This window comes from Arachis hypogaea, chromosome 3 (genome assembly GCF_003086295.3).
Source record: "Arachis hypogaea cultivar Tifrunner chromosome 3, arahy.Tifrunner.gnm2.J5K5, whole genome shotgun sequence".
Lineage (NCBI taxonomy): Eukaryota > Viridiplantae > Streptophyta > Magnoliopsida > Fabales > Fabaceae > Arachis > Arachis hypogaea.
Genome location: NC_092038.1, coordinates 24,441,272 through 24,513,360, shown reverse-complemented (window position 1 = coordinate 24,513,360; position 72,089 = coordinate 24,441,272). Strand labels below are relative to the sequence as shown.

The 72,089-nt window shown below is 32.4% G+C and overlaps 1 protein-coding gene and 1 pseudogene across 1 annotated transcript; both read left to right on the top strand.

Annotated features, from left to right (window-relative positions):
* Positions 1 to 5,307: 5,307 nt before the first annotated feature.
* Positions 5,308 to 8,088, top strand: LOC112789922 (senescence-specific cysteine protease SAG39-like). Its single transcript, XM_025832092.1, has 2 exons — positions 5,308 to 5,752; positions 7,502 to 8,088. The coding sequence occupies exons 1-2, from the start codon at positions 5,308 to 5,310 to the stop codon at positions 8,086 to 8,088; spliced, it is 1,032 nt and encodes a 343-aa protein (XP_025687877.1).
* A 10,751-nt stretch (positions 8,089 to 18,839) lies between these two features.
* LOC112789921 (senescence-specific cysteine protease SAG39-like) lies at positions 18,840 to 22,107 on the top strand (annotated as a pseudogene).
* The last annotated feature ends 49,982 nt before the right edge of the window (positions 22,108 to 72,089 follow it).

The window sequence follows — 72,089 nt, the reverse complement described above, 5'->3', positions numbered from 1 at the left end:
ACTTTAATCATTTAATGAGTTATGCGTGCACATTACTTATACACTCCGGTGGACACAATATTTTTCGTGTTTATTTTTTTAAAAAAAAAGGGACAAAAATATACTTAAAAATTTACACGTTAGATACAATTGTACTTCAATCATTTAACGATGCCACACGCTGATACCCGGAAGGATAAATGTGTCCGCGGAATGTATAAATAATATGCACGCGTAACTCATTAAATGATTAAAATGTAATTATATCCAGCGTATGAACTTTCAGATGTACTTTTATCCTTTCTTCTATTAAATAATACATGTGTTCAAGATTTGGTGATGGATAAAAATATTGTGCATATTAAACACAGAAAAGTCTACAACGAATTTTTCTTTTTTTCAGTTTGGAATGGATTAAAATGTTCAATCTATCTAACTTGGATGGTTTTATCATAATATATAATGAGTTAATCTATCAATGACTTATGTGAATTATATCAAACTATTTTTTTTAAGTTATTTTTTATAGTAAAATTTTATTTTTTATTTTTAATTTTTTAAAATTAACTCTTAAATATATATGTTATCATGAATTTTATAGAATTAAAAATTTATTAAAAAATTGATAAAAAATAATGTTAGAATATTTAATTTTGTTCTTTTTTTTATTTCTCTTAAAGTTTTTTAATTTGTGTAAAATCTTAAAATTCAATATTTTATATATCATTTTCATATTTCACTAACAAAATATATATTAAAAACTTTAGTCATATTTTGTAATTTTATATATGAAAATATGTAAATATTTTACTTAAATATTTTGCTTCTATATAAGTAAAATATACACAAATTAAATTAATCTTAGACTTATGATGATCTTGGGCCAATTGTTTTTTGAATTTCTTGTTCAGATTGTTTACTATTCATTGCCACTCATCATATGATATGATATAAGTGTTTTGTTTAAATTAATATTGGGTTAGATACAATATGGACTTATTTTTCATATTTTTTGGGTCAACTATGATTAATTTATTTTATGCCCACTAAATACAACAAATCACACAAATAATTTTGTTATTAATTCAATTTATAATGGTTTAGTCATCATCTTTAAATTATATTTAATTCTCTAAGCTCAACAAATTGTATTTTTACGTTAAATGTATTTTTTATTTTTTATTTTTATCTAAGATATTTCTCAAGCATTATATTAAATAGCTTAAATTTGTTGTCTTTTGCACTTTAAAATAAAAAATTTAAAATAATTGAGTTATTCTTTTTAACTCATAAATCTTAACCCTTTTTTACAATTTTTATTAATTATTAAGACTTTTCACAAGTTTAAAACTATTTCCAAGATATATATATATATATATATATATATATATTTTTTATTTTTGTTTTTAGCATATAAATTTGTTCACAACAAATAAAGGGTCTATCTTAATTAAAGTATGTATTAATAATTAAATAATATTCTTTCCATATATAATTTTGTTAATCTTTTATCTTTTGAGATCAAATTTGTAATTTTTTTCTTGTAAATTTTAATTTGATATATTCATAATTTATTTTTATAGATTTTATTTTGTAGAAAATAAAGTTATTAAATTCTCGAGTTAACTTTTAAATTCATACAAATTTACACATTTAGATTAATAAAATAAATAAATTTAATAATTAATATTTTAGATTTGAATAAATTAGAATAATTTGAGTAAATTTCATAAATTCACATAAATATGTATAAATTTGATAACCCTCGAATATACTATTTTAAAACTATTTTGACATTTTAAGTATTAAAACATGTAATCTCATAAAAAAAATACCTTCAAATTAAAGTTTTAAAATAAAAAACATGATATCTAGCTATATCTAATAAATTTTAGTTTTTTAATATCGTACGTTTATGATGATTTGTTCAAAGATAAACAATCAAAAGAGAGAAAAAAATATTTAATAAAGTAAAGTAAAATTTTATTATTGAGTGTTGATTACTTAATTGATATGAGAAAAATAAAATAGAAAAGACTTAGAATTATTTTATAGCAAAATATTGATATATAAATAAAAAAAGTTGCATGTTTCAACTTTCAAATAATATTCAAATTAAACTCTATAATTTAATCATAAAAATAAATTTAAATTCTATTTAGATAATTTATTTGATCAAATCAAACTTTATAATTTGATTATTAAAATAATAATTAAATAATAACTTAACAAATATTAAGATATTTGTTACATATACTTTATAAATTTTAACATTAAACAGGTAGTAAACAAATTATGCTAACTTTGCTAATTAAAATTGCTATTTAACAACAATTCTCAAAGACATAATAACATGAAGTAATTATCATAATAGTTACACGCCAAAAAAAAAATTCGGTACTATTTTCTTGTTAAAATATCCTATTATTAACAAATATTATATATGATAATTATGACTATAAATAATTATTATATTGTGAGTCAATTTAATAATTATATTTAGATGTGTATAATTTAATAAAAAGATATATTAAATTTTTTTCAATGAAAATTATTATTATTACTGATCTATCTAAATTATTATTAATATTTTTTAATAAATTCTAAAATATTTATTTCTCAACTTATTATCCATATCATAATGATAAAATTCATGTAAAATAATTACATAAATTGTTAAAATATATTTAATAGCTAATATAGGTATATATTCACAAGATATAATTATATATATATGAAAATATATGAAAAATATGTATGTATTTAGCATATTTTTTTGCCACAATACACTTTCTATGTCATCTAACACATTTCATGTTTATTAAGATGGTTAGTTTTATCCTTAAGATTTCATTACACAATAAATTTGTCCAAGGCTACTTGTATCATATTCCGCTATTTCAGAGTGCCATATGGGATAACTTTTTTATTCTATAAACTTTTATTCCATAATTGATTTGCTGAGTGAATCTTTTTCAGTAAAAAAAAAAATTGAATAGTGTTCAGTGTTTAATTTCATCATTCATTGTTCTCTCTTTTTTAATAATTTTTTGTTCCACTTACAGAATTAAAAGTGAAAGATCATACTTTATTCTCTCCAGTGAAAGAAAAAATGGAGAGGATCCATTTTCTATGCAACATTTATATCTGTACATGATAGGAGAAACAATTATTCTGCACAAAATTTAACTTCAAACAACCTCTATTTCCCTTAAAATCATATGGCACGGATAGCAAAAACCACAAATGAAAAAATAAAATTTTAATTTAAGTTTCGAGTGAAGTTAATGACCCAAATCTTTTTCATAGAGTTGTTGCGTAATAGTGATTCCAATATATAATATAGTAGAACTTAGAGTCTTTTTTGTTGAAAACTCTCCGGGTCATAGTTTTTTTATTGGATTGCGAATTGTATTTCAATGACAATATTTTATTTGTTAATCAATTAATAATTTAGATTTATATTTTATAATTTATATTACTATAGATTTATTTATAATTTAAATTATTATTTTAATATTTTAAATTGTTATTTAGATAATTTGAAGACCAATTATATTTATAATTATAAAATTATAATTATGTTATATACTTTACTCCATGATTAAAATTTTTTGGATATGTCACTAACGGGCCACTAACCATGGTGCTATCAATTTCAATTTAAAGTTCGTGTCCGAAAACAAAAAGCATTGTATGCCTCTAATAGATTGCAATATAGACCAATAATACTCTAATTAGCAGGCGTATTATTTTTATATAATTTAATTTTGTACTTTTGTTAACTTGTATGTACACGCTTGTGCACATCGCAATACGTTAAAATTCTCTTCATCGCAAATAATACAAGTTGTGGCATCTCTACTAAGAAGGTATACATGAAAAAAAAAAGGGGCGGGGGCAAAGAATCATTTATTTTTACTTAAAAAAGAAACATTTTAGTGACAATTTATTTTATCTTTAGCAATAATAAAAATTAAGTAACCATTAACACATGTACCAGCAGTTAGTCATTAACTTATATTTTGTCATTAAAAGGTTTTAGAGTAATTATAACAATTGCCAATAAAAATATTTTAATGGTTAAAAAAAATTCTATAATTTGTCATTACATAATAATAATAATAATAATAATAATAATAATAAATTAACTAAAAGAAAGTGTAGCCATTATGCTATTGTTTTAGTTTCTCACTGTCACTAATTTTTCTTGTAGTTAGAGAAATAATATTTTATACTATTTTTTAGTACATCTTAATAACTTTAAATACTAAAAAGAGAGAATATATATTTAATGGTTCATACAATATTTTTCAAAATTTTAAGTAACTAGTTGTTAATTATATTCTTGAATATATCTAAGGTGAAGCTAATGATTAATTCTAACCCATCACGTAAAATTCAAGCAGCTTCAGGAATTCAAACACCTAATTAATTAGTAGTATGCTAAAAATGAATCTTGTTTATTGTTAAAAAAAATTGAGTACAAAGTGTGATCTTTAACTTTTTATTATTCTCTTTTTTATATTTATTTTTGGTCTCACTTATAAAATTAATAATAAAAGATCACACTTTATTCTCTCAATTGTTAAAAAAAATTGAAAAGATCTATTTTCGTAGTATGCTAGTTCTTATGATTGACTCCTAAGTTATAATCATATACTATTATGTTATTTGTATAATATTAGGCCAGAAAAGTACGAGGAGCTAATGGAATATTTGTACAATGTATACAATAGAGGTTTATGGAGTATTAGAGATATAACCATTAGTGTTAAAGTTTTTGGAATGAGTGGTATCATGACATGGTATTAGAGTGCTAGATCCAAAAGGTCAAGAGTTCAATTTTTAGTGAACCCCAAAATCAATTTAAGTTTTTTGGGAAGATGTTTATTATCCCTAGTACTTGGATAGTTATTCTAGATAGCATGGGAGATGTTCATTTTGTAACTCAATAGTCCATTGTACACATTGTACAAATAGTCCATTGTCTCCCTAATGGACTCTATCAGGCCAAATGGATGGTCTCCCATTTGTGTTAAGCCCATCTTATTGTTTCCCAAGTCCAATTCAAAGACACAAATCGCATCAACTTTCATAAAAAAACGCAAATATTACCATAACAGGGGTCGTCACTAGGAAACCAATTTTATTCATATTCAGCTTATTTAAATAATTAATTAAAAATTCCTCATCAAGATTCAAGAGACATACATCATTTGTGTATAAATACCATTCAAACCGTTGCGTAAAGAACACAATTTGTTACAAATTTCCCAACACTAATTAATACCACAAAATATAATTAGATTTTGCCAAGAGATACATATGGCTCCAATTAGCAAAAACGTGCATGTTTTATTGGCTCTAGTGCTCATTATTCTTACAATTTGCACTTCCCATGTAATGTCCTCTCGAAAGTTCAATAATGAAGCATCATGGTCAATGTACCAAAGACATGAGCAATGGATGTTAGAATATGGCATAGTGTACAAGAATGGTGAGGAGAAGGAGAAACGTTTCTTGATATTCAAGGACAACGTTGAATTGATAGAGTCATTTAACGCTGCTGGGAACAAGCCTTACAAGCTTGGTGTTAATCACTTAGCTGATCTTACCAATGAGGAATTCAAGGCTTCACGTAATGGATACATGAGATCAAATAATTCACCTCCAACATCATTCAAGTATGAAAATGTCACTGATGTTCCAAATGCAATTGACTGGAGGCAGAATGGAGCTGTTACTCCAGTCAAGAACCAAGGCAGTTGCGGTAAGATAAAGTCAAAAATTATCTATCTTTTCTTTTCTTTTTTTTTTTTTAAGTTTTTCATACATCATTTCATTGGCACTTTGGCTTAGTTTTTGCTATCTATATAAAACAAAATTATTGCATGTGCTTGGAGTATTTACATGAGATCTGCTCCATATATATTCATAGAGAAAGTATAGGAAGTATAGGGAGTACAATGTATATAATGGGGTTAATTTTAAATTAAAATTAAAGTATCGAATGTTTATTTAAAGCGGTTCATGTATACTTATTTTAGAATAGAAAAGGTGTATTTATGTGATCAGCTTTAAGTATTTTAAATTGGATGTTCAATTTAATAAGATATCAGATGTTTATTATCTCTGATATGTGGATGGTTATTTTAAATAGTATAAGTGTATTGTGTTTGATAAATTAGTAGTATTTTACTCTGAATGTTTATTTTTAACTCATATTAAGCTAAATAAACAGCCCATTGTACACATTGTACAGATATTCCATTAGCTCCTTAACGGGATTCATATTCATAATGGTTTATGCTATAGAAAAAATAATATAAAATTATTTTATTTAATTTAATATTTTTAATTTTATGTGTGTAATATTTTTAATTATATATTTATTATATTTAATATTACTAAATTATTTAACAGTAATTAATGAATATAAAATAAATAATTTTAGTTATTTTAATTTGGACTAATTTTTTATTCATAAAAAAGACATTTCAAATAAAAAGAGGATTTTATTATAGTAATATTGATATATATTATTTTAATCATATTGGGTGTATACTAAAATTAACTGTTAATATAAATATATGTTAAAATATAAAATATATTTTAAAAATATTTTTTTTCATGATTATCATATGTAAGTTTAATATAGTTTCTAATGTACATCATAAAACTATCATTTATATTATAAGAATCTTAAAATTCATAATGATCACAAATAGAAATAAAAGGAATTACTAATCTTAATCCACATTGAATAAGTGTTATTAGAGAGAATTCAATTTGTTTATTTCTTAGTTTTCTTAATTTTTTTTCAATTAAATTATTGATGGTGATTGAAAAAGAAAAATTTTATTAATAAAAAAAGAATTAAATTTTGATTTTCTTTTCATAAAAATAAATTTTTATCAAGTAGGTTATATTTTTCAAATAATCATACAATTTTTTTATTTTATTATTTAATTAAATATTTATTAAAAAATAAAACACATCATACAGATAAGACATAATATAATATAATATAATTTCTTAGAAAATAATAAATATATAATAATTAATTTTATATGAATATAATATTTTTTATATTATTTTATAAGAGTTTAATTTTGATATTAAGAGTGTAAGGTGTTTTACACAATTGTGTAATTATATCTATTCTTTTTAAGAACTATTCATACAATATAAAAAGTAGTTAATTTTACTGATGTGATGCACGTGTTTACACTGTTATAAATAAAAGTACAATTTATATAACTGTTCCACGAGCATACAACAAAAAAGTAGTTTTCAATTTTTATATACAGTTATTCAAAGATATATAAATATATATCCTTTTTTTTTCTAAATATAAAATTCTACTTAAAAGGCTTTTTTTTTTAGCTAAGAACTAGAATTATATTTTTCAAACCAAAAAACTTATCGTTCAATCAATTACACCATAGTCGAAATTAGTGTCTGAACCTTAATATATACTTAAAGATAATTGTTAATTAAATTCTTTTTACAAACTCAGGATGTTGTTGGGCATTTTCAACCGTTGCTGCAACCGAAGGCATCCACCAGATTACTACAGGCAACCTTGTGTCCCTCTCAGAGCAAGAGCTTGTGGACTGTGATAACGTGGATCAAGGTTGCGAGGGAGGTCTCATGGAAAATGGCTTTGAATTCATCATAAAAAATGGTGGAATCACCACTGAGTCAAACTACCCTTACAAAGGAGTTGATGAAACTTGTGACACAAGTGAAGAGGCTTCTCCAGCAGCTCAGATAAAAGGGTACCAGCGGGTGCCTGCAAACAGCGAGCACGCACTTCAACAAGCCGTGGCGAACCAACCGGTTTCTGTTTCCATTGATGCTAGTGGATCTGCTTTCCAATTCTACTCGAGTGGCGTCTTCACCGGTGAATGTGGGACTCAACTTGACCATGGTGTTACTGCAGTTGGTTACGGTGCAGATGATGATGGTACTGAGTATTGGATAGTAAAAAATTCATGGGGCACACAATGGGGCGAGGATGGTTACATAAGAATGAAGAAGGGAATAGATGCTACTGAAGGGTTGTGTGGCATTGCTATGGATGCCTCTTATCCCACTGCTTAATATGATTTCTTCATATTATCAACAAGTGATATGATCGTCAGTTTTAACTTTTAATTAAGTATGTATGTAAAATCAGATATTGTATTGATGAATATATGCACTTTATTTTTGAAGGAACTTTTCCCCGTAAGAACTTGAACTTCTACGTAAATTTTAATTTCTACTTCTATTTAATTTGTTGAGTTTAATTTTTATATGTTGATAATAATGTAAAATATTTTATTCAGTTATATAGTTATTATTGTTTTTTTTATGATTATTCACATAATCAATATAAAAATGAGTTATTTTTATTAATATAATATTATATAATTGGATGTGCAAATAAAATAATTTTATAATAACAGTAAATTAAAATTAAATTTTTAATTTTCTAAACCAACGGAATATTTACTGACTTATAGACAAATTTACTAACTTACAGACATGTTTATTCGAGAACACTTGTATTTAAGGTAAAAATATTAAAAATATTAAATATGATGATCAAACATTACTAAAATGTTAGTTAAATATTTATTAAAATATTATCAATTATTTGTTTGATGAATTTAGTTTAGTGTGAAAAAAGAAAATTAAGTTTTATATTGACTCAATTTAATAAGTCCATTAATAAACAAGTTCAGCCCATACCAAAGTGATTTAAATAAAGTAGTTGAATGTTAAAAAGGGAAGAAAATCAAACTGGTCCAAAATCTTGTAGGAAGCCCATATGGTGATCGCAAGGCATTACTTCAAGTGCCCAAAAGCGAAGTATAAGGGACCAAAGGAAGAAACCAAATCCAATTAGTATTGAACCAGTCACTCTTCGGTTATTTACTTCTTTGGTTTAAGTAGCATGTTTCCCAAGTTTCAATTCAATTTAATTTAATTTCTTGGATACTGAAAGTGAGAATTCAATTCATTTTAATGTAATTAAAAATTTCTACCAAAAGTCTTTTTCTTTCTTTCTTCTCTCTCTTTCGATCAAATCACATTCTCTTTCAAGAAAGAGAAAAAGAACATAGAATGCACATAGAGTGAGTTATGACCAAAGGTCACAAGCTTCATATGAAAGCTATTCTCTCTTCTCTCTTCTCTCTCTTTACTTCAGTCAAATCACTCTTTCATAGAAAAAGAAAAAATGAAAGACATAGAGGGAAAAAGATTGTATCCACAGAAGAAAAGATTTGAAGAAAGGGTTCAAGATTTTGTTACCAAGAAAGGAAGAGATCGACTTCGAACAGGAAGCAAATCTATCTTGGTAAAAAGTCCATTTTCGTTTTTGTGCATCAAAGAAAAAGATAGCCTATGAGTCTTAAGTAGATAGAAGCAAAAATGGAATGCTTAAAGCTGTCCAAGGCCAGAAGCTCATCAATGGTCAGAATCAATTCTTGGGGCCAAAGTCAAGATCAATGGCCAAGATTGAAGAAAATGGATGAAAGAGGTTGAGAGAGGTACATGCATATAGTTTCGGTTTTTCCTCTCTCTTTCTTTTGTTCAAACCGTGACTTAATCTATGTTGGAGAAGAAGTTGTTGGGTTGGTTGAACCAGTTTCAACCTTGAAAGCTTCCCCTTCTATAATAAGGGAGAACGACCAAGGATTTGGGTAAGGAGTGAGAGCACACGTTTGAATATTTCTTTTTTTCAGTTTAGTTTGTCTGTATTTCATTGGTAAAAGACAAAATGTGAGGTTTTGTAAGAAAAAGGCAATGAGTGAAAAAAGGCTGAAAGTTAAAGAAAAAATCATAGTTATCTCAAAAATCCTTTGAATGTATTTCTGTTTTGTTGTCATGATCTCGAAGGGATCCCCTTGAAAGTTAGGTTAGCACTTTGCAGTTGAAAGCTAGTGTGAGTCATAGTCCCTTACAAGTTGGGTTAGCACTTTGCGGTTGAAAGCTAGATTGAGGTCTAGTCAAGTTCAGGATGGGGTTAGAATCTGGATTTGTCCCAGATAGGAATGGATAGTTCCTAGGAAAAAATTGGTGAATGTAATGTTGTGAAAACATAGTGAAATTCTATCATTGTTGTGATGGAGACTGGATGTAGGTTACATTGCACCTAGTAGCTGAACCAAGATATATCTGATGTTACTTCTTCTTTCCTACTCCTTTCTCAGTTTCTGGTGATCTGGAGACAAAAACAAAAGTGTCTCTCAACTCACTACGAGACAAAAATAGAAATATCTCCTGAAGTTTCAAGAATTAATATTCAGTGAAAAAGTGGCTAAGATTCAACCCCTCCCCCCTTCTCTTAGCCACTGATTACCATCAATTGGTATCAGAACTTGGTCTCAAAGAGATCAAGTTTCACAGCTTAGAGGAAAGATCCTGATGGCGGACAACATGGATTTCAACACAGTGGCTTATACTCTAACAGAAGAACAGTCCAACAACAGACCTCCATTCTTCAATGGGAAAAACTACAACTATTGAGCAGAAGGGAATGAAGATGAAAAAAAAAAAGAAAAAGGAGGTAAAACTAAATGTCAAGGTTGTCAACATGCTGAACTGTGCAACCAGCTTCAATGAATACCTGAAGGTTTCAAGATGCAAAACAGTAGAGAAAATTTGAGATAAACTCCAAGTCACACATGAAGGCACCACACAAAAGAAACAAGAAGTGACATGCTGAGCAAAGAGTATGAGATATTCTCTATGAAGGAAGGAGAATCAATTGATGACATGTTCGAGAGATTCTTTACCATCATTAATAGCTTGGACGCTATGGGGATTACTCATTCCGAACAGATGCTAGTGAGAAAAATCTTGAGAATCTTGACAAGAGAGTGGAAAGTCAAATGACCTGTAATGAATTGAGAGAAAAGTTACTAGCATATGAAATAAAAATAATAATAATGATGATACAAAAAAAAGAGAAAGAAGTGGCTTTTAAATCTTGCACTGAATCATTGAATGATGAATCTAGTGACTATTTATGAGATTACAAGTTTGTATGTTTTGCTAGAAAACTTAGAAGGATGATAAAACTCAAAGGAAGAAGCAGAGGTGACAACTCAAAGGAACCAAAAAGAAAAGGACTTATGATTTCTTGGAAGGATCTCAAGATTGACTCAGATGAGGAAGAAGCCTCCGTAGATAGAGCACAAATCTGTTTCATAATTGATGAAGATCAACAAGAAGAGGTAAATTACTATGACTTATCTCTTGATGATTTGCATGTGACTATTGATGATCTCACTCACCTTTCTGAAACATTGCTGAATAAATACAACACATGTAAATCTGAAAATGAAGTTTTGAATGCTGAAAATGAGTGTTTGAAAGAAAAGGTGAAAAAGACCAAATGTGCTTTTGATTTCATTGAAGAAAATAGATTATTGAAATTTGAAATTGAAAAGTTCAATAGAAAGCACATTATTGATCCTTCTCAAGAACTTGTTGCTGAAAATAAAGATTAAATAAAATGATCAAAAGGTTAAATAATGATTTAGCAAAATTTGTATATAGTTCAAGAAACTTGGACAAATTACTTGCTAATCAAAGACTGTTATTTGAAAAATCAGGTTTAGGGTATGTAACAAAAATGATGCAACTTTTGAAAAAAATCACTTGCGAAATTCACAGCATCATCTTCAAAATAAATTCATCATTTGATAAATTTAGTCTTGGATATTAATCTCACATTGATGCGGACTTTGAAAAATCATATTTTGATAAGAATGCATCTTATTCAAAATCTGAACCTGCTTCAAATAACTCTGGTCTAAGTTACATCTTTTATCAATAAAGCATTAAGAAGAAAAGATTTGTATACCTAAGATTTGTGTGAGCATGTTGCAAAGATTAGCATAAGATTTGTATACCTAAGATTGGTATACCTAAGATTTGTATACCTAACTTCAAAGGATCCAAATTAGTTTAGATATCTAAAAGATTTGTGCAGTTTTGCTTAGCATCTAAGAAGAAGAAAGACATGTGATACTTGAATATGGGATGTTCTAGGCACATGACCGAAAAGTACACTTTCTTCATCAAACTTGATATATACGATAGAAATTTTGTGACTTTCGGTGACAATGAAAATTTGTGGCTGTAGGTAAGGTTAGTAAGAATTTTTCAACTTTTATTGATGTTGAATTTTGAGATCATGGGTTGAAACACAATCTTCTAGACATTAGCTAATTGTGTGATTTATGTTGTTTGACTATTCTCAAGAAATTGGAATGCTTGGTTGTGTGTAAAAAATCTAGTAAAATTTTGTTTGAAGTTAAAATATGCAAGAATGTGTATGGACTAACCTTAGAGGAACTAAAAAGAACAAAATGTAGCTTGTTTTACTTATGTGGAATCTGAAAAAATGGTTATGACACAAGAAATTGGGACATGCAAACATGTTTTAAATTTCTAAGCTTGTGAAAAAGAATGTGGTTAGAGGTCTTCCTAAAATAAAATTTGACAAAGACATCACTTGTGATGATTGTCAATTGGATAAACAAGCTAAAAATTCTTTCAAATTCAAGGATGACATCTCAACCAAAAGAACAGTGAAAATGCTACATATTGATCTTTTTGGTCCTATAAGGACTCAAAGTCTTGGTGATAAACACTATAGCTTAGTGGTGTTTGATGACTATACTAAGTTTGGATGAATTCTTTTCTTAGCTCATAAGAATGATGTCTTTCTTGATTTTTCAACTTTATGCAAAAAGATCCAAAATATTTTTTTGAAATTTATTTCCTTAAAAAGTGATCATGAAAATGAGTTTGGAAATCAACACTTTGATGAATTCGGTATTTCATATAATTTTTTATGTCCTAGAATACCTTAATAAAATAGAGTTGTTGAAAGGAGAAATAGAGGCCTTCAAGAAATGACTAGGGCTATGTTGTGAAAATAAAATTCTAAAATTCTTTTGGATTGAAGCTATATTTTGAACCAAATCATCATTAGAAAAGTTTTAAAGAAAACATCATATGAGCTTTGAAAAGGAGTACCACCCAATCTTAAGTATTTTCATACTTTGGATGCAAATATTTTGTGCTAAACACTAAAGATAATATTAAAAAAATTGATTCAAAATCTTATGAAGGTGTCTTTGTTGGATATTCAACTACTAGTAAAGCTTATAGAGTTTACATCAAGGAACACATAATAATTGAGGAGTTCATACATATCATTTTTTTGTGATTCTAACTCCATCTCAAGTGTTGTTGAGAAAATTGATGCAGGAACTAAGATTGCACAAAATTCAAATAGAATTTAAGGAAAAGACAAATCTGAACCTACAATAAAAGATGCTGTTCATAATTCTACAGACCAGAATCTAAGTGACGATTTTGTTTTGTCTCCTCCTGATACAGAGATTTCTGAAAATCTCAATGGAACTGATCATGTTCATACTCAACCTGAGATCACCTCACCAAAATCAAGAATGAAAGTTCTTGAAGAACCAACCACATGAATTCATCATTGAAGATCCCTCTTGGATAAAGGAATTGGAGGAAGAGTTGATCCAATTTCAAAAAAATGAGTTGGATATTGTGATGTAGATTTTACAAAAATCGTATGAATAGAAGCAGTATTTCAAGGGAGTTATTACTTTCATGGACAAATCCTTGAATGTGTGGTCAAGCCATAAGCAAATTGTTGTTGCTCTGTCAACAGCTAAGACCGAATATATCTTAACTTCCTTTTGTTCTCAATTGACTTGGTTTAAAACGCAACCTGCATATTACAAATTGTAAGTCAATAGTATCCCTATGTTTTGTGACAACTTGAGTGCAATCATTTTTTGAAAGAAAAAAATCTTATTTTACACTTAAGAACTAAGCACATTGTAGTAAGATTTCATTCCATAAAAAAACATTTATCTATTTATCTATTTTGGTTATATTCTAAATAATAATGCTGATCATGTATTTATTTCTTTTTTCTTTGTTTCATTCATCTTCTAATCAATGTTCAATAATGGCAAAAGCTTCAATTTCATGGGGTGCACCCACCACAAGCCTTAAGATTAGGAATGACAACATCATTCGAATATGCATTTATCTATCCTATCTTTACCTGTTCGGGCGAGTAATTACTCACTCCGCACCAAAGCGGATTTTTATTGAGACGGATTTTTGGACGAAGTGGGGCGGAATAAGGTTGGATTTAAGTAATATCCGCTTCGATATATATATATAATACATATAATTTTAATATATAATATGTGTAATATATGTAAAATAATTAGTAAAATAATTAATAATATTGTATCATATTTAAATTTTTATTTTAATTTATATTATATATGTGATGATGGTTATATAAATTTTAAAATTTAATTTAATTTATTAAATTTTAATAATTATAGAGATGAATAGAAATGGGACGGATTATGATTTAATTTTTTACTACTTGTAGATAAGAGTGAAATAAATTTTATGTAGGTTATTGTAAGGTAAGACAGATCGAAGAGAGCAAAAATCTGTTCCTACCGATCTCATTACTATTCCTACTTCAGATTAACACTATTTCTAACAAACTCACTTTTATTTTAGTAGACCAATAATAACAGTGATAATAATAAATAATAAATAATAGAAAAAGCATGTAAAACAACTTTGGGAGAATCTTTTTAGATTTATAGGTGTGAACACTAAAAGGTAAACACACGGCTTTTTTTTTTCTTTTGTGAAATACATTATTTTTCTTAACATGCTATACATCCACAACATTGTTGACCCACCATAGTCGTAGGTTAGTTAAAACCCAAATGACCCGGAAAAAAAGATTACAGGTGAAATATTATTTTGGTCTCAATATTTATGCTAAATTTTAATTTAGTCTCTAACGTTTTAAACGTTTTATTTTAATTCTAAAAACTTTCATACGTTTTATTTTAATTCCAAAAAATTTTTTTAAATAAGTTTAATATTATCCCATCATTAAATTTGACATAAAAAAATTTACATATTAAAGAGCTAATAATATTCAATTTCAGTATGTAAGTAAAATCGATCTACCAACGAACATTAATATAATTTTTTTTTATTTTAAAGCATTGATACTTGATTGTTAGGATTTGGAGTTTTGTATAAAAAAATTTAAGGAAAATAAGTGTTATAAGAAGGTTTTGTTTATATTTTCTAACACATAGAAAAAAATATGACTTAACTAGTAACGTTATTAACATTGATGTCACTAACATTGATGTCACTTACATTTAACCAGTTTAAAATTTTTTAGGACAGAAATAAGATATTTAAAATATTAGAGATCAAATTAAAATTTGGCCCAACCGTTGAAAACTAAAATAGTATTTTATCCAAGAACTCGTGATAAAACATAAAAGACAAAAAGTCAAAGTGAATAAAAAAGAATTTTAAAAAAATATTAAAAAATTATCAAAATTTATTATTTTTTGTTGTAATTTAGTTGTTGAGCCAATTTTTTTAGTCTAATAATCTAATAATATACTTTATTTTATATTTTTAAATATTGATAATAAATTAATTAAAAAAATAAATTTTGATAATTTTTAAATATTTTTTAAAATTTTATAAACGATTTAAATTATTTTAATAGTTATTTTACTAATTTATTTAAATAAATGTTGAGATTCAAAACTCATTTTATGCCTGCAATAAATTATTAATTAATATTAAATTATTAAATAAAATTTTAATCCAAATAAATTAATTTTTAATCAAAAAAATTTCGTTAAAAGAAAGAAAAAAGCGCTTTATTGTGGTGAAGTGATCTACTAAACTTTTTCTTTTCTGTTTCCATAGATTAACTAGGGTGGACAGGACTTTAATATGGCAGAAGGACGGAAGGACCAGCATGGTGCTTGAGCCATTACCTTTTTAATGAATGGTTGATATTGAGATCTACTTTAATTTATTTTGTGCGAAAGTCGGTTAAAACTTAAAGGTTACGGTGTTTATAATTTAGTGTCTAATTTTTGTCTAATTTATTTTTTATGATAATTTTAAATATTTAATAATTATTTATTTTTATATTTTTAAAATTAAATATTAATTTTTAATTCTTTTTAATAAGTTAGGCAAACACTTTTAGACATCATAGCAATTACCAAACTTAAAATTATAAAACTAAATGAAGAATAAATTATTATTCATATATGTAATCTCAATATATATCCAAGTAATAGATCATGAATCACCTGGACACAGATACACCTACGTCAAACGTGATGTAAATTTTCTATTATTCCACCATGAATCATCAAAGTTTCGCTTCTCTGCTACCCACCACCCCACTGCCACATACACTGGGAGCCCACCTCATACCACAAAACCACGTCACTATTTTGTATTAAAAAAATATTAAAAAATTATTAAAATTTATTAATTTTAATTATTAATTAATTATTAATATTTAAATATAAAAATTAAAAATATATTATTAAATTAAAAAATTGAAGTAATAACTAAAAAAATTAAAAATAAATTTTAATAATTCTTAAATATTTTTTTTTATAACAAATCAACCTTTCGAATAACAAGAGTTAGCCACTCAAATAATAACATATACATGAGGTAAGATTTGGTTTTAAAAACCCAGGACATGGATATGCTAATATATATTTATTGTTTATTGAGATATAAATTTTTTATAAATATATTAGTACATAAATATACATAAAATATATGTATTTAGTATCATTTAAAAATATTAAAACACAGAAATACAATTAATTAAACACAAATTTTTATACTTTTATGCCTTATTAATTTTTAAAATAACAATTTTATCTCTAACCCTAATTTCTTTTTTTTTTCTTTTTCCATCCATTGAAATGCTCTCCATCTTTTTTTCTCTTTCTTCATTTTTTTGCCACTAACCTCTCTCTTAATAATTGTTTTTTCTATCACTACTGTCGCTGCTGTATCTCTTCCTTCGTCTAGAATTGTCATTACTGTTGCATCTTCTTTTTGTCCAGATCGCTATCGTCGCTGCGTCTCCTTCTTTATCCGATCCAGATTTGTAGCTATTGCCTCTCCCCTTCTTTACGGCGCCTAAGTCTCCTCCTCATTTAGATCTGCACTGTCGCCTCTTTCTTTACTTCGATTTTTTTCCTTTGACAGATGTATTCTTTTGTTGCCTTCTCCTCTCTTTTTACTTTTCTTTTTCCTTTTGAAAAATAAATATTCTTGTTAATTCTTGTGAAATTTTTGCTGACTAATTTATAGTGAATTGTATGTGATGATAAATCGTGATAGTAAAGATGATAAATAGTAGTAACAATAATAGTGGCTAATTTTTTGTTTTTAAAAAAATTTATTATAGAAATAATATAGATTTTTTCTAATTTTATTGTATCTTGTTCAATGTTTTACCAAATATAATATAAATACACTAATATTATAATTTGTGTCTATAATTTTAATGTCTATGTCTCTATATTCCTATTTAAAAAAATATATAAATCAAATAATGATTAAAAGTTAAAATAATTTAAAAAAACTCAGGAATAACTTAAAATAAATCTCCAACAAAAAATAAAAAAAAAATTATGGACTACGACAGAGAGAGTATACCATCAACTTTTCCATTTAGAAAAATTATTAGGTAACATCAACTCTTAACTATCAAAAAATATGAATTATTATTTTACTAACTAGTTTCTTATTAAATAGAGCTCATTTTCTCAATTTTATTAAATATTATTTTAATAGAAAAATAGTATTGTTACCCTATACATTTTTTTATTGTATTTTGTATGAATTTATAAAAAAATAATAAAATAAAATATTATTTTAGTTTCTAACATTTAGATCAAATTCTAATTATTTGGTCTCTAACATCTCAACAGTCATATTTCTGTTTTAAAAAATTTTAAACGAATTTAATATTGTTTTACCGTTAAATTTAATACGAATAGTTAACGGAATGAATGACGTACGTGAACGTTAATAACATCATTATTAAGTTATATCTTTGTGTGTTAGAAAAGTATAACTAAAATCTTTTTGTAACACTTTTTTTTCTTGTTTTTCTTCTTATAAAAGAAATCCTAAATTCTATTAATCAATCATCAGCGTTTTAGAATTAAAGAAAAAACTTGTATGTTGGTGATTCGAATTTATTTATGTACTGAAATCAAATATTATTGACTCTTCAATATATTAATTGTTCAGGTTAAATTTAACGGTGAGACAATCTTGAACATGTTTGAATTTTTTTGGAACTGAAATAGGACATTAAAACTTTTTAGGATTAAAATAAAATGTTTAAAATATTAGAGATTCAATTAGGACTTAATCCAAATGTTAGAGACTAAAATAACATTTTTTCCAAAAATAATATTATCAAAATAATAGTAATAATATGAATCTTTTTCTTAAAATTAAAATAATTTTATAAAGTGCGTTTTTGTTTTGGTAAAAAAAAAAGACATAAGATGTAGATCAAATAGAACAAAAGAGAGCTGAAATCAAACTAGGAACAAAAATTAGACTCGAAACAATTTAAGGTATTATAAGGTTTACATCTTTGAAATAAACTTTTTAGAAATTTTATCCTTAAAAGATATGAAACTTGCATTGCAAGCAACTCATCCAATAAGGTTCGAATAAAATTAAAGCAGGGACCATGATATATATATAATCAACATACAGCACTGCATATCTAATAAATAAAAAATCAATTAGATAGAAAAGGAATCTTCCATCAAAGAACAATAGTGCTAATATAATATTATCCAAAGATGGAAGTGGTGGAGACCACTATTTCATGCACTACAGTATATATCCTAATTGCCTTTTATTTCCACTCCAAAAGAATTGCATATATACGAGTTATTGCATGCCTTCGATGCAATGCATATAAAAGTTTCTTCTTTCATTTCTACATAATCACACATACACTTAAAAACAAAATTAGTGTGCAATCATCATGACGATGATGACTACTACTTCGTTTATCCAATTTCACCAAATAATAATTCTTTTCTTTCTCATTCTCACTTTATGGAACTCTCAAGTAACAATGTCACGCAGGCTATTTGAGTCTACATGCACAAGAGAGAGACATGAGAAATGGATGGAAGAATATGGAAAAGTGTATAAGGATGGTGAAGAGAAAGAAAGAAGGTTCCGAATATTCAAGAACAATGTTGAGTTCATTGAGTCCTTCAATGCGGCTGGGGACAAAAGTTTCAAGCTTAGTGTTAACAGATTTGCGGACCTAAGCGTTGAAGAGTTCAAGGCTTCTCTTAATGGCCTTCCCAAGAGTCATTGGCAAACGACGCCGTTCCGGCATGAGAATGTAACTGACATTCCAGAAACCGTGGACTGGAGGAAAAGAGGAGTTGTTACACCAATCAAGGACCAAGGCACATGTGGTATGTAGAATAATAATTATAATAATAATAAATCATCATGTGTAGTTCATGGGGGATTATTTTATTATAGGACATAGTTACTTCATAAACTCAACTCAGATTATAGTTTTAAGCGATTAAGAGTCACAAACTCATAAGGATAATAATGATGATAATAAAATGGATTTAGCTAATATTATATAGGTTAAGATTATTAATTGAAAAGATTTTTATTAAAAATGTTTAAAACGTAATAAATTTTTAATTATTTTATATTTATTAAAATAAAATTTTAAAAAATTTACTAATAATAATTTTAATGATGCACATTAACAAAATTTTAATGAATAAAATATAAAATATTTCATAGAATTTATCTACTACTAATAATTTGGCAATAGAAAGACCAATAAAATTTGGCATAGTGATATATACGTGGAAAAATATATGGAACTAAAAGTTACTAGCCAAAAACTAAACAAAATCACATTCATTTATATTAATAATTAATTAATTTTAAATTTTTTAAATTCAAAATTTAAAACTTAATTAAAATTTAATTAAAACTATTAAAATCTTACTCTTCTTTCTTATATTAACCTACTCACATCCAAAAATCACACACACAAATTTCTCTCTCTCTCAGGCTGTTTCTGCCTCTTCACTGGAACCCACTCCTCTGTAACGGAGTATGTCTGCAAGGTGCTGGTTATCATCTCGTCCAAATCTCTACCGCAGAGCCTATAGAACTTACTGCCAGCACTGCAACTGTGTGCCCCCAAGCACCGCATCATCCAAGAAAAAGCTGCAGAAATTTAAATAAAAGAAAATAAAAAATAATGCTAAATTTTTCTTTTTTTTGTTTCTGTTTCTTTTTTTTTGTTGGACTAAACAAAAGAAGAAGTATAAAAGATGAAGGAAGGTGGACGGACAGAGGAGGGGGGCTCTCGGTTGGGGTGGGGATTTGATTTCGGATGTGGTTTTGAAAGGCTGAACGGGTGGTTGAAGAGAAGGGTGTTGACTGCAAATTACACACTTGATCTTAGTCAAAAAGAATTACATGAATATAAAAAAACATTCATTTAATATGAAAAAAAAACATCCTAATATTTAACAAAAGAAATATCCAGTTATAATTTAAAAAAAATTATAAAATTTTAAAAAAATAGAGACATTCACATTTGTAATACAAAAAAATTCGAAAAATATATAAAAGAACCTCCATTTTGTATAAAAAAAAAACATCCTGATACTTAGCAGAAGAAACATCTATATATATTAACTCGTAGAGATTTTGGATTCACCCAAACGTATTTGGCTGATTTTTTGCTAATACCCTTTTGGTTTCCTAGCATTACTATATATATATATATATATATATATACACACACACGTGTGTACGCTTAGGTGAGTATGAAAAAACTATACCATTTGAACTATATATATATACACACACACGTGTGTACGCTTAGGTGAGTATGAAAAAACTATACCATTTGAACTATAATTCATTAGTTTCTAGAATAAATCAATTAATATTCAAGTAGTTATATAATTTATTATATAAATATAATTTTTATATTTTTAACTTAATTAAAAGAATTTTACATATATAATAAATTATGTATTGATATATTAATAAAAATAATTAATTTTTTTAAATTTATCTAAATACATGAATTTAATTAATTGATTATGTACAATTTTGTTTATTATCATAATATCAAAATTAAAATTAAAATAAACAAGATGTTTAACTGATAAAAAATAGGGATGGGACCAACTATTTCATCCACCAAGACTAATAATATTAGCAATAAAGTTCATTGTCTAGCATTACTGCATTAGTCTTTTTATTTTAATAAGATAACATTTTGTTATTAGTATATTTATATAGTATAAAATAGTGATGCTAATATTCTTCTTGTAAACAGGTAGTTGGTGGGCATTTTCATCTGTAGCTGCAGTTGAAGGAATCCACAAAATAAGTACAGGTAAACTAGTGTCTCTCTCAGTGCAAGAACTAGTAGATTGCGTAAGAGGCGACAGTGAAGGATGCTATGGTGGTTATATGGAAGATACGTATACATTCATTGCAAAGAATGGAGGAATATCAAGTGAATCAGACTACCCATAACAAACAAGTTGATAAGCCATGTAAGGCTAATGAGAAGGAAACAATACATAATGTAGCTAAGATTAAAGGGTTCGAGAAGGTTCCTTCTAATAACGAAAAGGCACTCCTCAAAGCTGTGGCAAAACAACCAGTGTCGGTTTATCTTCAAGCTAGTGGGTATTATTTTCAATTTTATTCTAGTGGGATTTTCACTGGAATATGTGAAACTGAGCCAGACCATACTGCTACGGTAGTTGGTTATGGTAAAGATAAGGATGGTACCAAGTATTGGATAGTAAAAAATTCATGGGGTACTGACTGGGGAGAAAAAGGGTACATAAGGATGAAGAGAGAGGTACATGCTAAGGAAGGGTTATGTGGAATTGCCAATAATGCCACGTATCCAATTATTTAATTAGTATTACTCTCTATTCTTAAGTGCAACCGTCGCTGATGGGGTGTACATAGACATGCTTTGTGTAACCTTCTGTACTGTTTTAAGTCAGGTATGAAATTTGTATTAAGTTTTTTTTTTATAGATATATTTGTTCTAAATCTCGACCCTAGTGGTGAGAGAAAATTCAAGTACAAACATATTCTACATCGAAACACCGGAGTTTCACTCTTCTTTTAAGAGAGTTCGATCTTGAGACTTATGGACTATAAACGTCGAAAATTAAACTTAGTGAGCAATAAAAAAGAAATGTGAATTTTGTGTTATATATTGACTAAGCAAAATCTTACAAACAAGTTCTTTCCAAATCTATGAGTGGAAACAGCATTAAACATAAACTTCAAATAAATTTAAAACAAGAAGTAGAAGAAATGTTTGAATCTTGGTGCTGTGCAAAAAATTTGGCACAAATGATCGACATAAAAAAGAATCGACAGTCAAAGTCGAAGATCATATATGCATGAAGTACACTACGGTTGAAGAAAATAAGAATGGATTAAGCTTGATGGTCAAATTATCTTATACTTGGTACCCAAATTTACTTGAGGTTTAAGACTACTTAGAGTCCAAGTTTGCTTGAGGTCCACTACAAGAAAAATCATAATTATCGTCGGATTTACCATTGAAAAATCGAATGAAATCCAACAGTATACCTGTTGCCGTCGAATTTTGTGTTGGTATCTATCTGACGGAATAAATCTCACCGGTAACAGAATACTATTGGATTTTTTTTGTCCGACGGAGAATATAGTTAGCAAGCAGGCGGTATCGATTGAACGTAATAGGAGACAGCAGTGACGGCGACAATGCCACTATCGTTGATGTCAGTGACAACGGATGCGAACAGCAGCGGCGCTCCCAATAGCTCCAGCAGTGACCGACAACTCCAGCGTCGAGAACATCTAGCGGCAACAGCGGCAGCGGAGTCCCAAGTGGATGGCAGCGATGCCGGCAGCTTTAGCGGCATGGAGAGACCATGAGAGAAGAGAGAAAAGAGAGAGTGAGTTTAGAGAAGTGAGGGAGAGGGATTCGCGTTTGAAGTTAATCCCAATATTACTGGCGAAAATGTCCAACAGAAAATTGTTTAAACGCAATGTTTCACTAAAGTGAGTTATCATCGGCAAAATCTGACGATAGAACTCCAGTATTTTTAGCGCCAAAAAGATTTATTTCGCGCCACTTCTTACCGTCAGATTTATAATTGGAACATTAAATCCGACGGTAAACAATTCAGAAAACTAAATATAGCCTGTATCCGACGCAAAAATAACACTAAATCCAATCGTAAAGGGTGCCGCTAAATTTGACGATAATTCCGACAGTATTCAACCTTCTTTTTGTAGTGGTCCAAGACTACTTGAGGTTCAAGACTACTTGAAGTCCAAATTTGCTTGAAGTGCAAGACTACTTGAAGTACAAGTTTACTTGAAGTCCAAGGTTATATCAATTAGTTTAAGATTTTTTCTCTATAAATAGGATTAATTTCAATAAGCTAGTGGAGCTTCCATTCATTCACACACTCACTCATTCTAAAAATTTTCAGTCACATTCATGCACAGAAACAAGAGTCATGAGTCCATGTAAGTATCACGAGGCTCCATTTTTATTTCAGTCATTTTCAATTCTATTTTTTCTATTATTTAATTTCTCTCATTTTCATTTAAGCACTTGTCAATTTCTGCACATTTTAATACAAGTCTTACAATTTTTAATTCTTTATTTTTTGTTCTTATTTTTTCTTACTTCTTGCTTTCTATAATTATTTATTTGTTTGTTTTTACATTTCTATTGGGCACGATTTCTAAATCCTAAAAGTAAACCGCAAGGGGAATTGTATCTACTCCTCGAATTGAGATCTTGATGCAAGTTTGGTTGACACCTCTTATCGAGGTCGAAAAAAAGTAAAATCCAAGCGAAACAAATTGGCATGACCGGTGGAACCTTGGATAAGATTGGTTGCTCAAAGTGGTTGCTGTGTATGTGTTTATGAAGTAATAAATTTATACCCTATAGCAGTTTAAACGCATCTATTTCTATGCCATCTTAGTCTTTCTCTTCAACAGAAGGGTCAGACCATGACTCTGAAGAAATAGTACTATATTCACAGCCACAAGTCACTAAATCGACAGCCTATGATTTTTGCTAGAAGTCCTACTAAGCATATGAACAACACAAATGTGACTCAGTGGCTTCTCCTAGTGTAGTTGAAGTAAATCTCATTACTTGACCTATTTATGAGTCACCTCAATATTTTTCATTTTTGGCTAATCTACCTATTTTTGAGGCATATTCAAATGTTCAATCAAATCTAATTGGTGGAATAAATCCATAAAGTTTTGTACAAGGACAACCCGTACTTATATCAATATACAATGGCCAATCCTTTTTATTTGAGACCGATAAAACTATCTCAACAAAGTATTTTGTTAATCTTGATGCAACCATATGTAGGGGCAACATGAACTCAGATTAATTTGCCGATTCGATCATCGACATAAATAGAGGTGCCTTGTTCGACTCCTGTTACGCCTTCGACATCTATTGAAATGCATAACACTGTAGATTTCTTAGCAGGTTTTAGACAATAAATAGTAGAAAGTCATCATGGTTTGGTTAATACATTGACTCAGCAGATGATAACTGTCTTAAACCCTATGATAAAAAATAATAATGCTAAGTTTGAACAAGTAACGAAGCATATGAATGATATGACTGGAGTAGTCCAAGATAACTATAAGGCACCAAATCCATTAGGAGGTCATCAACCTCACTTGGAAGGTCGTCAATCACTCATAATAATTAATAAAGGGCAAAACCCTGATGATGTAATGAATGGTGCTCGACAAAATCAGTTTGCCAATGTGACATTGCACAAGCTAATGAGCAGAACATTTCACAAGCTGTCGAGTATATGCTAAACAGGGTAGGTTTCAATATAAAGTTGACTCACCAACCTTATTTTATATCTCCATTTTCTAATTATGTATTGCAAGCAGAACTTTCTAGAAGAGTCAAAGCTCCAAAACCACTCACTAAATTTTTAGGAGAAAGTGGTGAGTCGACTGTCGATCATGTGGCTCGCTACATAGTTGAAATCGGAATTCTAGCTAGTAATGAGCAACTAAAATTGTGATACTTTCTTTCTTCTTTGACTGTGAATGCTTTCACTTGGTTTTTAAATTTACAGCTAAGTTGATTTATTCATGGGAATAATTAGAGAAGATTTTTCATGATCAATTTTTTAGAGAACTAAAAGTTACACTCTCTGATTTGTTCTTAATAAAAAATCTAAGGCTGAGACGATGGAAGATTATCTTATTCAATTAAAAAATATGAGAAATATGTGCTATAATTTGATCCCAAAACCTAAAATTGTCATGATATTGATTAGTGAGCTTGACTTCAAAATTAGAAAGAAGCTAGTTAACCAATAATTTATTGACCTTGCTCAATTGGTAGACAATATCCGACATATCGAAAGGTTACAAAAAGAAAAAGAGCAAGAAGATGAGAACAATTTTGAAGAAGAAATAGTAGCTTTTGTTGGTTGTGTGATGTATTCTGAGTTGAAGGTTGAAAATAATGTGTTTGCAGTCAAAACAAAAGACAAGTCTCATTTTATGTGTCAATCTCTTAACTTTGACGAAGAAAAGGTATTTCCAAAAACTACAAAAAAATATTAATCAGTACCGTCGAAAAAACGAAAAAAATCTAACATTAATTAACTTACGTAATGAATATTGCATTCTTGCATAGTGATTTATACAAAGAGGTTTAATGAAGCTTCCTTTAGGCCTGAATCATCTTGATTTAGGTCCGAATTCAATATGCGAATTGGAGAAATTGCTTTATGGTATGTGCAAAGTGAGCAGACAATAGAATATAAAACTCATTGATACTCTACAAGCCGATGGTTTAACCAAATCTAAGTTTGATCATTCCCTTTACACTAAAATTACAGCACAGGGTGTCACGATCATTATGGTTTACGTTGATCATTTAGCCTTGACAGGGAATGGTCTGCATGAGATTGATTCCATCAAACAACTACTTGATCAAAAGTTCAAGATAAAGGACTTGGGAGAATTGAAGTATTTCCTGGGTTGAGGTCACTAAAACCTCTAAGGGAATTCATCTATGCCAACGAAAGTATACTCTTGATATACTCATGGATTTTGGCTCCATGGATTGCAAGCCATCCAGCACCGCTATAGACTCATCTCTACCTCTAAGCTATCCAGAAAAGTTGGTGTTGCTTTGGAAGACCACACCTCCTATAAGCAATTGGTTGGGAGGAATATTGTATTTCACCAACATTCAACCAGACATTGATTATACAATGAAAATTCACATTCAATTCCTTGATTGCTCAATATATACACACAAGCAAGTAATTCATAGGTGCTTCGATACTTGAAGGGTTGTCCATCCACTGGTGTATTCTTTCCTGCTGATAATTAAAATTACGGGCTTTTTGGATGTAGATTAAGTTATGTGTGAAACTTGCAATCAATCACTGGTGATTACTTTTATATTGGAAGAATAATCAATTGGAAGAGTAAGAAGCATAATATTGTTGCCAAATTATCGTCCAAGGATGAATATCACGTGTTGGCACTCACCATTTGCCAAGCACAATGGATGTCCTATATTAGGTACTATTTCGAGATGCCTTTCACTAAACCCATCACTCTGTTTTGATATAATAGATTGGTCATTCATATACGAGTCAAATTCATTCTATTCAATAGGGTAGGAGGTGGCTAGGCTATTGGGTTACGGATTTGGAACAACGATTCCTGATAACACATTCAAATGACTGTCTCCTTTGATCAAATTTCGTTCTTGAGTTATTGGTTTAGCTCTTGAAATCAGACTATCTAGCATTGACACCCTGTCTACATTGCCTTCTTCTTTAACTATGTTATTGATGACCAGGGAAGTATGCTTGATTGCTTCCTAGTTTCATCCATACTCATAGGTTTATTCCTTAAGTGAATCTAAGACTATCAGATAGCGACAGAGTGAAGGATCATAGATCAGTAGCTACTAAGAAAGAGTATCCTCTAAAAGAAGTAGTAGCTTTTAGACATACCTTATTTGTTTATCAATGCTAGAATTTACTTCAATTCTTGAGTAGCTTGTGCCCATCAATGCCATTGCAACTAATCCTATATTTCATGGGAGAACAACTAAACATATAGAGGTGGATTATTACAATACAACCAAGAACCAACATCTTTTTCGATTGAATCATTTAATGCTAGTGTCTTCTTCCAATCAACTTGCTAATTTTCTCGCTAAAACTCAAGCTCCTGGACTATTCACTTTTAATATTTTCAAACTAGGTCTCTTATATATACATAGCCCAAGTTATGGGAGGCTATGACACGAGTCCTAGTTTGAGGGAGGCTGTAACTTGAGTAGATAGATGATTGTAGAGGAATTAGTTTTAATTAATGAGTAAATGGTCAAATTTATTCCTAAAAGATCACGCAATCTCCAATTTGGTCCCCGAAATATTTTTTTAATGAAATCTATCCTCAAAAGATTTTAGTTTAGTCACATTAGTCCTTCCGTCACTTCCCTCGTTAAAGCCGTTAATAGAAGTTAACCTAGCATATTAAATTACTCCTTACCATATAAAACAACACTGTTTTAAGTCAAGGAGAGATAGTTCATCAAAACGACATCGTATGGTCACTCTTCATTCTTCAAGCACACTTCCCTTCACTCTCAGCAAAAAATAACCCCTGTTCTTTGTTGCTTTCTAAATCCAACAAGGATGACGTTCGCTGGAAGACCAACCAAGTTGAATTTCGATGCACGTATTCTCTGGAAAATGTCAGTTCACGTTTCGCACACAGGATGGCAACAAAGGGTGAGAGGTAATGATTGAATCGACGTAGTCCCTGTTTCTCCCACAAAGCTCTCCCCTTCACCTTCTTTTCAAAGAATCCTTCATCATCGTCACTGATTAAAACATCTGGCGCGGCGTCCCTGTTTCTCTCACAAAATCCTCCCTCTCACTTCCTTTTCGACATCGCTGAGGAGCCTTCATCATCATTGCTGATTGAAGCATCCAGCATAGTATGTTTATGAGTTCTCCATTGAGGAGTGATTTTGGCACAGTGATTAAAGATGTGACCGACGACCGTTTTCATTGTTTTTAAGATTTTTTTTGTTACTAAACTTGTTATTAAGATTGTGCCATTGATAAAATTTGTTTTTTTTTGTTAGTGATTTTTGTTGAAACTAAAAACCGGTATTTGTTTTTTTGTTTGTAATTTTTGTTGGAATTGAAAACCGTTTGTGGGGTACCGATAGCCATTTTCATTGTTGTTTAAGATTTTTTTCTTGGTTACCAAATTTGTTAGGATTGTGCCATTGATAAAATTTGTTTCTTGTTAGTGATTTTTGTTGGAACTGAAAACCGTTTGTGGGGTTAGGGTTTTGCTCCTTGTTGATTCATGAAAGTTGATCAAGGGCTTTGTTTTTCCAAATATTAAAGGTGTCTACTGACTATCAATTTTTCTATTCATAGTTTATGCTGAGTGTTTGTTTTGTTGTTTGGTTTTGGTGTTTGTATTTTTTTTCATAGAATTCGATTTTATGGAAGGAAATTTTTTTGGTTACTTGACTTCTTTTTAGGATTGTGCCATTGTTAAATTATGTTTTTTGTTAGTGTTTTTTTTGCTGGAACTGAAAATCGTTTCTGGAGTTAGAATTTTGTTCTAATTAACTAAACATTTTAGGATTAGAGTTTGTCACTTAGAGATTAATGATTTGACCAAATTTCATAAGGATATTAGTTAAAGTGTAGAGGGTTGTACTAACATGTAACTTAACATGCCATGTCAGCTTCTGTTAAGTCTTCGTTAACATCGTCAACGTAGAAAGTGATGGAAGGACTAATGTGACTAATCTAAAATCTTTTGGGGATGAATTTAATTAAAAATATCTTTTGAAGGCTAAATTGGAAATCACGTGATCTTTCAGGGACCAATATAATTATTTATTCTACAATTAATTATTATTTGTGCTAGCTGGCATTTAAGTTAGTTTGTTACTGATAGTATACAGAGTTTACTAAGTTATTTATGCAGTATATAAGCCACACATAAAAGTGAACGAAAAAGTTGATCTACCATTTCTCATTTTTCCTTATTCTAATCTCACAACTTTTCTCTACATGCTTCTTCTTCTGTTTCTTCATTTTTGCTCAACGCTCTTATTAAATTTCTTCTCTCTTTACTTTTAGACTCATCCAATAGAGATGGTGAGAGTTTAAACCTTTTTTGCTATACAATTTTACACATATATTTAATTATTTCTTTTTTAATTTCTCTTTTTTTTTCTTAATTCAAACGTGCAAAAAATTAAATATATATATTTTTTCTTTGTTTTTAGTTTTTTTTTCATTTTCTTTTCTGAACCAAAAAGCAGAACATTAATTGTTGGAATAAATTAATTTTAATAACCCATATTATCCATATTGAATCACCATAAATATAACATAATGTGGAAGCGTACCTTTACTCATAAGAGTCAGAAATTGATGGAAGGATTTTGATCTTGTAGTTCTTTTGATCTTTCTCAACCAAAGCCTTCTGTATTCTTAGGTAGCTGAACTACAACTCTTTTGATGGAAAAAGAGCAACAAAGGCAGCTTTGGTATATTAGGAACTGAAATCCTGAGGGTCTATTTATATTTGAGTATGGCACCCATTAAACCCTAAAGTCTAAATAAAATAGTATCTAAAGTCCTAAAGATAATATATCTAAAATCCAAAAGATAATTATCTAAGAAACAAAAGATAATATCTAATTTTATTCTTATTTAATTCAAAATCAAAAGTAATAATGACTTATTTAATTTAGCATTTATAACAATAAATAAGATCACCATTATATAAATTATTTAATTTGAAATAACATAATTTATGATTATAATTAATATATATATTATCCATAAATAAATTAAAAAATTAAATAATTTCCGAACATGAATTAATAAAAGATGGAGCAATGTACTACCGTGCCTTTAGCATTTAACGTTGGAGCATATGCATTTCTTTAATACTTGAGTGAAGGAGGGATATGATGTTGAAGACCAACGTACCAAACCCACTTCAGTAAGCAGGCCCGTATATATATGGCCGGAAATAAAATAGGTTGGGTTCAAACAGGAAAGTTAAGTGCATTTGAGCTACAATTAAAATAATAAGTCTTGCCTAGCTCATGGACAAAGACCAAATAATAAATTAATAATAATAATAGTAATAATAATAATAACTCCAATTTACATAAAATATTTAGAGCGAGACGTCATTTTCTTTAAATATGTTGGCGAGTTACTCTGCATCTAGAATCAGCAAGTTGAAAGTGTAATCACACGTGATTAATTCAGGTTGTTAGAAGGTAGTTAGGCTAACTAGATGTAGAGTTGCACAATGCTAACCATAGTTAGTGACTGACTTAAACTAAGTTATTAGTTTAGCTGATTGATTAGTGGTTAGTTTAATTTGCAGGATATATATTAGATAAATATTAAAAGATTAATATTTTTTATTAATATTAGTCAATACTTTAAGTTAACAATTTACTTATATACTATTGATATTAATAAAAATAAATAATAACTTTTGTTGATCATATATATATATATATATATATATATATATATATATATATATATATAATATTACTCTTGAGTTTTTTCCAGACTTGTCTTCTATTATTTCTATTTCTCTCAAACCATTGCTCAATCCAAACATAATTCCATCAAAATAGAAATATATTTATTTTATTCTTGCTTAGCTTATTTTATTTATATTTTTTATTACATATTATAATTAATCAGAGTCAAATACTAATATCAGGAGGATGATAAATTTCTATCTCTTAGTCTCTCAAATATGAAGAATAATGTTATATGAATTCATTTTTTATTTATTTAGTTAGACACTAAACACTCACAAACATATAATATGACATAGATATCATTAATTACATATTAAATTATATTCTTCCTTTATCATCTTTTATTACGAAGGTAATATTAAATAAACATTAGATATTATAATGGCTATCTGGCTAAGGACATACCTTAGCTTTTATAGTAATAAGCGATAAAAAATACTCTGATCTTAATTGAACCCAAAAAAAAAACATTAAGGATATTTTTGTCTATTACTATCATAAAAGATACATCTGAGGGGATAGGGGCGAAAATCATCCCATAAGTTACGTTTGGTTGTAAAAATTAGAATAAAATAAGATATTGAGAATAAAATATAAAAAATAAAAATATAAAAATTAGTATTTTTTAATTTTATTTAATAATATATTAAAATAAATTATCAAAATTTAATTTTTTTTTATTTTTTTATTTAAAAAATTTAGGAAGAGTTAAGATTTGTGCCAAGAAACATGAAAAAAAATAGAAGAGAGAAAAATAGAAAAAAGAAATAGAATTATGAATTTCGAAAAAACAAATAGAATTATGAATTTCAAAAGTTAATGTACTCTTCTTCAGTAACCTGTACTTAGCCAATATATATACAATATCTTATGGACACTTAATTAAATTATAACTAACTTATTTATTAACACTCTCTCAAATTTAGTAATAGATTTTTATTCACTCTAAATTTGAATTTGAATATATTGAACATAGCAACTCAGAGGAATTTTGTATATGTATCTGCAATGTTGCGAGAATATTTATAATATACAACTCTTTTCTATTGACTTTATCACACAAGAAATGTAAGTCAATCTCTAGATGCTTACACCAGCTATAAAGAACTGGGTTTGCAGCCAGCAAACATGCACTGACTATCTAAATAGATAATGAGAGGGATTGGCTAAGGGACTCGCAGTTGCAAGAGCTCGATATTCTACCTCTGTTGAGGATCTTGACACATGCGACTGCTTGCCACTGTTCCACAATATCAAATTGCTTCCTATGAACACACAATACCCATTGATGGATCTGCGATCATCCAAATATGCTCCCCAATTTGCATAAGCAAAGAAAATTAAATGATAATCAGCACACTTATGAAAAACTAAACCGTGACTTACCATTCCTTGAAACATAATGCAAGATGTGTTTCACTGCCTTCCAGTGATTCACTGACGAAGAGTGCATAAACTGGGATACCTTGCTGACTGAGTTGGATAATTCTGGATGCGTAATAGTCAAATACTGCAAAGCATCTACAATGGAGCAATAATGCATGAATCTTCATAAATATTAGAATCATTATTTGTCGGTTTGAGGAATGCAATCATGGGAGTGGGCATAGATTTTGCTACACACCTGACTTATATAATAACTCACCAGCATACTTTGTCTGAGTTAATAGAATTTTACCACTCTCCAAATAATTCACTTCTAAACCTACAAAATAGTTTAGCTTTCTCAAATATTTTAATGAAAAAAATTGATTTAAGTCTTTGATCAAAGTATCTATTTCTGAATTAGAGCTGCCAGTTAAAATGATATCATTCACATAATCTAGTAAATATAAAACAGATTCCTGAGTTCTTCTAACGAATAGAGAATGATTAGATTTCATGTTTTCAAAATCAAAACGTTTTAAGATGAGTGCAAGAGTATTAAACCACACCCTAGGAGCCTGTTTAAGGCCATAGATAGCTTTATGCAACTTACAAACCATGATGAAATTAGATAACACAAATTGGTTTGGCTGATGCATATAAACGTTTTCTTCAAGCATTCCATTAAGAAACGCATTATCAAAATCAAATTGTCACATCTGTCAGCCATTAGTAATAGCAAGGGAAAGTATAATTCTTACCGTCTGAGGTCTTATAACCGGGCTATAAACTTTCTCAAAGTCTATACCTTCATGTTGATGAAATCCTTTTGCCACTAGGTATGCCTTATAGCGTAAAATATCTCCAGCTGAGTTTTTCTTTATTTCTGGTACGGATTTTCTAACCATAACTTACCGGCAAGTGCACCGAGTCATACCAAGTAATAAACTCAGGTAAGTGAGTGTCGATCCCACGAGGATTAACGGATTAAGCAAGCAGTGTCAATTGATTATTCTAGTCAGACAATCAAAATTTAGGGTTTCAATAGTAAATAACATAAAAACAGGGAAATAAATAAAAGCAAACTAAAATTGGTTAAGAATATAATATGATAAAGATACTTAAGGTGTCAGAGATATTTAAATTTTTGGATTAACATTCAAAGTCAATTACCTTGATCATGCAAAGAAATATTCATGGCAAACCCTTGGTGATTGAGTTCCTAGTCCTAGGCAATTCAATCTCCTCTAATCCAACCAACTGTCAATTTCTTTATCAATCAATTGTATTAAAGGGTTAAGTTTAAATTCTGATTTATAAGCCACACAAATCCTAACAACCAAAAAATGATACAATTATATGTTACATATCACATTAAATCCAAACAATTAAGGAGTTGTGAGAAAGAGTTTCAAGCTATAATTCTAATGATATAGCTTTTCCAAGATTCAAAAGAATTCAATTTAGATTAGAGTTATTTTTCAATACACACTAATCCGTAGGATGAAGAATGAAACTAATCCTTAAACATAAATCAATGCATTAATCAAGAGTAGAGAACAAATAATTATTAATACATCAAATTAAACAGAGCTTCTAACCTTAACAATGAAAGTTTAGTGCGCATAGTGTAGAAAATTAAAATCCTCGTAGTTCTAAAAATTAAAATCCTAATCTAATGTGCAAAACCTAAAACTAATGAATGAGAGAACGGAAGGGAGAGTGTCTCACGAGAGAGAGCCCTATTTCTTTTATATCAATGTGATTTTCGCACTTTGGGCCGTTACTGCTGTTTAGTGCCACCAAAATGCCACTTTTGGTGCAATTCTGATGCTCCTTTTGGCAGGTCTGGCGCTAAATACCGAAGAAGTGGCATTTAGCATCAAGTCTCCTGAGAAGAATTGATGCTGGATGTGGTTTGGCGCTAAATGCCAATATCGCAGCATTTAGCGCCATGATGCCAGAGAGCAAGCATAGACTATTATATATCGTTGAAAATCTCTAAAAGTTGGCTTTCTAATGCCGCTAAAACCACATCATTTGGACTTTTATAACTCAAGTTATACTCGTTGGAGTGTGAGGAGGTCAAGGTTGACAACATCCACAGATTTTCTTTGCACTTGTCTTCAATTCTTAGTTCCTCCTTGTTCTTTTGCTTCTCTTTTCCTAACATTTTTCTATAAGAATCATGAAACTAAGAAAATCAAAGTACTAATAGAATAGCCTTGAAAATCATATAATTACCAAACAAAAGTCACAACCTTTTTATAAGAAATGCTAATGAAAAGTGCTTAAAATGCTCATGCATCAATTGCAAACACCCACTTTCAAGGAACAATTGTTGAATTGGGTGGAAGTTATTGTAGAGACCATGCATCGCATCAAAGCGTTGTATTCAGTTTGCATTGCATTTTTTCAATGATCAAACTGCATAGCATGCTTAGCATTTTTTGGTATATGTTTCAGAAAGTTTGGATTATCTGTAGTTGTAGAGATATAGGTTTTAGGTTTAGTAATGACGCTTTTTGACCATTTTATCATTGGATGAGTATTTGTGGTTTGAGAGGTAGAGAGGGTGGATCTATTAACGGGAGGATGAACTTTAATTTCACTAATTGAAATTGTGTGAGAGGATTCCTATTCTGATGCATGTAAAGGTGCAAAAATGTCATTGGTATTATTGTCAATATGGATGGATTGGGAATTGGATGGGTGAATATAGAAGAGGAAGGAAAGGGAATAATTTGTTTAGATTGGGAAAGAGGAAATGATTTGGAATTAATAGAAAGGGTTGGCTTTTCTGTGAAGTGCTCATTGTAAGGAAATAGTTTCTCTTCAAAAATTATATGTCTAGCAAAATATAGTTTGCCAGACCTAGTCAGACATTTATATCCCTTGTGTTGATTATCATAGCCAAGAAATAGGCATAATTTTGATCTGTAGTCCATCTTTCGCTTGTTGTATGGTCTTAAATATGAATAGCAGCCACACCTGAAAAATCTTAAAGAATGATAATCTGATTTTTGATTGAAAATTATCTCACATGGTGTCTTTGATTGCAACACAGGAGTTGGTAGTCTACTCATGAGATGTATAGTAGTTGTGAATGCATCTTTCCAAAATTAAAATGGTAGACCAGCTGTTGCAAGCAAAGACAAGCCAATCTCTATGATGTGTCTATGTTTGCGTTTAACACTATATTGTTGCTCGTGTGTGTATAGACACACCAACCTGTGAACAATACCCTAATTTTGAAGAAAAGAGGTAAAAGCTTGTGGCAAGAATTTCAAGCCATGGTCAGTTTGAAGAGATTTTATCTTGAAATATGTTTGTACTTTCATTAAGTGTTTGAAGTTCTGAAAAGCAAGTAAAGCTTGTAATTTATTAGTTAAAAGAAAAATGCAAGTAAACTTAGAGAAAGCATCAATAAAAAACGCAAAGTATTTGAAGCCATTCTTAGAAGCTATTGGTGAAGGTCCTATATATCTTTATATACTAATTCTAAAGGGTGAGTGTAGGTATGTTCAGATGAGTGAAAGGGTTGTTTGTGCAATTTATCAAGGAAACAAAACTCACAAACCATATAAATGTTTGGATTATAGTCAGATTTTATGTCACATTGTTTAAGAACAGTTTTAATCTCACAATGTCCAAGTCTCTTATGCCATATTTCAAAATTATTAGGTGAATACAAAATAGAATAAAAGGCAATAAGAGAGGAAATAGCAGTGGAAAGAGAATCATTATGATGAGCAGTGTTAATATTTGTATGTAAGAATAGTCCATAGCACACATCAGCATTGTTGATCCAAAATTCAAAGAATTATCAATCTTGACATCATAATTGAAATGGTTTATAGACTTGGACTCAGATTTATTCGTATTTATTGAAGACTCATGGATGCTTCTGGACACAGCATCCAAATTTGGAAGCAAACAAAGGTTATTATGACAAGAATTATACTTAAAATCAACAGAAGATGGCACAAGAGAATTATTCAAACTAAGTCTTAGAACAACTAAATCTCGAAGCTTGTAGATTCCTCCCTCAACAGCGTCATGGAAAAGAAGCTTTCGGGAATCCTGGTCACGAACAGCACAATATTTAAGCCAAAACTCAAAATAAACGTGATTATCTTCTGTGAATTTTGATACACTTAAAATATTTTGTGTTATAGTATGTGCATGAAGAAGATTAGTCAGTTTATAATACATATTATGAGAATGATCATATAATAAAGAAAAACCGATAATAGGAACAGAGATACCTTGGCCATTACCGACAAAGAGGTCTGGACCCTGAGTATTATAACTGGAATTCAGGAGAATAGTGTGATCATTGGTGACTGGCACCAGAATCGGGGTACCATGATGATCTTACGAGATATGATAGTGCTGTGTAATAGGGGTGAGGTTGATGAAAAGTGGGTGATGGTGGAGGTGGTGGGGCTGAATTTTCATAAGGAAATGGAGTGGCATTTGCATTTTGGGAAGGATTATTCTGGAAGTTTTGATCAAAGCAGAAGTAGCATGTTTGCATAACATGATCGAGACGGCCACAAAGTTGGCATTGATGGCGAAGAGAGGTAAATCTTCCTCCTCTCCCAAATCTGCCACCTCTCCCACGACGAGCAAAAGTGCCTTTGCCATTGGTGTCAAAGAACATAGAGGATTGAGTTAAGTTGGCCATGGGTATACCTGATTCTAGTCACTTGAAGTGATCTAGCGTATCTTCATATGCTGTCAAGAATGATTCTGCCTTAACTATAGTAAAGGAAGATAGTCTAGACATTACAGATGAGATATAGCCAAAATATTTCTTTGGAAGCCCATCAAGAATAATCTGGATATGATCATTATGTGAAACTTGATATCCAATGGAAAAAAGGCATCGACAACCTATCGAATATTTGCAGGATATTCCTTTACAGAACCAGTTTTCCCCACAAATTTCAATTGCGACTTTAGATCTCATTTGCGACTTTAGACTTTGAATTTTGGTCTTGGATGTGATGTTGAAGTAAGATTGGATGATGATCCATGCCTCATGAAATTGAGTGCACTAAGTAACCTTATTCTTGAACAAAATGGAGATGGAGGCAAGGAGCCAAGTAAGAAGCACAAGATCCTTCTTCTTCCATTCTTTGAAAATCTGATATTTAGTGTTTGCTGCTTTTTTGGCATTGGTGTTGAAGCATGGAGGAACTTTGATCCATCGAGATGATCTTGCATCTCAAGAATCTCTACTGTTAAAAGAACTTGTTAAGACCAGGTGGAGAAATTATTCTATTTTAATTTATCAGCTAGTAGTACTAGTGAAGCTTTGGTTTAGTTGTTAGCAAGAATTAACGCCATTGTTAAAGAAATTACCAAAGAAATTTTGTGCAGTATATAAAGAACAGAAGGGAGAAGAAAAGATGAAAGAAATAACGAAAAAAATGGAGAGGAATTTAGGCTCTTGATTCCATATTAGGGTTTGTACTAAGAAGTATGAAGAAAACAGGGAGAAAAATAGAGAAGAGAAATGGAATTTTGAATTGCAAAAATAGATGTACTCTCCTTTAATAACGTATACTCATACAATATATATACAACACCTTATGTACACTTAATCAAACTATGACTAACTTACTCACTAATTGAAAGAAAAATATAATAATAAAAAATACAATTATAAAAAATTAATAAGAATAATGAAAGAAAAATAAAAAATAAATTGTGTCTCTTGTTAGTGTTTATTTATCTTTTCTTTTAAGATAGACACAAAATATACTACTTCAATATTTTTAGGCACAATATCTCTGTTAATGCCTTGTGCCTGTAAACAAACACAACCGTAGGGATAGAATGGAAATAAAGATATTTTTGCGAAGAATTTATAAATGGAGACGAGGACTCTATCTTCCATTCCCTAGAAACCACACCCCAAAAATAATTATATATTAAACCAAAGTATAATAAAAAGGAATTGGTTGTGACGCAATAAAATTCAAATAGTAGACACAATTTTATAAGATATTGAAGGTTCTCAATGACATAGAAAAGGGGGTTAAATCTATGGCCTCTTTTAATCTTGTACACTTTAACTTCGAACTGGATTTAAATCAGAGTTGCTGTTGAATTTGCAATATTGATTATGCAGGAGATAATTTTATTTTGTCTCATATCGAATGAAAACAGAAATAGAGTAGAGAAGAGTAAATGACACAACCATGTATCTTAGTTCAACCACTATGTGCAATGTGGCCTCACATTATCTTTTGGTTCTTGATATTTGCACCCATGTTGGCCATTAGATCTTTGCTCCAAATTGTGAAGCTTGATTTTTTTAGACCGGACTCTTGATACCAATTGAAGGTTCTCAATGGCCTAAAGAAGAGAGGGTTGAATCTATGGTCTCTTTATATCTTGTACACTTTAACTTCAAACTGGATTTAAATCAAAGTTGCTGTTGAGTCTGCAATGTTGATTATGTAGGAGACAATTTCATGTTATTTCATATCGAATCAAAACAAAAACATACCAGAGAAGAGTAAATGATACAACTATATATCTTGGTTTAACCACCATATATAATGTGACTTATATCCAGTCTCTACCACAATTGTGGTAAAATTTTCTCTATCTTTTTCAAAGATTACAAATATCAATTTTCAAGGATTCTACCTAATCCTATTAGGAACAAACCAAACTTCAACCCAAGCTTGATTTGACTAGGTTCACTTCCTAGACTTTCAACCACTAAGTGCTCACACAATTTAGTAAGAAAATTCTTTCAAGATCATGAATACAAAACAGAAATATATACAAAAGAGTTTGACATAATTTCTAACTTTTTCAAGATTACTCTCTTTGTCATTCCTCTCAATGGCTTTTCTAATACCTCACATATTTGTATTTTTTCATTGAATGAAAATAAAAAAAGATAAAACTGAAGAACAAAAGTTTAAATGTAAAACCATGAAGGAGAAAAGGGTATAGTAAAAATGCTATGAAGACCCAAACAGTATGCTTTTTCTCCTTACTTCAATTTTTGGTCGTTTATCTTTTTATGCAAGAGTAAAGCTTTCAAAACTTGAGTTTGATTGAACATATTTGACTTTGTTTTCTTCTCCATAAATCAGAGTAGAGACACAGAGAAGAAATAGAACAGCAGTAGTGATTAGAGTTGGCTTGAATCCTTACATAACTACTTCTCTTTCTTCCTTTTTCATTGACTTTAAGGATCTCTCTAAGTTTTAATTGTGACCTTTGATTTGCAACAGAGAAGGGCAACCTCTATTTTCTTCTTCTTATCCAAAAATGTGTAGCAAGAAGATGGCAGCTTTAATAAGTTAGAGTGGTTACACAAAGATGACAACTTTCTTCTTTGATTTGCCTATGAACCAAATCAGATTTGATTTTATTTTTTGGTTGCAACTCTTAACTTTTTTCTCTCTTGTCTTTTTAATGTCAAGACTTGGTGATTCACTTTTTTTCGTTACTTAAACCCAATCTGAAGATCTTTTTTTGCTTGTGAAACTTTTTTTCTTTCTTAAGGACAGAAAAGAGAAGTGAGTACTTGGTTAGAGAGATAGACACATTAGTTACGGACTTGAAAAGAAGGAAAATAACTCTTACGAGTAACTAATTAGGTTTCTACCATTCGGTTCACGACTGTTTAAAATATTATAGTGATGATTAAAGATATTTTATGTTGGATTAATTTCTTACTAGGTGAACTTCTCTTTTTTTTCTCTTTCTTATCCCAAAATTGATATATATATATGATGTGTTAGAAAATTATTAATTTTTTAATTTATTTATGAATAATATATATTAATTATAATTATAAATTAAATTATTTTACATTAAATTACTTTTAGAACAGTAATCTTATTTATTGTTATAAATGGTAAATTGAATAAGTTATTATTATTTTTTATTTAGAATTAAATGAGAATAAAATCAGACATACTATTTTATTTAGGTTTTAGTGTTTAATGAGTGTCATATTCAAATATAAATAGTAATTTTAGGACTTTGATCCCCAAAAAAAGTTATTTTCGTAACACTTTTTCTCATCAAAGGTGTTGCGATTTAACTCTATTAAAAATACAGAAGACTTTGATCGAGAAAAAATAAAGAATCAAATTTTTTTTAATTATAATCACGAATTTAAATCTCCCGGTCAGAAGATGACCATACCTTGCCCTGTGACGCGTCAGTTTTGGCGCAGGCTGGTGGGGTTTTCAAGGCACGGCGAAATACACGCACGATGGAGGGGGGAGGCGGCAGATTGGCATTCCTTGGAAGAGGGGCTGATGGGATTCCAGGAGCTGTGGATGCGGAAGACAAGGCTGAACACGGTGATGACGATGAACGAAATGGTGAAGGTGATGAAGTACTTGGAGAGACTGGGCCGAGTATAGAAGCTGATGATGATAGGAACATTCCAGAGCCTAATGACGATGTGGATGACGGTGGCTTGGAGAATGGAGCTCGGGCTATTGATGATGAAGCCAGTGACAATGATGATTTAACGTTGGAAGAGCAGCTGCTAGAAAACAAAAGAACATGGGACTTAGCAAGGGAATTAGGAGCAATGCTGTATAATGAAGAAGATGACATTATAGCGATCCTTCAGCAGCAGAATGAAGAAATTGCTCTAAAAAAAAGCTGGCGAAACAAAGGGTAAAATCGAGGCAGAGTAGACCCAAATCTCATAAAAAGGTGTGCTATAAATTATTTAAATGATTTTTAGCTCTTGAAATATTAGGGAGTTGAGGAGGGATGAAAAGCTCAGGATGATAAAGAACCTGAAAAGCAGTTGTAGACTAAACATGCTAGGCCTGGTGGAGACTAAGAGACAGGTAGTGACTAAATTTGATGTAAAAAATATTTGAAGGAATAGTGGTGTGGGTTGGAATTTTGTTGAATCTAATGGTGCATCTGGTGGGTTGTTATTAATATGGGATGATGAATTTTTTAAAATAAGAAATAGCCACAAAGGAGAGAGATGGTTGTGTGTTGAAGGGGAGATGTTGAAGTATAATTTTAATTGTGCTTTCATTCTGGTGTATGGTGTTGAGAAACTTGTTGTTTGAGAGGAGTTGAGCTACATAACTGGCTTATGTCAGGTTTCCTGCTACTTCATGGGGGACTTTATTGAGATTATACAGGTGGAAGAAAGACAGGGCACAGATACTTTACCCTTGTCAACCGAAGACTTTAAGAATTGGATACATGACATGGATGTGGTGGACTTGCCGATTACTGACGCAAGTTTACATGGTTTAAAGGTCGATCATGCAGCCGTATTAATAGGGTTCTGGTTAGCTTGGAATGGCTTAAAAAATTTCCGGAGACTCAGATGCAAGGTGGTCCTAGGGGCTTGTCTGACCATTGTCCTATTATAGTGGAAGAAAGGAGGCGAAGCGATGGGCCGAGGCCGTTCAGGAGTCTTGACTCGTGGTTTACCCATGAAAGTTTTCTGAGAATGGTAAAGGAGGAATGGAGAGGCTTAAGAGAGGCACAGTTCACGGATAAATTGAAGGCTATGACAGTTCCTCTAGGAAGATGGCATAAAAATAACTTTAGGGATATGGATAAGAAAATCATGCAGTTTGAGGAAGAGATCAAGAAGATTGATGACATGGTGGGTGATGGTGTTTGTGATGGAACAATTGAGGCAAGAAGAAAAGACGCTTGTGACTTGCTGTGAGAAATGGTATGTAAGGAAGGAGCTACATTGAAAGCAGATGTCGCAATCTAGACATGCGAAGGACATTGATAAGAATACGAGGTAATTTCACAATTTAGCCTCTGCGAGAAGGAGAAACAATAGGATTGATGCGTTGCTAATTAATGGAAGATTGATAAGGAATCAAGCTCGGATTAAGATTGCGATTAGAGACTTCTACAAGAGTTTGTATCATCAGGAAGAGACTCCTTTGGTGGGGTTCAGGGACGGGTTGGTGGAAATGATTGGTGTAGATGATGCTTTGGCTTTGGAAGTGCTGTCGAATCCTCAAGAGATTAAAGAAGCAGTTTGGGATTGTGAATCTTGCAAGGCGCCAGGAAGTGATGGGTACAACATAAACTTTATAAAAAGGTGTTGGGCTGATTTTACGGTAGCAGTGATGGACTTTTTCCTTACATCCAAGTTGCCAGTGGATGCGAATCTCACTTGGGTGACACTGGCCCCTAAGTTCACTAGTGCAAAGGAAACCAAAGACCTGAGACCAATCAGTATGGTGGGTTGTGTGTATAAAATCCTTTCAAAAACACTGGTTAGGAGGATGCGAGAAATCATGCCACGACTGGTAGGTGAGACACAGAGCGCTTTTGTCAAGGGACGGAAGATTCATGATGGGGCTCTTATCACGTGAACTGTTCAATGGATAAAGGAGAGGAAGAAGGAAGCGGTAATAATAAAGTTAGACTTCTAGAAAGCGTATGATAAAGTCAAGTGGAGTTTCGTAGACCTTGTATTGCAGAAGATGGGCTTTGGACATAGATGGAGGAGTTGGGTTATGGAGTGTGTAGGTACGAGCTCCATGTCAGTGCTGATAAATGGATCGCCATCTAAGCCTTTTAAGATGGAAAGAGGTTTGCAACAGGGGGACCCGCTATCGCCATTTCTTTTGGTACTTGTGGTTGACGTTCTACATAGAATGTTTGGAGAGTCGGCGAGAAATGGGAGAATATCGCCGTTACTGGTGGGTAGAGACCATGTCGAGTTATCACATCTTCAGTTTACGGATGATACCATTCTTTTCTACCCCCCGGAGGAAGAGACCATAAAGAACTATAGGAGGATCCTTCACTGCTTTGAGCTTATCTCGGGGCTGAGTATTAATTTTGATAAGTCTAGCTTGATTCCTGTTAACAGTGATGTTCAGTGGGTACATCTTATGTGCAGTGTACTGGGCTGTAAGGAAGCATCTCTTCCGGTAAAATACTTGGAGATCCAACTAGGAGCGAATCCGAGGTTGGTGAAGACTTGGAAGCCCATTATAGAAAAAGTGGAGGAGAAGCTGAGCATCTGGAAAGCTAAGGTACTCAATAAGGCAGGTAAGCTGGTGCTTATTAGATCAGTTTTGAACAGTCTGTCTGTCTATTATTTGAGTTTGTATAAAATGCCAAAGGATGTTGCAGAAAAATTGATTTTTCTACAGAGACAATTTCTATGGAGTAAGGAGGATGGTAGGCTTGATATGGCCATGATCAGGTGGGAGGTAGTGCAGGCTCCTGGGATGCCATGGTGCGCAACACAGCCCTTCTATTTAAGTGGTGGTGGAATTTTTCGAAGGAGGATTGTCCTTTATGGGAGAAGGTGGTGTGCTCTTGCAACAATCTGAATCCCAATGTGATGCTGTCATCCCAAGTATTACCCACTCGGGGGGCCATGGAAGGATATCTGCCAAATACAGTTTAAGAATCAACAAGTAAGGCAGAAGATGATTAATGGGTTGTCCATGGAGATTGGTGATGGAAGAGGAACTCGATTCTGGGAGGATAGCTGGTTGCGTGGTGGGCCCCTGAAAGATAATTTTTCGAGACTCTTCTCAGTTTCAAACCAAAGAGGATCCGTCATAGAGGATTGTGGATTTTGGGACGGAATAGAGTGGAGGTGGAATTTCCAATGGAGGCGAGAGCTATTCCAATAGGAGTTGGACCTAGTGCACCAGCTGCATGAAGCATTAAGGCTGGTTAATCTTGTGTATGACAGAGAGGATAGAGTGGTGTGAAAATTTGATAAGCAGGGTATATTTTCTACTAATTCCTTTGTACAGGAATTGCAGGTGGAATTGCTCCCGGAGGATATAGCGAGTTTCAGCTTTGCTAGGACATTTTGGAAGAGTCTAGTGCCACCAAGAGTTGAATTGTTTATCTAGTTTGTCTTGACTGGAAGGGTCAATACTAAGGAGAGGCTGAGTCGATTGGGAGTGGTTAACCAAGAGAATGTGACCTGTGTGTTGTGCAATAAAGGTGTTGAATTTGTTCACCACTTGTTTCTTGCTTGTGAATTCTCTTGGCAGGTTTTGTGTGCCTGGTTATCTTTTGTTGGAAGGCAATGGTCATGCCCAGGGACACTAAAGGAACATTTTCAGAGTTGGATTGAGTTATCAACGAGTAAGCAGAAACGTAAAAGGTGGATGGTATCTTTTTGTGCTATTATCTGGAATATCTGGCTTGAAAGGAATAGGAGGATTTTTTAGAATAATAGAAAAGGGGTTGACAATATAATCCACATGGTGTTCATGAACTTTAAGGAGTGGTTACATGTGAATTCCTTCTGTTGTTGATGGCAATGCCAAAGATGACAGGGGGTAGCATGTAGTTTTCCTGATTAGTTTATGCCTTAGTCTGGTGTCATTCTTTCTGGTCTGCTCTCTTTACTCCACTTATTGTGTTGAGCTCTTTCATTCAAAAAAAGTATTTTGCAGGTGGTTCGAGTTTGGTTTGTTTAAAAGTTAGATAAATGTATGGATGTATTAAAAGTTTTTTTTTTGTGAATTATAACTTAGTAAAATAATAAATTTAAAAATATTAGTCGAATACGTACCATAAGCATAACTAAACAGGAATAATTACAGGAATTCCATATTTCCATTCTTAGATAATGCAATTGCGTTTCATACGAAAACGTTAGTAATAAGCTATACTGTACTATCAGACTAGCAGTTGACTTGTTTGATATTTCCCATGTGGAATAATTAGAGAATTGAAATTCCCATAAAAGGCATAATTAATGAACAACTCCATTATCATCAATCCTTTAATTAATAATATCATACCAACATAATTTCAATTCTTTGCCTCACATATCATCAATCCTTTAATTAATAATATCATACCAACATAATTTCAATTCTTTGCCTCACATATTGCATCCCCATTTGCGAGGTATGAAGCCACTTTGTTTCTTTAATGGCATCCACATCAATATATAGATACCTTAGAGGGAAAATTGAAGCCACTTTGTTTCTTTAATGGCATCCAGATCAACAGATACCTTAGAGGGAAAATTAAATTCGTAGGTGATTTAAGATACTAAAATATTTATTTGGGTTTAGTTTACAAGTTCCCCAGAATCATTAATTGAGCAAATTTTTATAAAAAATATAAAATTTTGATTTTAATACGTTTGTTATATATTTATAAAAATAAAAATTTAAAAATAAATATTATTTTATTCTCTAATATTTAGATCAAATCTTAATTTAATTTTTAATATTTTAAACATCTTATTTCAATTTCAAAAAATTTAATATTGTCCCACCATTAAATTTACAATCATGTTAAGAAGACAAAAAAATCAATTTTAAGTAGTCCAAACATGCTTTATTTAATATTTATTTATTGCATAGTGGATTAAATAAAATAAAAAATGATAAATGTTAATCATTTTTCGCTAAGAATATTCTCCACATACAAGCGTTTCCTATATAGGTCTTTATAAGTCATTTATATTCACGTGTTTTGTACCGTTACTGCACCTTCTTCTTCATCAACACCACCTCTTTCTCCTCCTCCTCTTCCTCCTTCTTTTTTCATTGGAATTTCTTTTCCTCCTTTCTTTTTCTCTTTCTCATCCATCATAAATTATCTCGTTGTTGAAAATAATGAATAATTTAGGTTCAAATTGTCAATTGAACCAGAACGAAATTGATTATTATTTTGAATCCAATCAAGTGGCTAAGGTGTGGTTCAATACAAAAGAAAAAAATGTAGCATTAGAGGAAACATTTTTCTGTATTTGCAGCAAATTTGGGTGTAACACAAATATTTGGGTATAACACGAAAACATTTAGGTGTATTTTTATTCTGATAAATTTTGCATAATTCAAAACATTTCCTCTTCCCTCTTCTCATCTTCTGCTGCTTTTTTTCTTTATTCATATTTTTCTTTTTGTTTTACCTTCTCAAGTTTCTTCTTGTTTTACTCTCTTAACAAGAATAAAAACAAAAAAATCAAACAAAGAAGAAGAAGAAACACGTAATGCTGCAAAATTATTTGGAAGAAGATGAATTTACAATCATTTAACTAAAAGAAAGAAAGAAATAAGGAAAAAAAAAAAGAAGAAAAAAATGCAGCATTAAAAGAAACATTTTTCTGTATTTGCAGCAAATTTGGGTGTAACACAAAGATATTTAGGTGTATTTTAAGAATTTTGGGTGTATTTTTATTCTAATAAGTTTTGCATAATTCAAAACTCTTCCTCTTCCTCCTCCTCATCTTCTGTTATTTCTTCTTCTTTTTTTCATCATCATCACCATATTTTTCTTCTTTTTTTTCTTATTCATCTTTTTCTTTTTGTTTTATCTTCTCAAGTTTCTTCTTATTTTACTCTCTTAACAAGAATAAAAATGAAAAAATCAAACAAAGAAGAAGAAACATATAATACTGCAAAATTACTTGGAAGAGAATGAACTTACATTTATTTAACTAAAAGAAAGAAAGAAATAAGGAAAAAAAGAAAAAAAAATACAGTATTAGAGAAAATATTTTTCTGTATTTGCAGCAAATTTGGGTATAACACGAAGATATTTGGGGGTAATACGAAGATATTTGGGTGTATTTTTATTCTGATGAGTTCTGCATAATTCAAAACTCTTCATCTTCCTCTTTCTCATCTTTTGCTTCCTCTTCTTCTTCATCTTCTTATTTCATATTCTCATAATTCTTCTTGGGAGGAAAAAATTAAACAGAAAAGAAAAAAAATACATAATGTTGCAAAATCAATAGAAAGAGATGGAGGAAAAAATGCAGCAACAACAACAGTAGCAAAAAACGACGATGAAGATGAAACACGTGAAAAAAAAAGAGGAGAAACGCAAAGAAAAATGAGAAGAAGAAAGAACAGGAGGAGGAGGAGGAAGAACGTGAAGCGCGCTATGAAAATCATTGAGTCGCGTGCGTGTTGACACGCTCGTATGGGTAAGCGTTCTTTTTGTTGGATTTGGCCCAATTTATATGACTTATAAACCAAAATGACTCATATGTATAACACTTCTCTTTGGCTAATATTTTTTTTACTAAACATTTCCATAAATTTGACACAAACAACTTTTAATCATAACACAAATATTTGATGAGCCATTTTTTTTCGTTTGGTTCTATTTTTTCAAACTGAACATAGTTCAATCATTTATGATTCAATTTATGCATTTTAAACTATATATCAATACGTCAATTTACACATATTTTAAAGCCCGAAACTAAGATCGTGTTGTTTAGTATTTATGTCTATACGAGATATAGAATTGGTGGACTTTTTTAATTTAAATAAAATAAATTAATTATTTATTAAAATAAATCGTAATACACAATTTTATCGTTTTATATATTCAATTATATTTTTACTGGTAACAAAAATAAAAAAGCAAATTACAAAATTAACGTTGATGTTGACAACAAAAGTAGTGCATAATTTTTTTTTATATTTTTACTATTGCTACCAACAATGACAATAACCTAGCATTTTTGCTTCCCTTGACAATGAAAATAGGCATGTAAATTCTCTTTTGTAATCTGTAAAATTGTAGGATTTTTTTCTTTTATTTTCGAGGTCCATGACAACGAAAATAGGATATATATTTTGGGATTTGATGGATACAAAAATAGAAGTATTAACGTTCAAAAACTTTTCTATAAATATTAAAATAGTGCATAACAAATTTATCACAATCACACACTTCTATCTATCATTTTTCTCATCTCTATCTCTCATTCTTCCCTTTTTTCTCTTAGATTTTGTTTGATGGAGGAAAGAAATAGAAAGGAATGAAATTGAGTGAAAAGTAATAGGAAAGAAAAAAATTGAGATGAAATTTAATTTTTATTGGTATGTTTGGATGAAAGAAAAATAAGATAGAAAGAGATTGAAGGATAGTTAATTTATGGTGTTTGTTTGAAAAAAAAAAGTAAAGAAAAAAAATAAAATTATATAATGACAATTTTATTCATTATACTATATAGAAATGTTATTATGTATATGATTATATAATATATTTAGTAATTTTATTAAATAATAATAACAAAATTTAACTACATTTTTAATATAACAAGTTAGGAATATAAATTTTATAAATATAGTATATAATAATAAAATTTAGGTAAATAAAATTACACTTTTGTGACCAAAATCACAAATGTAATTATTTATGTGCTTGCAAATGTACTTGTAAAAAGTTCATTTTAAAGTGTGTATACACTATAATTTGTGTCATTCTTGATACCGAAAATTAAATTTAATTTATATGTGTGCCAAAAACACAACACATTCTCATATTTCTAAAGAACACAAAGATAACTATTTGTTTGTGTGTTATTTGATAACTATAATATATGCTTTCTAAATAGATAATGTGTGCATATATGAAGAAATTATGTGCTATTTAGCAAAAATAAGTGTATTTTGTGAAAATTTAAATTGTGCTTATATGAAAAAATTGTATCATTATATGAAAAAAATTGTAATATTTTTGAAATATTTATTATATACAAAAAATAGTTACAGTACTCTATAGTTTATACACATGTCATTTCACCAACTCTAATGAATGTTATAAATCAAAATGTTTGCATGTTATTATTGGAGCATTTTATCGAATAATCTAAAGATATAAAAATAAAAAATAATAAACCAAACCAGAATAATCTCTATCCATATATCTCAAAATTCAGTCACAAACACACATATCTATGGATATACAGAATGAAATGTGAAATAGTAAGAGCAAAATAAAAACTTACCTAATTTGTTAAGTAGACACAAAACGATGTGACGACTAGATTGGTTGTGCAGTATGAATGAATAAACAATGGCTAACAATTGCAGAGGTTGACAGTATTAAAATTGAGTAGTATGAATGGCTGAATTGCAGGGTTGAAGAAGAGTTAGTTTTTGAAGAAAGGAGAATGGTAGGGTTTAGAATAATGAGTAAAATAATTTTTTTCTTCCATTTTCTCGCACAAATTGGAATGAAGATTTTTTCATGGGTCTTATTTACTTTTTTGCATTATTCATTATTTCTTTTTGTATTTTCCATCCAAACCAAACAGATAAAATTTGACATTTTTTCTCATTTACTTTCCTTTCACATTCATTCTCCCCTAATTTCTATCGAAACAAACACTGTGTTAAAATTATCACAAAATGACAATAAAATGCATTAATGTTGTTTATCCGAATGCAACAATTAGATGTAACAATGATGGTGCATCTTTTGAATATAATGATCGAGTTACAATGCAAACATGGCAGTTATAGTCATTAAGTTTGATTATGGTGAACATATGTTTATTGGAGAGGAAACACATAAGGAAATAGGATACTGATTTCTATTTGTCGATGAAGTCGAAGAGTGTATTAAAAAGTGTTTTGACCTAAAGATGATGAGTATGTTCGTGCTATGTTTGAAGTGCATGAGAAGCTTGTGGTACAACAAGTGATGGAGACTTCCAATTGAGGTCGTAGACATAGGTGAAAGATTTTTATCTTCATGTTCAAGCATGTCGAGTTTTATGCCGGGACCGAGCCACAGTCGAGGAACCGACATTAGGAAGCTGAGGGAAGCATTTTTTGTATTACCACCGAATGCTGGGTTTTCAGAAGACTCAGAGATAGATGAGAACTGGGTTGAAACTGGTTCTGAGAATGATAGTAATGACGAGATGGAATATGTTTCAGAAACACAATATTCTGAATTTGCACAATCATGGTTTATCTTGCCACCACCACCTCCTCTTTCCCCTCGTTCGCCAGTTTCAAGCTATGATTCTACATTGGACCTTGATTGTAATACCCGATCTAACCGAAATTAATTAAATAATAATTTAAATAGGAGCGAATATGGTTGGAAGATTTGGCAATTGGAATTTGATGGTTTAAATATGATATTTGGATTCAGTGAATTTTTCCGAGTCGGAAAACATAGTTTTCTGCGTAAAAGCGCGCAGTGGAATTTTGACCGGAAGTACCGGCTGAGATCTGTCTGGTACTGCAGCTGAGAAAATTGATTATGAGTAAATAAGATTAAGAAATGAGGAATTATAATTAGGGGAGGTAGAAATATTTAAAGTGTGATTTGGAGCGCTAATCTTAAAGGTTTTGGCCCAAAATTAGGCCAACGGACAAAAATAAGTGAACTGGGTCTAAGTGGGCTCAAGACCCAACATATATAAATATTAGTTATGAGCATTTCAGCTCATTTTACCCTAAAAGGAAGGGTTGGGGCGCTGAAATTGAGAAGAGAGAAGAAAAGAGAGAAAACCTAACTCTCTTTGATCTTCAAATCACCATAACTTGAGCTACGGAGCTCCGATTGACGAGCCATTTGCGGCCACGCATCGTTCTTCTCATCCTCTACAATTCTATCTAAGTTTTGTGGTGAGTATTCCATTCATCTCTGCCCAATTTTCGAAATTTTCGACTGTTACATATTTTTGGGTAGTTAGTGTTGAAATCTTGTGATTTTGGGTGTTTAGGGATACTCCAACATGGATTTCAAGTGGGTTCTATCCCTACTTCATATGGGCTGAGGCAAGAAGTGCTCAAATCCTTGTGATTTATTATTTTTATGAGCCCTAGATTGATGTATGTATGTGATATTGGTTATGTTAGTGTATTTGGTGATTTTGATGCACGATTGGGAGGTTGGTTTTACTTGTGGAGCTTTGGTGTGGCTTGGAGCTAAGGGTTGGTGGAGACTTCCATAGAAGAGGCTCAATTGGTTTGGCTACAAGAGGTACGGTTTAAGTTTCATTTAAGTACTGTGTGGTGTGATGAGAATTCCTAGGCTAGATGCCCCTAGGATTAAGTTTGGATTGTGTAAATGGTTGGTGCTAATATGCATAGTTGGTATGTAATACGAATTAATGATTGGGTTGAGAATTGTGTGGCCTTGTATGCTTGGTGTATTGAGAATTGATGTATTGGGTAATGAGTATTGATTTGTGGTTTATGCATTTAAATTGTGAATTTGGGCCGGAGGCCGTGAATCTTGGGCCGGAGGCCAGAAAGAGGTAAGGAAGGTAAGTTGATGTGTGCATTGTATGATGACACAAGTGATTGGATGAATTTCAGATAATGAATATATGAATGATTGGGTTGGTTATTGAATAATAAGGTTTGAGGAGTTGAAGTGTGGAATTTGGTAATTTTGGGTGAAATTGTATAGATGAGGTATGTTTGGTTTTGGTTGAGGTATGTTATGTGGTCATATATGTGATCATGATTATTGATGCCTTGATGGTATGATGATGGATGAGAGATATGTATGTTGTGATATATGCTTGAGAAATGATTAAGGTTGATTTGTAGGTGAAACCATATGATAGTGAGTATGATATTGATTATGTATAATGATGATTGATTGGAAATAGTATTGTTGGAAATTGGGATGAGAAAGGATGTATGACATGTTAATGTGTTTGTAATTTAGCCATTTGTTTGAAATGGGTAAAAAAGGTTATATGGCAGTTTTGTGAATTGTGGTAATGTGTTAGTGTATGAGTTGAGGAGGCTTAATGTCGATTTTGATATACTTTGATTGATTTCAAAGAAAAGGGATGAAATTGGCATGTTTTGGTTGATTTTGAAAAGAGTCGGAAATGGCTTGTTTTGAAAATGGCACTTTGTGGTTTTGAGTGAAAACATGATTTTTGGGCATACTTTGATGGGACATAACTTGGACTGCGGATTTCTATTTTGTGCTAAACTTGTTTAGCAGTGAAATTGGATCCAGGATGTCCATGCCATTCGAAGAACGGGCGAAAAACGATTTAAAATGAGAAAGTTATGTCCGTCGGAAGATTGGGGGTTGAATCTGTGAATTCTGCAGCTTTTAACTTAGAAAATTTTTAGCAGAATGACCCTCCACGCGTAGGCGCACTTGGCGCGTATGCGTCGTTCTTCAAGAAGGCACCATCCACACGTGCGCGTGGTGTACGCGTGCACGTCGATGCGCTGCACCCAATGCCCAGCCATTTTTCCGAGAGTTGTGCCAGAGTTGTGCCAGTTTTGTGCCTGGGGCGCAAATGCACCCACGCGTACGCGTGGCTGACGCATACGCATCGTCTGGCTATGTTTCAATCCGCGCGTCCGCGTGTATGACGCATACGCGTTGATGAGCTTTGTGGCTATCCACACGTGCGCGTGGAGTACGCGTACGCGTGGCCCTGTTTTCATGCCAAAGTTAATTTTTGAGTTTTAAAAGCCAAATCTCATACTTCTAAGCCTCCGATCTCACCCCTTATGTATTAAATCATTATGATATGCCTAGCAAAGAGGAAGGAGCTAGGGGATGTGGTAACTTGCGAATGAAGCAAGGGAAAAAGTTGTGATCAATGATGATCAAAGATGATTATATGAGATATGGAGGATGACGGTGGAAGTACCGTGTATGCCATGAGCCGAAGGGCTATATTTATTGATAAATGGCTGGTTCTTGATTGAACCATGAGCCGGATGGCTGAGTTATTGTCGGGTTACGGCAAAGCCATTACTGATTATGGCTGAGTATAAATGCATATATGATTAATGAATGAATGTGTTAAATGGATAATAATAGAAAATGTTGAAATGTGATGTGTAACCCCGGGTAGTAGGCAGTGGCGTTGTCCACTTGCTCCGGGTATGAGACGGAAAAGAATGTTTATGATAAATGAGTTTAATTATGGAGTTTTGAATGAATGTATTTGTGATACCTGGATAGTAGTAAGGGTGGTGGTTCATCCTGCTTGCTCCATGTTAATGTTTGAGATTTGATAACAATGATGATTGCTTTTAAACTGAACGAATGTATGTTTTGAGATCCTAGGCAGTAGCAAGGGTTGTGGTTCGTCCCACTTGCTCCAGGTCAGAGATTGTGACGCCTGGGTAGTAGCGGTAGTAGTGGTGAATCCACTCGCTCCAGGTTGAGCTTTTAAACACCCGCCTGGGTAGTAGCCGCAGTAGTGGTTGTTCCACTGGCTCTGGGTTGAGCGGGCAGTAGCAAGGGAGTTGTAGCTCAAACCTACTTGCTCCGCAAGGGGTGTTTCTGTCCAATGGTTAGCTACCAGGACATGTCGGGTTGGCTATATAACCGATAGATGATATCATCAGCCATAGGGCATGCATACATCATTTGCATATGTTTAAATTGTTTGGGTTTGCCTATTTGGTTTGGATTTCTACATCATATATGCTATGTTACCTGATTATGTGCTACTTGTTCTACTTGTACCTTATTTGTGTATTACTTGCATGTATTGCTTGTGTTTGTACAACTGAGAGACCCCTCATGTTGGTGTCGATGGATGTTGAGGGCTGGTCTTGATGAGATGAATTGATGATGCGATTGCATGATGATGATGATTTTTGAATGAGATAATTTGAGCCCCCTGGGTATGATGTGATTTCACTAGCTCCAGGCGAGGGTATGATGTATTGATATAGAGTTGTTGAGGCAGAACAACTGGTGATGGTTTTGCTTATGATTCTGAGTCTGATTCGTGGAAGAGTCAGCGAGTTGGAAAACATGTGTAACATGAACTAGATTTAGTATCCCCTTACGACAGTTGCCTATTCATGGATTAGTGAGAATCTAGGCTGGATATTTGGTGAAAAGGAGTTTAGGATGCTTAACGAGTTTTTATTGCAGTGCATTGTATTTATTTGGCACTTTTACCGTACTGGGAACCCATGGGCCCGGGGTTCTCATTCCGTATATATCTCTTGTTTTTCAGATACAGGTCCAGGTGCTCAGAAGTGAGTTGTGGTTCGTCTGAGAGACGGCGAAGATCTTTATTTTCTCTACTTTGTGTTTTGCTTAGAATCTCTCCACCTTGGTTTTGAAAAGATTATATTATGTATTGAACTCTTTTGAACTTGCCTATAGAGGCTCGCATGTTTCCTTTGGGAGAGATTAGGATATACTATTGTCAATTACTTTCATACTGTACCCTAGCCGGCCTAAACTTCGCGGGTCGCGACTAGTGGCTATTTACTTATGTTATATATATATATATATCTATCTGTTATCTATCTCTTGATCTCCTTTATTCCTTGTCCGTATATCACTTTCGGCTTCACGGTTTATCTTTTTGTTGTCGAAACGTGAGTGATACGTCTTCGCGATTTTATTTCTACTCTTTTCAGGCTTCTCGATTAATACTCCTTTTGAAATTACCTATATTTATATATTAAAAATCCACCTGAGAGTCGTACCACCGTAATATCATTGACTTATGTCTCGAGCATAAGGATTTGAATATTAGGGTGTTACATTATGGTATCAGAGCAGTTCGTCCTCGTGAGCCTGAGGGATGGAACTGCTTATGCTTCAATGCATACTCTGAGTCTGTGCATGTGCTAGTTAGGATATCTAACTGATACATCTAGCATGAAGTCCATGAGTGTACCTCTGGTACTTTGAAGCACTATACTTCTGATATTGAGACTGATCAACTTGATATCGATTGTTTGGTGTGTATAGGAACCAGATGGCACCTCGTGGACCCGGTCGGGGACGTGAGAGAGATCGTACTAGCACGCAAGAACCAGAAGTCAACCCGAATAACCCGGTAAACCTTATGGCGGCGTTGGAGTATATGACTACTACTATGCAGGCCACTGCGGAGGCTCTTGGGCAACAGATAAACAATAATGGCAATGGCAGAAGGGAAGCTCAGGGCCCGATGACACTGGTAACTTTCTTAAAGGTTAATCCACCTAAGTTCAAGGGAACCACCAATCTGACTGAAGCCGATACCTGGTTTCAGGCTATGGAGCGAGCGTTGCAAGCGCAGTTGGTACCCGAGGAGCAGTGTGTTGAATTTGCTACCTATCTGCTTACTGGGGAAGCATCGCATTGGTGGCAAGGGGCCCGATACCTCCTGCAGTAGGGGGATGATCCTATCACTTGGGATGCCTTCCAGGTGGAATTCTATAAGAAGTACTTTCCGAATTCCGCCAGGACAGCAAAGGAATTGGAGTTACTGCAGCTGAAGCAAGGTGCTATGTCCGTATCTGAGTATACAGACAAATTTGAGGAGCTATTCAGGTTTTCCCGCATGTGTCAGGGAGCTCTGGGAGACTTCGAGAAATGATAATGCATTAAGTATAAAGGAGGGCTGCGGAGCGACATCTTAAGTTCACTGGGACCAATGGAGATCCGAACTTTTTCAGAGTTGGTGAATAAGAGCAGAATTGCTAAAGAGTGTGTGAAAAGAAGGGTTGCAGAGAAAGGAAGTCATAGAGAGCACGACCAAGGATTCACACCAAGGGGTCGAGTGTTTAAGGAGAGAGGATACATACAACACTTTCCCCAAGGACGGAATAACTTTGCGACGAGTGAGGAGTCCCAAAGGAACGGTAAGGGAAAACGGGCAGCGGCTGCTTCTGATGTTTCGAGCTGTCAGAGGTGTGGAAGTCATCAGCTAAATAGGCCGTGCCGATTGGGGTTAGGCGTATGTTACAAGTGCGGGTTATCAGGGCATGTATCAAGAAATTGCCAACAAGGAGAGAGTCAGGATGCGGGCCGATTGCGACAGTAAGATTGAGGTAATTATTATCATCAAGCTTAAAGGACAGTGCGTGATTTTATAATACCGCATGTACAGTAGAACTGGGACTGTCAAGCTTAATATTAGACTGAGGAGCAAGCCGGATGGTCCGAGTAAGGCATTGCCTTAATACAAATGGATAAATGCCTGTGACGTAAATGATTTTCTGTTGAGAATGATGTGTTGTGTTTGTTATATAGTTGGTTGATTTCTAGATTTTCGGTAAAACGGATTGAACCCATGACTTTTAGTTCCTTTGATTTAAATAGATAAGGGATGGTCCTAAATGATGGATTTAGAAACGTTGATTTGAATTGTCAGTCAAGTTAAGTTGTGGTTTAGTACTTGAGAAAATAAGTGATGGAACTAATAATACTTGACGAGAAATCAAAGTGGCATAGCGGAAGCTTGCTAAAGCGTTAGCATAGTATGGTAATAATAAGGAAAAGTGGGGTATGATTAGAAATGATTTATGCTTAGAGTACTTAAAAGTTTAGTGAGCTTATGCAGATAATGATTCTAGATAATTGGAATTAATTGCGGCTGTGAGCCTTGATGGTTCTTAAACGGATGAGGAAATTATCATTGATGCGTAATCGGATTTAGATGATGATTGAGTGCAAGTTGTCGTGTTCGAGAGATGAGTGCTATGATGTTTGGTCATGGTGACCTTGGATTTAGATCAAGATTTGTAATGATCGGTTTCAGATGAATAGTTTGGAAACCTTTAAATTGCAATGCTGATGCGGTACTGAGATTGGTTTGAGGGAACCCGTGACGGGTGGTAAACTCCAATTTTTGGGGAGGTGCTGTTGAATTTTTTTCCCAAGAATTTGAAGGAGTGTTGGTTATATTTTTGAAAATGATTTTTGATCTGAGTAACTTCAACAAAAGAGATGTGTCTCGGAAACTTTTATAGATTATTAAAGGAAAGCGGATTCTTAAGAGTTTGTCAACTTGTTAGTACAAACTCATTGAATTCTAAAAATAAAGAAAGCTTTGATTGATTATAGTGATGTCAAATGATGGCTATGATTAACAATGATGGCAATATTATTGATGACATGATTTGAGATTTAATAGGGTGTTGGTCGGCGTTGAACGAACGACCGAGACCCTCAGGAATAGAGAAATCAGAGCGCGGCAACGGAAGCGCACAGAGTAAAAGGACCTTGGAACTGTTATGCGTTTGATATAAAGGCAGACTATGCTCGCGTACTCGTAGTGATGGATGGAATTTTCGAGGGCGAAAATTTCTGTTAGGAGGGTAGAATGTAATACCTGGTCTAACCGAAATTAATTAAATAATAAGTTAAATAGGAGCGAATATGGTTGGAAGATTTGGCAATTGGAATTTGATGGTTTAAATATGATATTTGGATTCAGTGAATTTTTTCGAGTCAGAAAACATAGTTCTCTGCGTAAAAGCGCGCAGTGGAATTTTGACCGAAAGTACCGGCTGAGATCTGTCTGGTACTGCAGCTGAAAAAATTGATTATGAGTAAATAAGATTAAGAAATGAGGAATTATAATTAGGGGAGGTAGAAATATTTAAAGTGCGATTTGGAGCGCTAATCTTAAAGGTTTTGGCCCAAAATTAGGCCAACTGACAAAAATAAGTGAACTGGGCCTAAGTGGGCCCAAAACCCAACATATATAAATATTAGTTATGAGCATTTCAGCTCATTTTACCCTAAAAGGAAGGGTTGGGGCGCTGAAATTGAGAAGACAGAAGAAAAGAGACAAAACCTAACTCTCTTTGATCTTCAAACCACCATAACTTGAGCTACGGAGCTCTGATTGACGAGCCTTTTGCAGCCACGCATCGTTCTTCTCATCCTCTAAAATTCTATCTAAGTTTTATGGTGAGTATTCCATTCATCTCTGCCCAGTTTTCGTAATTCTTCACTGTTACACGTTTTTGGGTAGTTAGTGTTGAAATCTTGTGATTTTGGGTGTTTAGGGATACCCCAAATGGATTTCAAGTGGGTTCTATCCCTACTTCATATAGGCTGAGGTAAGAAGTGCTCAAACCCTTGTGATTTATCATTTTTATGAGCCCTAGGTTGATGTATGTATGTGATATTGGTTATGTTAGTGTATTTGGTGATTTTGATGCACGATTGGGAGGTTGGTGTTGCTTGTGGAGCTTTGGTGCGGCTTGAAGCTAGGGGTTGGTGGAGACTTCCATAGAAGAAACTCAATTGGTTTGGCTACAAGAGGTACGGTTTAAGTTTCATTTAAGTACCGTGTGGTGTGATGAGAATTCCTAGGCTAGATGCCCTTAGGATTAAGTTTGGATTGTGTAAATGGTTGGTGCTAATATGCATAGTTGGTATGTAATGCGAATTAATGATTGGGTTGAGAATTGTGTGGCCTTGTATGCTTGGTGTATTGAGAATTGATGTATTGGATAATGAGTATTGATTTGTGGTTTATGCATTTAAATTGTGAATTTGGGCCGGAGGCCGGAAAGAGGTAAGGAAGGTAAGTTGATATGTGCATTGTATGATGACGCAAGTGATTGGATGAATTTCAGATAATGAATATATGAATGATTGGGTTGGTTATTGAATAATAAGGTTTGAGGAGTTGAAGTGTGGAATTTGGTAATTTTGGGTGAAATTGTATAGATGAGGTATGTTTGGTTTTGGTTGAGGTATGTTATGTGGTCATATATGTGATCATGATTATTGATGCCTTGATGGTATGATGATGGATGAGAGATATGTATGTTGTGATATATGCTTGAGAAATGATTAAGGTTGATTTGTAGGTGAAACCATGTGATAGTGAGTATGATATTGATTATGTATAATGATGATTGATTGGAAATAGTATTGTTGGAAATTGGGATGAGAAAGGATGTATGACATGTTAATGTGTTTGTAATTTAGCCATTTGTTTGAAATGGGTAAAAATGGTTATATGGCAGTTTTGTGAATTGTGATAATGTTTTAGTGTATGAGTTGAGGAGGCTTAATGTCGATTTTGATATACTTTGATTGATTTCAAAGAAAAGGGATGAAATTGGCATGTTTTGGTTGATTTTGAAAAGAGTCGGAAATGGCTTGTTTTGAAAATGGCACTTTGTGGTTTTGAGTGAAAACATGGTTTTTGGGCATACTTTGACGGGACATAACTTGGACTGCGGATTTCTATTTTGTGCTAAACTTGTTTAGCAGTGAAATTGGATCCAGGATGTTCATGCCGTTCGAAGAACGGGCGAAAAACGATTTAAAATGAGAAAGTTATGTCCGTCGGAAGATTGGTGGTTGAATCTGTGAATTCTGCAGCTTTTAACTTAGAAAATTTTTAGCAAAATGACCCTCCACGCGTAGGCGCACTTGGCGCGTATGCGTCGTTCTTCAAGAAGGCACCATCCACGCGTGCGCGTCGATGCGCTGCACCCAATACCCAGCCATTTTCCCGAGAGTTGTGCCAGAGTTGTGCCAGTTTTGTGCCTAGTGCGCAAATGCACCCACGCTTATGCGTGGCTGACACATACGCGTCGTCTGGCTGTGTTTCAATCCTCGCGTCCGCGTGTATGACGCATACGCATTGATGAGCTTTGTGGCCATCCACGCGTGCGCGTGGAGTATGCGTACGCGTGGCCCTGTTTTCATGCCAAAGTTGATTTTTGAGTTTTAAAAGCCAAATCTCATACTTCTAAGCCTCCGATCTCACCCCTTATGTATTAAATCATTATGATATGCCTAGCAAAGAGGAAGGAGTTAAAGGATGTGGTAACTTGCGAATGAAGCAAGTGGAAAAGTTGTGATCAATGATGATCAAAGATGATTATATGAGATATGGACGATGACGGTGGAAGTACCGTGTATGCCATGAGCCGAAGGGCTATATTTATTGATAAATGGCTGGTTCTTGATTGAACCATGAGCCGGATGGCTGAGTTATTGTCGGGTTACGGTAAAGCCATTACTGATTATGGTTGAGTATAAATGCATATATGATTAATGAATGAATGTGTTAAATGGATAATAATGGAAAATGTTGAAATGTGATGTGTAACCCCGGGTAGAAGGCAGTGGCGTTGTCCACTTGCTCCGGGTATGAGACGGGAAAGGATGTTTATGATAAATGAGTTTAATTATGGAGTTTTGAATGAATGTATTTGTGATACCTGGATAGTAGTAAGGGTGGTGGTTCATCCCGCTTGCTCCATGTTAATGTTTGAGATTTGATAACAATGATGAGTGCTTTTAAACTGAACGAACGTATGTTTTGAGATTTTGGACAGTAGCAAGGGTTGTGGTTCGTCCCACTTGCTCTAGGTTGAGCTTTTAAACACCCGCCTGGGTAGTAGCCACAGTAGTGGTTGTTCCACTGGCTCTGGGTTGAGCGGGTAGTAGCAAGGGGGTTGTAGCTCAAACCTACTTGCTCCGCAAGGGGTGTTTCTGTCCAATGGTTAGCTACCAGGACATGTCGGGTTGGCTATATAACCGATAGATGATATCATCAGCCATAGGACAGGCATACATCATTTGCATATGTTTGAATTGTTTGGGTTTGCCTATTTGTTTTGGATTTCTACATCATATATGCTATGTTACCTGATTATGTGCTACTTGTTCTACTTGTACCTTATTTGTGTATTACTTGCCTGTATTGCTTGTGTTTGTACAACTGAGAGACCCCTTATGTTGGTGTCGGTGGATGTTGAGGGCTGTTCTTGATGAGATGAATTGATGATGCGATTGCATGATGATGATGATTTTTGAATGAGATAATTTGAGCCCCCTGGGTATGATGTGATTTCACTAGCTCCAGGCGAGGGTATGATGTATTGATATAGAGTTGTTGAGGCGGAACAACTGGTGATGGTTTTGCTTATGATTCTGAGTCTGATTCGTAGAAGAGTCAGCGAGTTGGGAAACATGTGTAACATGAACTAGATTTAGTATCCCCTTACGACAGTTGCCTATTCATGGATTAGTGAGAATCTAGGCTGGATATTTGGTGAAAAGGAGTTTAGGATGCTTAACGAGTTTTTATTGCAGTGCATTGTATTTATTTGGCACTTTTACCGTACTGGGAACCCATGGGGCCGGGGTTCTCATTCCGTATATATCTCTTGTTTTTTAGATACAGGTCCAGGTGCTCAGAAGTGAGCTGTGGTTCGTCTGAGAGACGGCAAAGATCTTTATTTTCTCTACTTTGTGTTTTGCTTAGAATCTCTCCACCTTTGTTTTGAAAAGATTATATTATGTATTGATTTCTTTTGAACTTGTCTATAGAGGCTCTCATGTTTCCTTTGGGAGAGATTAGGATATACTGTTGTCAACTACTTTCATATTGTACCCTAGCCGGCCTAAACTTCGCGGGTCGCGACCAGTGGCTATTTACTTATGTTATATATATCTATCTATTATCTATCTCTTGATCTCCTTTATGCCTTGTCTGTATATCGCTTTCGGCTTCACGGTTTATCTTTTTGTTGTCGAAACGTGAGTGATACGTCTTCGCGATTTTATTTCTACTCTTTTCAGACTTCTCGATTAATACTCCTTTCGAAATTACCTATATTTATATATTAAAAATTCACCTGAGAGTCGTACCACCGTAATATCATTGACTTATGACTCGAGCATAAGGATTTGAATATTATGGTGTTACATTGATGCTATGAAGATTGATCCGTTGCCTTTTGGTCCCAGGGGCCTTGATGAATACAACTTAGATAGGAGTGTGGAGTTGCAACTCGGGCATAGATTCTATAACAGAGTCTGTGCACCTAGCCATAAAAATTTAAAGCATTTGGAGAAGTGTTGAGTATTGGGTAATTGAGTTTGATCAGATGAAGTATCACGTTCATTACAAGTATTATGTAGCTAGTTGTAGATGGAGCATTCAAGTTGCTTATCAGTAGAACCTTGATATTGGGAAGTTCATAAATACGAGGCATAGCATATATGTTTGGCAATAACTACGTTCCAAGATCATGCACAACTGGATAGCAACCTTATCTGCAAGGTAATATTTTTCATGATAGAAAGTAATCCATCTACTACAACAAGGGTACTTGAAGATGATACGGAGGGAAGTTACAAGTTCAAGGTATTGTACAGAAAATTTTGGATGACAAAACAAAAAGCAATTAGTAAGATTTATGGAGACTGAGAAGAGTTATACAACTAACTTCCGAGGTTGTAGAATGCAATAGAGTGTTGTTGGCCGGTACGGTACATGATCTCAAACTTGTTCCATATTATTGAGGTAATCTTTGGGACTTTAACTCTATCCAATTCAATAAAGTATTCTGGAGATTTTCTCCTTGAAATGAAGTATTTAAATATTGCAAGCCTCTTATATCTATGGATGACACTCAACTTTATGTAAAATATAGATGGGTTTTATTAATGATCATTGCATAAGATGAAAACTCAAACATCCTTCCTATCGGATTTGCATTGTTTGAGTAAGAGACAACTGAATCATGATCTTTCTTTTTAAAGAATTTGTGTCAGCATGTTACCTCATAGCAAGGCATCCTCATAATATTTGACAAGGATGGAGCAATTCGGGCAGCAATTAAGGTAGATGAAAATGGGTGGACACCTCCTTCCGCATACCATGCCTATTGTACTCGTCATATGGCTGCCAACTTCATGTTTAAGTTTAAGTGTAAAGAAAGAAGCGAGACTTGGTCAATGTTATACATTTCCCAACCAAGGTTACCAATACTACTTGAGAGCTCTAGAAAAAAAAATAAGAAATGACTACTTGGGCAAAGACCTTCAAGAAGAAAGTTTGGTTGCAATATTGTGATTTGGCCATATAGTATGGCCACATGACAACTAACATGTCTAAATGCGTAAATGTTGTTTGAAGGGGGCGCATAATCTATCTGTTGCAGCTATTATCCAATCCATATATATATGTAACTTTCGAACTTATTTGTGCAAAAGAAGAGAAAAACACATGCACAACTCAATGTTTGGCAACATATATTCGTAGCATTTGATAAGTAATATAAAAAAGAACATGGAGACAATCCCCAGGATGATGATAAATGAATGCAACCAAGGGCATTCTATATTTGTTGTGGAGGAGGTTGAGTCATGCAATGGATGGACTCTTCGCTCGTACCAAGTTTATCTGGAGGATTGCAGTTGTGATTATGGGCTATTTCAAGCTTTACATTATCCTTGCCATCATGCAATAGCGGCGTGTGAAGCTATGAGGATTGATTAAATAAGATACGTGAATTTAGTTAAAACTATGGAGTATGTATTTAAGGTCTACAAGATGGAATTTTCACCTTTTTCAAATGAGCGCCTTTAAGGTGAATGGAATGCACCACATGTTAGCTCCAACCTACTCATGAAACAATCATTAAAGGGAAGAATAGTGTTGACATGGATCCACAACGGTATGAAGAAGATGGAGCTAATGCCCAAGCATCGATGTGGCTTATGCATGCAAACTAGGCGTACAAAAAGGTAGTGTCCTATCCTAGCATTTAGGTCGAGTGGTTAATTTGTACTAGTTTGTTATGATTTGTACTTGCTTTATGCTTTAAGTGTTATGTTATATTACAAATTGATGATTATTTAATCGGTGAATGTTAACTAAAAGCAAAGTCTACATTAATGTTAACATAAAACAAGTTCAATATTAAAACTACAACCAATAAAGAGTACTACATGAAATACTGATAATAAAGCAAACCTAAACCTTTAACATGACTACTTTCTGCTACACCCTCTATCACGACCTCTACCTCAACCTCTGCCTCAACCATCTCGTAGCACTCATGGGTCCTACATCCAGGTGGATGTGCCTCGTGTCTAGGCGATTGCAGGAGCTCTTGTTGTGGTAGAACTAACTGCTAGAGGTCATACTGTGGTGGAACTGGATGTGGAAGATGTGGCTGTGATCCTAGAATGGAAAAGCTAAATAAACTTGCATCACTATAGACAGAGGCATCTGTAAGTCAAAGAATAATTCGAATACTAGACATGTGCCTTCCGGTGGCAACAGAAACAATGATAATAGAGTCCACTCCGACGTGGTTGCTGGGATCGGAGGCTGTGTGAACACCTGTTGAGCTTACTATGACTCTCGTCCCTGGTGATACCTAGTCACTAGTCTCCGAAACTCCTCATCAGAGACGTGGGCCAAGTCAAATATCTCATCCATATCGATGTATACGTCCTCATGCTTTTGCACTGTCCGTCCCTCCCTTAGGTGGCTCCTCCTCTTGGTGGTACTTAGGGGTGGAAAAAGGCCAGGCAGCCTGCCAAGGATCTACAGCCTGGCCTGTGTTAGCCTGACCTGGCCTGGCCTGTTATAAAATAGGCACATGCTCAGATTTTTATAAAAGCCTTAATATGTTAATAGGTCAGGTCCAGGCTCACTAATTAGCATTATTGGCCTGTCAAGTTGGCTTGGGCCTGTTAACACATAATTATATATATAAATAATTTTTTTATTATTAAAAAAATTATGAGATATTTTAAATTTATTATATTTAACTATAAATACTTTTATATATTTTAAATACTTTAAAAGTTTAAAAATCTTATAAATATTAAATATGACATATTACATATAAATATTTTTATTAAAAATTAGTTTTTTTAAATAATATTTTTATTTTTGTAAAAAAAATTATAAGACCTTTTAATAGGTTTCAGACCAAGCCAAGCTTAGTACTTTAAAAAAAACCTATAGCAGGCTTCAGGCCAGGCTCAAGCCAATTAACTACATGACAGGCCAAACCTGTTAAGAACAAAGCCTGGCCTGACCAGGCCTGTTAAGAACAAAGTCTGGCCTGGCCAGGCCTGTTTCCACCCGTAGTAGTACTCGACAACTTCCTCTTTCTCTACATCAAGCTGAGCCCTGCCCTGCCCTACCTACACCTTGCACCGGTGTGTGCCCGTGTCTACCTATACCTAAGATCAGGATAGTCATCAAAAAGGGGTCTAAGACACACAAGGTAGGCTATGAGCAGGGCAACCTTTAGGAAGAACATATATCAACACCGCATCCTGTCGAGACAAGAACCTACTATGACAAGCATGACCCCACCAAATAAAGTACTCAATTGACGGTCATATATCTGTCACAGGGATGACAATCGCCTGCCACTAAAGGTCAAATTGTTCTTTCTAAGCACCATACTAGTCAGCAAGCTTAGTCAATCCCCACTTTTCCTCAAGTTTGACATTCACATGCAATAGACCGTTGATGTTTACTGGTGGCTCTAGATTGTGTTATTGTCCACCAAACTGACATGACACTTGGTCAGCATGGTGAAATTCTACGTGCTGGAAGTAGACAATATGCACCACGACCATCCAACTTAGCCTCTCACAGTCACTCCTAATCCATGGCGATGAATAAGCTTGCAACTACATTGAATCGTAAGCCATCTACCAAAACTGCAATGACAAGTGTATAGTTGAGAAGACAACAAAGTATCAAAGAGTAATAAATAACGAATTAAAAATAATAAATTATATATCTTGTCAAAAGTGATAAAGTCCAACTGCTGCCTCCATCCTAGCAATCTTTGTCCTATCTTGTCTATATGCTACCATGGCAACCCACTCAACCTAAGGAAGAAAAAATTATACAAAAATTTTAAGAATGGTGTTAATACAGAAAAAATAGTATGATAAATGTCAAAGAATTTAAAATCAACTCCTAACCTCGTAGCTAATAGAAATGATAATGTATCTTTGTTCGGGAGACACAGTTTAGGAATCTATGATATATCCAGGATAGAAGACTGGGGATACAACCTACTAAGCCACCCACCTTATGATTGATAGCCATGTACAGAAAGTGGTAAGTCAATGCAAGCATTGTCAATCCCATGAGTATAACCGACACCTCTCCAAGTCAAGGAGTAACGGGATCCACTTGATATACATGGTGGCATTAGACTTGTTAGTCATCAGCAAACCATCAATGAACCTAAGGATATAACACCATGCATACTATCTAAGAACATCGGACGATGCATCTACTGGCATGTTCCTTAGCCGAGTCTTCATCCATGTCATTCGTACGACTCCGAATGTGCTTCACCCCTGAACCTATATCGTCGTGGAGGCATGGCTCCAAGTGCATTTGTGACCAACTCCCATGGATCGTGGCCATACCATCTCTGAAAATTCTGTACGCACCCTTTAATTGGCGCTCCATCCGTGCATAAACCAAGATAATATACAATATCCTGAAGGATAATTATGCACTCCCCCTATGACATGTGAAAAGTATGTGTTTCAGTACGCCACCACTTTACAAAAGTAGATAATAACAAGTTATCAAAAGTAAAGTCTCTCGTACGTGCAACATCCAAAAAAGATGCCTCCTCGAGAAAAGGAATGAATACGTCTAGTGGTCCATCAACTAAATCCCTATTCCTCCTAGAAAATAAGACTCTACGACTCTGTTGAAAATTAAATAAATTATGTAAACAAAAAGTAAATAAGTCTAATAATTTAATAATAAATATAACCTAAGAAATTTAATAATCATATAATATATACACACTCCTAATAAATTAATAAGTCTAATTCTAAGCAAATAAGTAAAATAAAACTAATGAAACATATATTAAATTACATATACTATTTTATTTTTCTATTTGCTAATCTAAAAAAATAAATTTAAAATTTATATCTCTATCATCTTAACAACTAAAAATTAGTACTAACATACATTAATAAGTTTATATTCATATTAGTTTAAACAAAAATAAATATCAAAAATTTAATTTTCATAACTAAAAAAATAAAAAAATATTTTCAAAAATTTATAATAACCTGCTCATTTAGATGGCTCGCAATGCAATGTGTTCGTCTTTATTCAGTCGATTAATATCATTATTGCGCGACATTTTCAGCCAGTCTTTTTCTCCTCTCTTCCATTTTTCATTTATTTCTCTTCGGTTAATCCCTCTCACTCAAATGGAAAATTTTGCAAATAAAACTCATTGGAAAACGCCGGACGCTATTTATAGCCGCAACTACTATGCTTTCGCTAGCAATAAATGCGCAAACAAGACATATTCTCTTCCTGGTTTTTGTTGGCAACAACAACAAAAACAAACAAACTTCTATGTTGTTTTCATTACCAACACTAACATAAACCTTGTAATTTGCGTTTTTGCTTTCTTTTTTTCCTGTGAAAATATAACTAAATGTGTAAAATAGTAAACTTGTGTATTATGATTTATTTCAATAAATAATTAATTTATTTTATTTAAATAAAAAATCCCACCATTATTGTCTACTGAAATAAATCATAACACACAATTTATGAAGGACATAGTGACAAATAGTTACTCACGAAAGATTTGTGTTTTATGTCTCTGCAAAATATTAAGACAAATTTCTGAGTTGAGACACTAAGTTTTGTACAATTTTAGTCATTCATTATTTTTATAATTGCAACCTTACTATTTTCATCTTCAACCTCATTTCCTCTCCACTCACTCTCTATTTCTTCTTTCTCGGAGGATAGCCTTCTCTGCCCTCTATCACCGCTCACTGCAAGAAAAATGATGAGTACTGTCGAATTTACCGTAATTATAGAGTTGATGGAATAAACGGCGTTGAAAACCGTTTACTGGTGGATTATTTTTGTCCAACGTTAATTACTGGTAGATTTTTCGTTAGTTTTTTCAATAGATTTGTTGAAACTGAGTTGATGATTACCGTTGGATTAATTCGACGGTAACTTTGGCATGATTTCACGTGCTTAGACGGTAAGTTACTGTCGGATTTATTTGTCGGTAAATTCTACAGTATTTTTTCTTTTTTTGGCATAATTAAGTCACAATTAGTAGTCAAATTAAAATTCTTGTTAACAAAATTGTTAGCAGAAATTTAAAATTACCAGAAATTAAAAAATTATTCTATTAAAAATAAATAATATGATTGTAATAAAATGTCACAGAAGTACAATGAAGTAGACAAAAAAAATAAATCCATAAATCCTACAGATCCCGGTAATCATTGTCGTCGCCGTCGGGGTCCCCCTGTTGAGGCAGCAGAGTAAGTGTTGATGTCGATGCTCCGCTAGCAGTGTTGCTGCCTCCAGCGCACATCTGTTGGTTGTACACCTCTATCTGCTCTCACAAATGATCTAGCTGCTCCAGCTTCTTTGTCAGATCCGAGCTGATGGTAATGACTCCTCCCACGCGTGTAAGAAGATCGTTGTAGCTCTGCTCAGACTGCTCCGCTTGTTAGTGAAGCTCCTATGTCAGCTTTTGCACCTCCTCCCTCAAGTTGATAACTTCCTGGGGATTGGCAGGGATGGTGGCAGAGGCAGAGAAAGTCGCCAACATGGAGGAGCAGAGGCCACTGGTGAAGAATGACCCCAACCCGAAGCAATGATTCTTATGAGATTTAGAGGTCGTCTTACCCCAAACCCTATCAGGATCTACCACTGAAGTCTCAGAGCCAGCTTCATCGTTCTAACTAGGCGGCTGAAATTGCTGTATCACAGTCTCCAACCCTGCGTGTAATCCTTTTGTGTCACACGTTGTGATTAGGATAACAATTAATTGACTTTAAACCAAATAAATTTGAAACTTAGGATTAATTTAAACTCACATAATGGGCCGCAGACCACTCGTCAGCAAACCTTGTTGGCCTTCAAGGTATAGTTATACTTGAAGGTCTTCACTAGTGTCGCCTCACGATCCAACGACTTAGACTATAAATTATATCAACCAATAAAATAAATAAACAAATTAAACAACTATTTCAAGTAACTACTAAAAAATAAAAAAATTACCAAACTACTTACTAGTTTGTTCTTTGTCTTTATGAAGGTTGTCGACCCACCCGTATACATCGATGACCTTTAGCGACGTTCGTCAGACAGCGACACTTGAACCCCTCATCATTTCTAAAATGGGCCTCTAGTTCCTTCTTGATAGATGGATGGATCCAGATCATTAGGTGATCTCGCCCCTAACGAACGCGCTCATCATCTGCTGAAGTCGTTTAGCTACCCAGTGATCGTAGATCTTCCTAATTATGAGATTATGTTCCTCATCCCATATGAATTTCAACTGTACAAAGTAATTTAACAACATTAATTAGTTAGAATAAAATACAGTTCAAATACAGTTAATTGATTCAATATTATTGGGTTCTTACGACCCACTTCCGAAACTATCGCTCGCTGGTCTCAACCGAGATCTTCGTGTAGCTCGACCACGGGTGATCGTATATTGACTTAATGACCTCAGAGATCTTCTATGTGCAAGCATTGTTGTTTGGTGCAAACCTATCAGAGAAAGACCTAATATTAACAAACACATAAACACAGAAACTTAAGACTAAAAAATTGTATGTACTCACACCTGCATGCCATCGGGCCAAATCTTCAGCCGAATGATGGGCGGTGGTGGTGGGGCATCCTGTTAGGGGTACTGGAGGAATCACCCACTACAATATCTATCGCTAGATTTGTAGGGAGCATAGCAGAAGAAAACACATAATTTGGGTTTAGAACCATGATGAATTACTGGTCTGCTAGACCTGCCTGTGACGTCACAGGGGTTGATGGGATAGTCGGGGTATAGTGCGATGACTGAACAGTCCTTGGAAAATTGGTGGAAACCCTCCCTCTACCACGACCACAAGATCCACTCGATCTAACCTCTACTACCACTCGTCATGTTTACAAAGAGAATATATTATTAATACTAGTTATCATAAATACTATTAACACTAATCAGTATATATACTACACAAATCATTCAACAAAACTCTCCGAAAATATTGGACATAACTTCCCCTTAAATTGGACATATACACCTTTACGGTTTCCACAAATCCAACCAATCTCAATCCACAGCATCAGTTAACACTCAATTAATTTTATATAAATTAAACTCAACAAAACATATTTATTCACATCATGCTAAAGTGAAATCGTCACCTTATTAGAGTATCATATCAATAAAATTTAAATACTATGTAAATTGTATATCTATCAATAAGTAAAATATAAGTCTACAATAGTTCACATTCTAAGTATCCATATAACGCAACCCGAAAAAAGAAAATGATATGTAATGAGTTGCTCTCTTTTCTTTTTTAATCTCTCTACAAGAATTTTTTGGCGACAACAAGATAGACTTGTATGCATCTACTTTATCTTCCTTCTGTCATCGCATCATCATCGTCTCCTCCTTCCTCTCAACCTATCTTCAGCGATTTCTTCTCATCCTTATTCTCCAATGTTATCTCCGTCGCAAACCTCTACCTCCTAGATTTAATTTGCATTTATTTGAATCTTTATTTTATTAAAAAACTGAATATGTATATACTATTTATTTGGGATGTATGAGATTGAAAAATTTTGGTTAATTGTATACATATTAAATTTAATATAGATATGAATTTTATTGCTTTTGTGTTTAATTAAATGATAATGTTATAGAAATAAGAAAAGTCAAAATTTATCTTATTTAATATTTATTAATTATTATAATAATTAATTAATACTAAATAAATAAGATATATTTTGACTATTTTAGTTAATTTTTTTTATTATCAAATATTTTTATTAGTTAAAAATGTAGTGCCATTGATGATAACTACAGAAAGAGTGAGAAGGACAAAAATAGTGGTTGTTCTTCATTTGGGGGAGGGGGAGGGATATTTCATGTCTTTGCAACTAAATAGATCTAATATTAAACTATGGTGAAAACTCATGTGAAGTCGATTTTACGTGAAGTTGATATCTGAGAATTGTTAGATGGAAATTTAGTCAAATCAGTCAAATTATCTAATAGCTCTTAAGTATCAACTTCACGTGAAATCGACTGCACCTAAGTTTCTACCTTAAACTATTTTATTGTGTCTATATCTATAGTTATCATAATTGAAAAGTCATGGTTTTTAATTACACCTGTAGTCAAAATTTTAATCCGTGATAAAATATTGTAGTGGTTTTACCTTATTTTTTATTGTTAACACTTGCCTTTATTCTTGTACGTTCTAATCTCAAATAAAAGAATGATATACAATAGCTGAGCTATTACTAGAATTCCATTGTCAGGTCTTTCCTTTCTCCCATTTTTTTCAACATAAATTGTATAGTCTAGTTACTTTATGTTTCGTTTGGTTAGTGTCTCCTTTATTTTGAGTAAGTTATAGTCTTATTAGCTTAATGATCTGGTCACGGTGGTTTTTGAAACAAATGACACAGTTGTTTTATATCAAATTGAAAAACATTGACCATAAAATTATAATCACATATTTTAGAACACTGCAAATTAATATAAATGAAATAATATAGAAAATTAACTTTTTTAATTATAAAAATCTGTTTTTTATTAATTTAGTGTTTAGAGATTTATAATTTAAAATTAAAATTAAATTTTTTTTTATTTAGGATTTAAAACTTAAAATAAATAAAATAAGGTTTAATTATTTCAAAGACTTTTATAGTTTCACTGAATTTTCAATTAAGTTCTTATATTTTTTTTCTTTTTAATTGAATTTCTATGTTATATCAAATTTTGTAATTAAGTCCCTACGTTATAAAAATGTTAGAATTAATGGAATATTCTGTTAAACTATAATAAATATTCAGTCAAGTGTTATGCATATTCATTTTGTTTAACGAATTATTTCACTAATTTCAACAGTTTTATTACAGTAGGGACTTAATTACAAAATTTGATATAGTATAAAGACTTAATAAAAAAAATATAGAGACTAAAATTCAATAACACTATAAAAGCTGACAGAATAATTAAATCATAAAATAATTTTAAAAATTGACTGATATTTTGTTAAAAAAATTAATTTCCTAATATTACCCATGTAAATTAGCTAAAAACAATTAGAAATCACAACACATAACGACATAACTAAAATCAAAACACAGCAACTCAGAATTGAGGAATAATTCAAAATGAAGGCACATTTCATCAAGACACAGCAACTCAATATTGTTTACTAGAAAAGCAAAAGAAAAAAAAAAGAACCTAACAGCAAAGAAATATTAGTTTGGAAATTTTATTCCTAATATAATTCCTATAAAATCTTACATATATCAAATTAACAACCAACAAAATCTAAAGTTTCAAAAGTAGAGGTTTAAATATTAGAATGGAAATATACCAAATCAAAATTAAAATGTTAAAGATGATAGAGTCATCAACACACTTACACACAGTCCAATAATTTTATTTGGTGTTTAAGAAACACTTTTGTTTCTGAGATGGTAGCAACTTATCCAATAAGGTTTGAATTAAAAGGGACCATTATCATGCATTCACATCTAAATAAAAAAATCAATTGGATGGAAAAAGGATCTTCCATCGATAACAAGAGCACGTTGACTAGTTGACTTTGATAAAGCATAACACACTGGATTAATTAGTGCTTCTTACAATATTATCCAAAGTTTGAACTTCGAAGTGGTGGAGGCCCCCATGTCATGCACTAAGGCTGGTTTATTTTCAAGAAGACATTGACAATAAAATAAGATAAAATACTAATAAATAGAGACATAAAATTTTGTGTTTTTATATTTTATTTA

What these genes read in the sequence shown, in the direction of transcription:
- LOC112789922 (XM_025832092.1), top strand. Translation starts at nt 5,308, where the DNA reads ATGGCTCCAATTAGCAAAAACGTGCATGTTTTATTGGCTCTAGTGCTC. An exon ending in CAAGAACCAAGGCAGTTGCG is followed by an intron (nt 5,753 to 7,501) that starts GTAAGATAAAGT and finishes TTACAAACTCAG; the next exon opens with GATGTTGTTGGGCATTTTCA.